The sequence below is a fragment of the Hippopotamus amphibius genome, chromosome 1 (assembly GCF_030028045.1).
Source record: "Hippopotamus amphibius kiboko isolate mHipAmp2 chromosome 1, mHipAmp2.hap2, whole genome shotgun sequence".
Lineage (NCBI taxonomy): Eukaryota > Metazoa > Chordata > Mammalia > Artiodactyla > Hippopotamidae > Hippopotamus > Hippopotamus amphibius.
This window is the reverse complement of record NC_080186.1, coordinates 15,309,460-15,379,573: the sequence shown is the minus strand read 5'-3', so window position 1 is coordinate 15,379,573 and position 70,114 is coordinate 15,309,460. Positions and strand designations below refer to the sequence as shown.

The window sequence follows — 70,114 nt, the reverse complement described above, 5'->3', positions numbered from 1 at the left end:
CATTCCTCTGCTGACGGATACGTAGGTTGCTTCTGTGTCGCGGCTGTTGTAAACAGTGCTGCAACGGGGTAATATTGGGGTGAACGTATCTTTTCAAATTACGGTTTTCTCTGGGTATATGCCTAGGAGTGGGATTGCCGGATCATGTGGTAGTTCTATTTTTAGTTTTGTAAGAAACCTCCATACTGTTCTCCGTACTGGCTGTGCCAACTTACATTCCCACCAGCAGTGTAGGGGGGTTCTCTTTTCTCCACACCCTCTCCAGCATTTATTGTTTGTAGATTTTTTGATGATGGCCATTTGCAGCAACATAAATGGACCTAGTGATGGTCATACTGAGTGAAGTAAGTCAGACACAGAAAGACAAATATCATATGATGTCGCTTCTATGCGGAATCTAAAAAAGGGGGGTACAAATGAACTTATTTACAAGACAGTAGACTCACAGATGTAGAAAACAAACTTACGGGGATAAGCGGAGGGTGGGATAAATTGGGAGATTGGGGTTGACATACATGCACTACCATGTATAAAATAGGTAACCAATAATAACCTGCTGATAGCACAGGGAACTCTACTCAATATTCTCTAATGGCCTATGTGGGAAAAGGATCTAAAAAAAAAAAAAGAGTGGATATATGTATATGTATAACTGATTCACTTTGCTGTACACCTGAAACTCGCACAACATTGTAAATCAACTGTACTCCAATAAAATTAAAAAAAAAGTCTTCGGGCATGTTTGCTGAGCTTGTATGTGACAGTCAAGCCTGGGCGTGGGGTGGGGGGTCTCCTGCTGAGGCTGGGTAAGACAGGCAGTTGTACTCACGAAAGCATATGTCTGCTGTCTCTTTTGACCTTATTCTAGGAAATTCTTTAGGTTTCCTAGTAACTCGTGAAGGTTGCTCTGGTAGGCCAGAGCCACAGAACCCTGACGGGCATTTTTCTAGGCAGTTTCTGACTCCGCTTCAAGCAGACCAGAGCGCAACTTCACTCCCTAAACATCTGTGGTTTCCCAGGGAAGCAACAGTTGTCATTTGCTAAGAGCTTCAGAGGCTCTGCTCTCAGGTACCCCCTCTGGTACAGCTTGGCCCTGAGGCCGTTTCCCTCGCTGACACACTTTGACCTCTGAATTACGTGGACGTGTTGACCAAACCCCAAGACTCTCCCTTTCTCAGGCACTGCTCGGGGCAGCTCTCTGGAAAATGGCCATAGTGACAATTGGACCTTCTGCTGGCCTTTTCATAGAAGAACAAAGAACTAGCATCCACGACTGAGCAACATAAAACTCCACCCATGAAAAACACCTGCTAACAGTTAGTCCTGCAGCCTTCCTTCAAATGATACTTGAGGAAGTTTGCCAATGCAGTTGTCTGGAATCCTGATCTTAGTTAACTTTGCCAGCTGAGTTGTCTTTTAAGTGAATCACAGTAGAATCCTGCTTGGACTCATCTCCCACCAGCTGGACCACACTGGCCTCCTCCAGTACTTTCCATGCAGTAAATGCTCAGATGAAACAGTTTGCTTCCCAGGCCCTCTCTAGGGCCTTGTTACCAAGGGGTAAATGTTAGGGGCGAAGAAATTTGTTGTGTTCCTATAGGGATCTAATGTCTTCTTAAAAGCAGGAACTGAGAAGTGTAACTAATGAGCACACTATAGAAGCCATAGATCACCTCACCAAAGCTCAGAGCAATTGCCTACGTTTGTGCAGAAACGAAAATGCCCAAAGAAAGGCCATCCTAGACATTAATGAAGCACTTAAAAAAAAAAAAAAGGTGTTGGGGACTTCCCTGGTGGTGCAATGGTTAAGAATCCGCCTGCCAATGCAGGGGACACGGGTTTGATCCCTGGTCTGGGAAGATCCCACACGCCGAGGAGCAACTAAGCCCGCAAGCCACAACTTCTGAGCCCGTGTGCTGCAACTACTGAAGCCCATGTGCCTGGAGCCCATGCTCTGCAACAAGAGAAGCCACTACACTGAGAAGCCTGCACACCTCAATGAAGAGTAGCCCCCGCTCACCATATCTAGAGAAAGCCCGTGCACAGCAGTGAAGACCCAACCCAGCAAAGAAAAAAAAAGTATTCAACAGACATTTTGATAGACAAAGAGTGTTTATGAGATGCCTTAAAAAAGAGCCCTGATTTCTGGTAGGATGTGGCGGGGGGTGGGGGGGGGGGGTAGGGTGGTGAGAGAGGTGAGGAGGAAGAGATTTCTGGCATGATGTGCTCTATGTACAAAGAGCTGCTAGTTTGGGATTTCAGGGTTCAGATGATTCCAAATTGTTCCTCCTCTCTCAGCAAAGACCCTTCCGTAACCCTGGCATTTGCTGACTCTACTGGAGCCCACCCCTGGGATTCTCATGAGGTTAACAGAGAGAATCTGCAGAAAGCCTGGCCCCCAGCAAGCATTTAGGGTATTTGTTGCCTGGGTGATTCATGATACCAACATTGGGGGGAAAAGATGTGTCCTTTTTTGTGAACTGGGGAAGGAGAGGCAGGGGTCAGGGAGGGCTGCTACCCATGGCCCATGCAGAGGGTCTCAGCTGCCTCAGGCTTGTGTATCAGGGCCAGTCTGACTGCAGCAACAGTGCTGGAGAAAGCCCAGCCTGCAGGGTGGTGGGCTGGTGGCCAGGGTCTGTCCCACCGCAGCCCAGCCCTCCTCCGAGCACCCTGGCCATCTGGGTTGAGCTCAAACAGCCGTGCCGACCCAGCAGCACAGGTATAAACAGTAAACTCCATGCTGTCCTCTCTAAAGAGCCTTGTCAATTGCCCAGTGGCTTGAAGCAAGCTGTACATACTTTACGTGGCAACAGCCTTAGCGGTGGCCATCCAAACCTGTCTCCCAGCCTCACCCTCCTTTACCCTTCACAGCGACCAAGGGGCCTTTTCAGAACCAACTTCTGATTTGGGTCATGACACACTCCTCTTTGAAAATCTCTGCAGGCTCCCTTTTGCCTAAAGGGTCAAGGGCACAGTCCTTCGCATGGACTTCAGGGTCCTCAACAATCAGCCCACCAGACACTCCTCCAGAAGGACACACCTGGGCACTCTGCACTCACCATTCACAGCAGGCCCTTCCTGGCACCATGCTCATCCCACTGCCTGGAAGGCCTCCCCCCTACCCACTTCTCTGCCTGGCAACCTCCTGCTTCATCATTCAAGACTCAGCTGCAAGGTGACCTGCCCCACCCCCACCCCCCTTTTGTGGCCTCCCCTGACTTTCTTGAGCAGAGGTTCACACACTGCTTGGTGACCAGCAACCTCCTGCCTGGTGAAGGCCAAGATGCTTCCTGTTATTCGAGGGTCAGCCCCTGCCTACCACCCACCTCCCAGCCCCGCCTTCTGCGTGGGGATTGGGTACTGCTGACCAGAGAAGCCTGGCCTTGGGAAATGTCACATGCTCTCTGTTTCAGCTTCCTTAGGAGACTTAGGATACACACTTACCCCAGAGATTGTCCTAGACGTGGAAATTGTATAACTGAAGATTTGAGGATATTAAATACTGTTAAAATGTCTCATCATTTTTGTGATAATAAAATGGAGAAGCACCAGGACCTAGACTTGAAATGTGCTCTGAGCTCTAGCAGAAATGTTCAGCTGCGGGTGGGAGTGGAGGCATTTCAGAGTCACCCACAGGGCTGTCCTTACACAGACTGGATGCTGGGCCCCCTCCTCCCACCCAGAGTGCACCCACCCCTCTGCCCCACTCTGACCCACCCTAGTCACTGAGCATAGTCACGCTTCCTTTCTGAATCTCTGCTGCCTCCTCTATAAGAGGGAGGGGATGATGTCGGCCTCAGAGGAATACCCTGGAAATTAAATGAGAATCTACCCGAGGTTCTCAGTAGACACTAAAACCAAGCTAGATCCTTTCTCCTGTCCCTTCCTCACTTCAGCGAGAAATTTGCCCCGGGTGCCAGAGGCAGCCTCAGAAGGGAGTCCTCAGCTGTGATGGGTGAGGCCAGAGGGTGGGAGGCCTGGGGCAAAACGCAACCCCTTTTCCTCTTCTTTCCACTGTTTAGGGAAAAGCTCTGCCCACAGACACGTCATAGCAAGGGGTTCCGAAGAGGTTCACTCATGCCTGTGACCGCAGACTAGTTGCAGAGGTGGCGCCTTTGCCACACCATCGTTGGTCAGTGCCGGGTGAGTCCACCTACTCGCGTCACTGGGGTGTGGACGGGCCTGGGATCGGCTGAGGTGCTCTTCCAGAAAGCACACCAGGTGGCGCTGCGGAGTAACCAGAGGGCCCGAAGGGAGGGACCTGAGACACGGCACTTGGGAGGGGCAGCAGCAGCCCAGAGGCGGCTATGCTGGGGGGGACCGAGAGCCCTTGGCGACCCCCCAGCCATGGGGCGCAGGCGCCCTGCTCAGGAACACCCCTCCCCAGACTCATCTGCGCACAAGCCAGAGCACCTCCACCCGTGCTCCTTGCAGAGTTTTCGACAAGAGCATTCACCATGTGCCACATTCAGTTCTAGGTGTGTTTTAACCTGTTTTTCTTTCTTTTTTTTTATTGGAATATAATTGCTTTACACTCTTGTACCAGTTTTTGAGGTACACCAAGGTCAATCATCTGTATTCATACACATATCCCCCGTATTCCCTCCCTCCCTCGACTCCCCTCCACCCTGCCCGTCCCAGTCCTCTAAGGCATCATCCATCATCGAGTTGAACTCCCTTTGTTATACAGCAACTTCCCACTGGCTATTTTACAGTGGTAGTATATATATGTCTATGCTACTCTCTCACTTCGTCTCAGCTTCCCCTTCATCCCCCGCCCCCCCAAACCTCGAGTTCTCCAGTCCATTCTCTGCAACTGCATCCTTATTCTTTTGTCACTGAGTTCATCAGTACCATTTTTAGATTCCGTATATATGAGTTAGCATACAATATTTGTCTTTCTCTTTCTGACTTACTTCACTCTGTATGACAGACTCTAGGTCTATCCACCTCATTACATATAGCTCCATCTCATTCATTTTTATAGCTGAATAATATTCCATTGTATATATATGCCACATCTTCTTTATCCATTCATTTGTTGATGGGCATTTAGGTTGCTTCCATGTCCTGGCTGTTGTAAATAGCGCTGCAATAACCCAGAGAAAACCATAATCCCAAAAGAAACATGTACCGTAATGTTTTAACCTGTTTAATTCTCACAACCCTGAGAGCTAAGCACACGAACCACCCTAACGGAAACCCCTGGGCAGAGAGGCGAAATAACTTGCCCCAGGTGACCTGGCTGGTAGGTGGGCAGCCTGGGACTGAGCCCAGGTGGTCCAACCTAAGAGCTGATTTCACCCCGCAGCTTAAATAACTTCCAGGTTATCTCCAGGGGTTCAAGTGTAAATCAGCAGCCCTGGCTTAGAGAAGCTACCACAGGAGGCTGAAGATTCCACTTTCTCTTGGATAATGGACCTTTAGGTTGCCCTCTTCAAGAGGCTCAAACCCTGCTCTTGGGCCATGGGGCTTTCATTCACTTAGTCCATACACGTTTACCAGCCAGCCAGCGGGTGCCAGGGGTACACACAGGCAAGGTCCCAGTCCTCATGGACTTTATATTGGGGTTGGGGTAGCAGCTAACAAGCAAATCCATAAATAAGAAAATTTCAGGTAATGATACAAAAGAAAGTAAAGGCAGGTAGAGATTGAACAGGAGTTGGAGGAGGGGGAGGGGAGAGAGGGGTGAGCAGGTTGGTGCAGCAAGATCATTCTGTACGAAGTCTGAACTGCACGTTTCCTAATTCTGTGCTCTCCTTCAGGCGGAGAAAATGTCATCTGACTTTCACAAAAATCTCTACATACACCCACTCGTACGACCACCCTCTCCTGTCGTAGAGTCAGTCTAAGCACAGGCTGTGCACTAAACAAGGGAAGACTTATTCTCCAAGTGCCAGAGGTTCTGGAGCTCAAGGAGGCTGTCTGCATGCCTTGCTTGCCCACCTGGCCCCAGGTATAAATGATGCAGAAACGCAGGCCCAGTCAGGCTGGGTAGCTGGGTGTGTCGGAGGGCTCTGTGGCAATTGTTGAACTTGAACCTCAATGTTGAGCATTTTCCAGGAAGGAGCCTGTTCATGCTTACAGCTTGGCGGCAGTGCTTGCTTTTAGCCAAGTCTCCAGTTACGAGTAATGAAGACCCAGTCCCTGGCGGGCTGCAGAGTCACAGAACTGAAGGGGTCCTGAGAGATTACCCAACCTTTGTCTTCTGACAGGGAATGTGTAAACCATCCTGGTCCCCAAGCACTATGTCTCTTCTTGGATGTATCTAAGGACAGAGATCACAGAGGGTCCCCAAATGCATTCACCCCATGTCCTCAGGGTTACTGCTCTGCCTCCGGTCATGGTCACGGTGTTTTCATTCTGAAATGTGGTCTCTGAAAGGGACCCGAGCAAGGGCCATTAAAGTATTGGATTACTTATCCGGTGGCTGTCTCCCCTGCAGACTGGGCTTCTGTTCTTGTGAAAAGGGAAGCCTTTAGAGAACAGGAACCTCCCTGTCTTCACGATCCCTCACTGCTAAGAATCTATTATCTTGATTAAGGTAATGAAAGACGTGCTCTGAAATACGTGGATGAGGACCAAAACAGATGGACGGAATTAATCTGTGTTTGCCAGCTCTACCCAGAGCACTGCAAGGACTCTGGAAATCATGCCAAGCTCCTTAGGGGTGGCATCGTGGAGATGTGTCACCATGAACTGGCTGAAGGGCTTGGGTGACCCAGATGACCTAAGTCAGTTCTATGCCTTTGGTGCCGAATATTCGGGCTTTTTTTGTTTTGAAAGGAGAATCTTTTTTTTAATGGTTTATTTATTTATTTAGTTATGGCTACATTGGGTCTTTGCTGCTCTGTGTGGGCTTTCTCTAGTTGTGGTGAGCAGGAGCTACTCTTCATTGCCCGTGCACAGACTTCTCAGTGCGGTGGCTTCTCTTGTTGCAGAGCACGGGCTATAGGTACACAGGCTTCAGTAGTTGCAGAATGTAGCCTCAGTTGTGGTGTACGGGCTTAGTTGCTCCGTGGCATGTGGGATCTTCCCTGACCAGGGATGGAACCTGCGTCCCGTGCATCAGCAGGTGGATTTTTTAACCACTGTGCCACCAGGGAAATCCCTTGAAAGGGGGATCTTTAACAGTTTCATTTGGGGGACGTTGGCACCTACTACGGACAGCCCCATTGCTAGGCACCAGAGGAGTGCAGGATGAATGAGTCATGGGCTGGTGTTGAAGTCACAGCCTTGTCAAAGAGGCCAGCTGTGCACTGGTTCTGGGACACCGCTCCTCCCTTGGCTGGTTCTCTCCTACCCAGCCCTCGGATCCTCCAGAAGCTTCCCCCATCCTCCATCTGTGATTCCATAATATCCTTTAATGTATTCATGAATCCCCAAAACACTTATTGAGCACCTACTGTGTGCCAGGCACTGCTTAGAGGGTTGGCTACTCTGGTGATAATGACAGTTTTCTGTGCACCGATCAGCCACCCTCACTGAATGGGGACGGGGCTTCCTGAGGGCCGTGAGCACATCTTCATTCTTGTGTCCCCAGTCCCCGAGCAAAGTCACTGCTCCATAAACGTCTGTCTGCTCCTAGAGCAAATGAAGAGAGAAATGACAACAATATAAGAGGGGTAGTTTCTCATAGAAAAATGAGCAGTTATCCCTATTTTTACAGGTGTCAGAACATTCTCAATAAACGTTACTTTGTCTGATTCTTCACAACAGGCCCTTGTGAAGTAATCATTTCCACCTGCAGTGGCTGGGTGGGGGCTTGGGAAAGTATGAACCACCCAGCAGAAGGTGGGGTTTTTGATGCCAAAGCCTGTGCTCTTTCTACTCCACGTGGCAGTGTTTTTTCTATGAGAGCTTGGCTGGGGGTGAACATTGAGCTGGGGAAATCCAGGGAAGAGAGAGGTCACTCCTGCAGAGAACTTCAGAGAAGGCGGGGCCTAAGGCTCCTGACAAGCCCAGCGGGGGTGGGTGGGGAGGAAGCCTACGGCCCAGGGCAGGTGCCAAGTCCAGCCACTGGTCTGGCCTGTTGAGAAGGAGCCGAAGAGAATCAAAGACAGTAGGTGTTGGGAGGGACCTTGACATGACCCAGCCCAGCAGGGCTTAGCCTGGGGACCGTTAGCATTCCCTGAGGGCGGTTCTAGAAGGGTGGTTCCCAGGCTCCAACCCCAGAGACTTGAATTCAGACGATCTGGGGCGAATCTTTCTAAATATCTCTAGAGCCTTTGGGATGATGAGGCCCCTTTTAAAGTCCATTCTTCAATGTTTTGCCTATTGGACACAGTCTTGGAGTTCAAAGGCTGTCTGGGAGGCACCCTGGCTAGGCTGCATCAGAGGCTTGCTGGGGGTGGTCTGAATTTTCCCCAGTGCTTGCAGCCTCGCCCTTGTCTGCTAGCTGCACTCCCTGCCCCCCTTTTACACACTGGTCTTCCCACTCCTCTGCCTGAAAATGAAGGGGCAGCTCCGTGGTTGACTGTGAGTGTGTATGTTAACTTGGTCTCTCTTGAGCACCGGGCTCACAGCTGAACTTCCTGAAGGACGGGACTGAGGAATCTAGACTGGTTGGTGCTGGATGCCTTGGCTGACCGGGCCTTGGGGGAATGACTGCAGGAGCATAGCGCAGCCTGAATAGCCAGGACCAAGTCCCAGAGCATTTTCAGTCAGTCCGGGGACTGTCTCCTCGATGCCCCCTTTTCAGTACAGATGGCAGTGGGGGCAAATGCTCTCTGTAGAGTGAACTGATTTCCTGCACTCCAACACTGGCCCTTGCCTCAATCTGCCTCTTGTTCCTCCACCCTCTTTTCAAATCCAAATTAAGAGGTGTTAGAAGACCTAGCCGGGTGGCCCGGGTCCTCAGACTGGTCATTCATGGCTTTAGCCAGGCTCCTGGGCAGTTGAGCATGCAGACCTCCTTCCAAGGCTATTCGTTGTAGATCAACAGGAATATTTGCTGACACTATGGTGCTTAGCTGGTTTCAGACTACTGTCAAATGGGATAAAGGATGAGTATAATACGTACCACATGTGATTTTTTAAAATTTACATGCCAGGACTTCCCTGGTGGTGCAGTGGTTAAGAATCCGCCTGCCAATGCAGGGAACATGGGTTCAAGCCCTGGTCCGGGAAGATCCTACATGCTGCAGAGCAGCTAAGCCCGTGCGCCACAACCACTGAAGCCCACACGCCTCGTGCTTGTGCTCCACAACAAGAGAAGCCACGACTATGAGAAGCCCGAGCACTGCAACAAAGAGTAGCCCCCACTCTCCACAACTACAGAAAGCCCGCGCTCAGCAACGAAGACCTAATGCAGCCAATAAATAAAAACAAATTTTAAAAAGTTTTTAAAAAAAGCAGTAACCTCAAAACCGAAGATACTGCAATGAAACTGTTAGTGTTATATAATCCTTCAAAAAGCAAAGCAGCATCCATAAAGTTTTTTAAAAATATATAATTGGACCTACCTATTTTATCCCTGCAAATCTGTCCAAAAGAAATAATTCAAAAGATGCAAAAAGCTACATAAATGAAGATTTCAGCACTGACTTCTATCGCAAAAACTGGAAATATGTAAATGTTCCCCAAAAGGGAAATAGCTTAATAAATTACAGTACATCAACATGTTGAAATATTACTCAGTCATAATAATTTTGAAGACTATAGAAATTTGGAAAAGGAATATAAAACTGCTGTTTTTGCTAGGATTACAAATGTTAAAAATATGCATGTGTGCCTGCTGGCAAGAACGTAATGTGCAAAATAATGTAATCTTTAAGAATGAGATAATATACACCAAAATATTAACAACGGTTATCTCTGACTGAAAGGATTATGGACGATTTTTCGTTTCCTCTTCAATCTTCTCTGTATTTTTCAAGTTTCCCATTATTAAAAGAAAAACAGCATGTGTTTTGTTTTGGGGGGCAGAGTATAATGGATTCTGGAGAGTAAGCCTCTGCTGCCTGGAAAAGTCATTTATGATGATGATGCATACTGTGGGTTAGCATTTACTTTACTACTTTTTTTTATAATAAAATTAAGTAATACTTCTTTATTAAGTAAATGGATTAGATACCCAGAAGCTGACTGCTTCTCACGACATCTGTGGCTACCTCTCCTGTCTTCACTGCTTACCTGGATTGTAGAAGTAATAGCTTCCACTTGATCTTCCATCTTCCACCTTTGTCTGTTCTCAGCACAGCAGCCAGAGTGCTGATCTGAACATATATGTCAGGGAGACACCTCTGCCGAGCACCCTGCGGTGGCTCCCATTCGACCCAGAGTTACAGCATCTGAAAGGTCCCAAGGGATCTGTCCCTCCACCCCCATCTCTGACAGCTCTACCCCTCCTCCCTGCAGCCACACTGACTGCCCTTCCCTCCAGCAGGCTAGATGCACACCCTCCTTAGGACCAGCAGGCTCCCCACCCCCCAGAACAGCCTCCCCCACCCCGCCCCCCGGCATGGCTGACTCTCATCTTCAAGTTCTCCGCTCAGATGTTGCTTTGCCCATGAGGTCTGCCTTGACCACCCCTGCATGTAAGACCCCATCCTCTATAACACTTCATGCTCTCCAGATCCCCGTCACTCTGCTCTGCTTTCCCATAACCTGTATCCGTTTCTATCATACTATATTATTTATTATGTATATTGTTTCTTTTCTGTCTCCAGGCATTAGAATATAACCTCCATAAGGGCAGGGAATTTGGGCCTGCTCTGTTCACTGATAGACCTAATCCGTGTCTGGCCTATAGGTGCCTATGGATATATTTTGCATTAATTTTTACAGCTAATTTGAATAAGATGAGTTCCTGCTAGGAACTCCGTTAAGAAGGAAAAAAGCGAGCTGAGGCCCAGGCCTGGGTTGGGGAAACTAACAAAGCTCTACAGGGTCTGGACCCAGAGTCTCTGGGACACGGCCCATTTAAGTCCGGTCCGGGTTGACTCCGCAGTATCCCGGGACTGGATGCAGGGTTGGAGTGGAGACAGCAGGGGATTTCCAGGCTGCGCTTCCCCATAGGGAGGATGAGAGTTGCCACCATTCTCCCATGGTCTGTCTGCAGTGGCTGGCCACTCCTGTTAACAGTGGGCTGGGGCTAGAGCAGACCCAGGATGTCTGTCGGTGGTACTCACCAACCAGAGTAGACCCACAAGCCCCACCTCTCTGCTAGAGGGCGGATGTCAGAGAGGTGCAGCTCTCAGCTGGTCCAAGGCCCTACGGCACAGATCTCCTCATGGTAAAGAACAGAAGAACAGGTGGGCGTGGAAATTATGGAACTAGGAGTTTTGTTAATTACACCAATGGAAAGTGATTTTATTTGCCCTCCCAAAAGGAAATGCACCCCCAAATCAGCTGCTGGATTTGGATGAATGGAATGAAGGGAGGCAGGAGAAGGAGGGAGGGAAGAAGAGATATAGATAAACAATGTGTTATTTTATCGGAATAAGGATTTCTTATAAAGTAATCTTGGCTGGTAATCATACTCCTAGAGTTAGACGGTAATTGATTTAACCTGTACATTAAGTGTTAATAGCAAACTTTTTAGTTGCATCTCTTAATTAAAGCAATTAATAGCTTTGAAATTCTCTACACACTTAGTGCAAAAACTTTCATACATTTCTTTCCTATGCACATTGCTTCTGGTCAGGGTTTTTCCCCTACCTACCATGTGCTGGTCTTGTTGCTGGCATGTTTGTTTGTTTTTGCAGAAACAGTCCACATTGGTGATACGGTCAAGCTATGTCCACCTGGGTAAATCCCAACTTGTCAGACTATCTTGCCTTTTCTTTTTTCTTTTTTTCTTTTTCTGGGGGGAGGGGGCATGCCTTGCGGCTTGTGGGATCTTAGTTCCCCGACCAGGGATCAAACCCCGGGCCCTCAGCAGTGAAGGCGCAGAGTCTTAACCACTAGACCACCAGGGAACTCCCTATCTTGCCCTTTCTTTTTCCTTAAGAAAATGGATTGTGTATCCAGAATCTGACCATCTCTCATAACATCTACGGTTACCACCCTGGCACAAGCCACCGCCATCTCTCCTCTGGTTTCTGTCAAAGTCCAGCAGTTGGTCTCCCGTATTCTGACCCCCGACCCCTACAGTCTGCTCTCAACACAGCAGCCAGAGCCCTCCTCTGAGCAGGACCACGGGAAAGAGGCTCGTTTCATCGTACCCACTGGCAGTTGTCACATCAGTTGTTCAACTTCTTGGGATGGGATTTAAGCGCGTCCAAAAATACCTCCGGAGATGCGTGCTTGTGCAGCAGCTGTCCAGGACTGCTGCCGCTTCTTCGGCTGTGTGAAGGCAGAGGCACACCGAGGGACGTCGGCCAGGGTTAGAGCAGCTGCCCTCATCAGGAAAGGAAAATGTCACATCACCAGTGTCGACACAGAATAAAACACCCCATTTTATTTTTATAATGTGAGTGACTGGCTTGTGTGTTGGTGAGTCACCAAAAGTCTGCTTCACTTGGATGCCTAACTCCTCCGCAGTGGCCCCTGACCCTCTCTGCTTCTATGGTGGGGTTTGGTCGGTTCTGGTTTCAGAGCGAAGGTAAGCATGCTCAAAGTTTCACCTTTATTGTGGTGTGTTGCCTCGGTGGACTAAGAAACAGATGCTCCTGCTTAATTCTCAGAATGATTTCCAAACTAATGCTGAAGGGAAGTGATTTAATTTTCTTTGAGATTCTGTTTAAAAGGCATAAAAGTAGATCCGCTGACTATTTAAAAGGCTCATCTAAAATACACCCCAAACCACGGGAAACTGAGCACCCTTTCATCTCAACTTATTATGGAGCCCTTAATTAAAAACTGTGTAAAGAGAAACTTTTTTGCCTTTTGGGGCAGGGTGGCTTTATTTGACACTGGACACCCCTTTCAAATGGTGACAAGAGCGTGAAGGAAAGCAAAGCCTAGCACATGGAATGCCTTACTATTGTCATGCCTGATAGTGAGAGTGGCCTGTCACTAGTCTTAAAAGTTTTTCATTGGAATGGAAGCCTCCAGGCTTGTCTTGTTTTTTTGTTTGTGAAGGATTTTCTAGGGGGAGCTCAGGGGTGACTGCTGGCCCATGGTTCACCTCGCCTCTCTAGCAGGGCTGCCCTGGATTCACAGCCGTGGGCTGGGTCCCCGGGTACTTTCAGGGCAAGGACTGTTGTTGTGTTAGAACCACCTCCATCTGTGGGTGAGAATTTTTTTGGATTCTACTTAATGAGTCACTTCTTTCTCGTGCTGTTCCTGCTGCTGCCAGGATGAGTTTACCTACTGGACTTGATCAAGGGATAGAGTGGAATCACTCGTCATGCAGCTCTGTCCTATGCAAAGTCTACATCCCTAATGAGCAATCTGACTACTGCTGTCACTAGAAGAGGTGGGGAGGAGTCTCCTCTGTGTTTCCACGAGGTGGGGAGAAGATTCGGCAGGGATCCAGCCTGGTCCTCACTCCAGGGCCCTCCCAGATGAAGCTACAGCTGCCGCCTTCAGCTGCTTGGAGCTCACAGTCTAAGATGGTTCCGTGTTGTCTTGCCAACACCCTCTTGCGAGGGTGCCAATGCCCATCAGCAAGAGTGGCACAGGGCAGGCCCTCAAAGACTGTGGGTTAAATGAATGACTCAGGTCTGTGACCGCAAAGTGGGCCAACGTCAGAGCTACCAGGGCCACCAAGAGCTGGGCCCTGGGCTCAGCTTAGCCCATGAGGCCAGGGCACCTGACTGGCAGCACCATCTACAGAGCCAAACACTCTGAAATTCTGACACAGTCTGTTCTTGCCACCCTCAAAAGGAGAGTATGTGGAATGATTTGGGGGAGAAATTCAGAAGTCTTCCCATACAGACAAGCTTAGTGCTCTGATATGAGCTGAAAGCAGGAGCTATGGAAGGGTGGGCATCCGGAGTGCCTGGGGAAGAGGACTGAGATCGAACAGCAGGGCCAAGTGCTTTGCCAAGGAGAAAGCTGAAGACCGGGGTCACGAAGCCCCGTGTCCACTGGTGTAGGTGGCTGAAGTCTTGGGCTGAAAGAAGAAGATGCGCGTCTCCACTGACTCAGTTTCACGCAAATCAGTTTTTATTGTTAGCATTGTCATCTTCTGTTCCCGCAGAAAAAGTTGATTCAAGTGTTTCAAATCTAGCTTTGTTCACATATCCCCAAATATCCTAAAATATTTCTACGCTTTATGCCTTCCTTTTATCCCCCACCACCCCAAAATTCTAAGCTAAATAGCAGCAGCAAACCCTTAAGTGCAGAACATTCTCCTTCAAGCACGCTCCATTTCACTGCAATGTTCTAAAGATTTCCAGCCTGAAGAAACTACCAAGTCCCAGGTGGGTGGGATTTTACTCTTACCACAGGGTAGGGGAGATTTTGTGGGAGGCTCTTCCCCCCCAGCCACCTAAATCAGAGGCAGAGTTCCGTGCTCGAGTCTGGGGTAGGAGGTGAAACCCGTGGACTGTTAAGCACCGGGCTCAAGTCACCAGGCCGTTCTGTGTGGTCAGCAGCTGGGGGATGTGGCCAGTGGTGTGGGCCTGCCCGAGGCACCACCAGCCCCGGCTGACCTTTGCAGTCAGAGGAGCGGCTGACCAAATGGCATTAAGAAATTTTGCCAAACATTCCAAAATAACCTATTCTGGAATGATCTGGGTGGCATGGGATGTAGTTAGGACAGGGCGCGCCTTCTTCAGAGGAACGGATGTCAGTGTTAATCTCCAGGGTCAAGAATGTGTTTGCTGGAGGTAACATTTCCAACCACAGGCCTTATCTATGCACGAGATGCACTTGTTGCTATGCTTCTAGAAGTCCTGCCTTCTCTGTGTACCTAGCAACTGGAGATGCACATCAGTACTTGGGGCTCTGGGAGGACAGGTGTTCCACACTCTGAATGGTGATTTGGCCAGAGAGGGGATCCGGATGAGATGTGGGAGCCTTGCTGAGCTCACAACACAAGGGAACTTTGGCAAATTTCCATGCCACCACTTCAGAGCTGGGAAAACAAGACTCCGGGGTCTGCCACACAGCAGCGGGCATCATGCTGATCGACAAGGTATTTATTTGAGCACACGGTCTCAGCACAGGCACAGCAAAAGGACACCAAACTGAGGCACCCTCTTCCTCCGGGGGATTCTAAATCAGAACACGGGGGCACCCCTGTCATCTCAAGGGAGCCTCTGTGCTTGAAGTAGGGGAGACCCTGAAACTGGGGGATAAAATAATGTGTCCACACCAAGATAAGCCAAGGGGGCCTTTCCCACGAGCTTGCAGTTGTGTGCCATTTAAAGACAAAAGATTCCACCACTGGCAAAAGCAAAGGATGTCAGATGACGCTGGCCTTTCTCAGTTTGGGGAAAATTTTGTGCACAGAGAGTAGCTACCCAAAATTGCAAACCTGGTCAGTCTCCATTAAAAATAAAGTAGCTCCTGGCTAATCCCTGCTTATGGAAGGGATTTACTTTCCAGTTCTTGGACTCTTTCAGAAATACTGATGTATTGGGGGAGTCTGTATTAGCTAAAGACCTATTCTTTCCTCTGAAACCAACTCACACAAACGGTAATCCCTGAGCAACTAGAGTCACCCGAGCCTGGCAAAGGGGCTGCTCCCAAAATAGGGTCAACCGCCTGTTTCTTAAAGACGCCTGCAAGGAATACAAATGCCAGTGCAGTATTTCCTGAAACCTGCTTATTTACCAGACCAGAATCCTCTCAGGGAAGTGTTTAATCCTGCATCAAATACAGAAAGGCAAACCACTGGCTTCAAGAGAGTGCGAGTTCATTGTAAAGGCAAGCAGGTGCTTCAGAAGGGACCCAAGGAGAAAAGAAGAAGGCCTGGTCACAGCTGTTCCAGGAACAGCCTTGGTTACTTGCCAGTTCACTCCAGCGGTGGAGAGAATTTAACTGGAAGAGAATCTTCTTAACACATTTGGCATGTGTGTAGATTTCACTGCTTCAAAGAAGATGCTCTCAGGGTGAGCATCCCAAGAGTCACAGCTGGACCAGGTTCACATGGCACTTGCAACCAAGCTGCCCGGGAGGCTGTGGCGCCCAAGCACGTTCCTTGCTCAGAGACCCAGAACCCCAGCTGGGTGGCTGAGGACTCAGGGCCACCCCTCCCCATCTTCCTGGGAGATGCCCAGCACCGACTTGTTGAGGATTCCACACTCCTGCAGAGACTTGGTGAGGTCAGAGAAACGTCTCCTGGGCACCTCTATCGTTTCAATGCTGCAGTGTCGGTAGGTGGCCTTGTTCTTGTGTTCGGCCACGGCGACAACGGTGTGTAAGTCATCAGTTGGCCGGAAATGGCGGACAAACCTTCGGCCTGACGGTGATCTGACAGCAAGCAGCAGCCTTGGCTCTTGATCTGACGGTTCCTCCAGGTCTCTGGCTGTGTAGGAGCTTTGTTTCTTGGTCCGCACGATGAATTTCCTCTCTGGGGAACAAGGCTGAGCTCGGGAATCTTCTTCACTCATCTTCATGGTGCAGGTCTCCTCTTGGTAAAGAGCCTGGGGGCTGCGCAGTTGCAGGGAGCCGGCTTTTTTAGCAACTGTTTCCAGGGCCCCCTCCTCAAGGGTCTTCCTGTTGATGGAAGGCAGGACTGGGTATTTATTGAGGGAAGAGGACGCCCCTATTGGCACCTGCTGCAGCAGCTCCGGGATCTCATCGGGGGCTCCCTGATTTGGAGATCTGGGTGTGCAGGCTCCCGGTTTCTGGCTGCTGGGCAACTCGCAGGGAATGGCTGGAGTCGGAGAAGATGCTGTGTGGCCGGAGCACCCCTCTGTGCCTGGGGGCTTGCGCAGACATGGCCGGGTACGTCCCTTGGCGGACTTGGGCCTTGTGACGTGCATGGTTAGCGAGTTTGGCTGCCAAATGAAGCTGTCAGCTGCTGTGCTGACAACAGTGCTGCGTTCGGGGGGGGCTATGTTCACAGGCGCTTCTGTGGCCATTGCTCCTCAAGACCCCTAAGGAAGCAGGAGAAAAGAGGAGGCGATGGGTTAAATGTTCTAGGACTCCTGGACCTGAGCCATTCACTCCCCAGGGGCCAGAATAAGGACCAGCCACAATGGCTGGGGTGGGGGTGGGGTTGCAGAGGAGCTTCTCCCGGAATCTCTGGCATCTGGAGAAGGGGTCATTCATTCATTCACTCATTCGTTTGTTCATTCATTCATTCATTCATTCATTCATTTCGGGCATTGGAATATATCAGGGAACCAAAGTCCTTGCAACTTAAATTATTACAGTGAGAAGAGGTTGGTGTTAAGCCCACAAGTAAGTAGATATTTTCAAAGAGTAATACCTGCTATGAGGAAAATAAAGTATTGCACTGGAGAGTGACAAATTATTCTTATGGGGGTGGGGGTGCTTTAAGCTGAGAGACCAGATTGATGAGAAGGAATAAGCCCTGTTACGGTCGAGAGCAGGGCTCAGCTAACTCTTTCTATAAATGGTTTTGGCTTTGGGAGCCACGTGGTCTCTGATCCAACCACTCACCGCTGCCCCTGCAGCACAGGTCAGCCACAGACAATACGTAAGCAGGGACTGCGGCTGTGTTTCGTGTTCTCATGCAACTTTATTTACAAAGACAGGTGAGGGCCTGATTTGGCCCACAGGCCGTGGTTCGCCCACCCCTGCTCTAGGGGGAAAGTGTCCCTGGTGAGGGAAGAGCCAGGAACGAATCCTGAGGCAGGAATCTGCTGGCTCCCAGGGCAAGGAGCTCTCCCCTACACCATCCCGTAGACCTGCAGGCCCAGAAAGCAGTGTTACCCATAGCTGCCTTTGCTCAAAGGAGAGAAAGTAACCCTGTTCAGTTACCCAGCAGGGAAACCAAGCTCAGCCTCACTCAAGAGCTGAGAGCTAGAGCTTCCTGCCACAGACAGCAGGGGGCTCCGACCCGGTGTTCACTGGGAAGGGCCCTCCTCTGCATCCCCATTTTCCCTTTCTTCCTCCATCCTTTCCTTCCTCTTTTCCCATCCACCCATAGCTTGCCCTTACTTTATTTTCCTTTATACCGGCTTTTCATTCAGCCTTGCTGGGTGGCTCTGGGCAAGTCACCTCATGCAATATCCCCCTTTTACTGTGTCACCAGGCTGGGGGGGAGGAGCAGGAGACCCCACTGCTGGTTCACCCACTGGCTGGAACGCACAGGTGGGCACTCAGCTTCTAGACCGGGGTCGGCAATCCCTTTCCGAAAACGGCCAGAGTAAATATTTTCGGCTTCGTGGGCCACAGTCTGTCACAACCACTCATCTCTGCCCTTGTGGTGTGAAAGCCGCCACAGACAGTGTGTAAATGAACGGGTGTGGCTTTGTTCCAAGAAAATTGCCTTTATGGACGCTGGCATTTGAATTTCATATCATTTTCATGTGGCACAAAATCATCTTCTTTTTGTTTTTCTCAACCATTAAAAGTGTAAGAGCCACTGTTAGCTCATGAGCTGCACAAAGATGGTCATGTGGTCTGGCCCGTGGATCATGGTTTACCAAACCCCGTCCTAGGCCAACTCCAAAGGGGCCTCTGGGCACACGCTAATTCCACAGATGTGGGCCGGAAAGGCAGAGCAAATGTCCCAAGGCCACCAAGCCAGCTAGCGGCAGAACCTGAAAGAGAACCCAGGTCCATGACACTTTGTCCTGTTCTCGAGGACCAGATTTGGCCTCTCCCCAGCTCTGATCACATTCCGTCTCCTCGTTAGCTGTTGACATTTCTTCTTCCCAACAACTCTGTTGACACTCGGAGGGCCCCCGTGTTTGTCTCTCCCACACCCTGTATTCGGGGTGCTCACAAGTGCTCGCAAAGCCACACAGAAGCCACGTTCTGCAGCTCGGTGGGAGGCGTGTTTCTCTGTGCAGGCCTAGCACTGCTGAGTCAGGCCCCCTCCCCTTTCCTCGCCATCTCAGCAGCCCCTTCACTAACACGGTTGCATCACCTTTTCTTTCTTCCCAGGCCCTGGTTACGTCCTCCCCAGGACACTGCAACATCTAGGGCTCCCTGCCTCCCTCTGAGCCCTGGCCACCACTGTCGCTGCAGCTTTCTCCACCTGCAGCCTGACCAGCCCTCTCCCAGCCCTCGAGAGACCTTCTGGGAGCTTCCCAGAGCCTTGTGGTCCCCAAGAAGCTGCATGTTCGGGAGCAAAGGGCACAAGACCCAGTGTCATAAGACCTGGGTTCTGCTTCAGGCCCTGCCAAGAGTCAGCTGGGTGACCATGGGACAATCATTCTATCTTTCTGGTACATCGCTTTCCTCATCTATAGAATTAGCTACGTGACCTTGAAAACATTATTTAACTACCTCTAAACATCAGTCTCTTTCTCTGCAACATGAGGACAGTAATATGAAACATGGTAGGTAAGGCTGTAAAAACCAGGCTTGGCGCACAGTAAAGCCTTAATGAAGTGGTAACGTTTCTCTGCTTTTGGTTTTCTGTTTGTTTAGTGCTTTCGATTATTTTAGGTCCAAAAGTCTTATCTGTTGCTTCAGAGCTTTTCCCCAGGGTGTCTGTAGTGGGTCTACTGCCAGTCACCTCTAACCAGCTGGGTGACTCAGGGGACCTGTGCCTGCCCCACCCACTTCACAGAAATGTCAGAAGGTTGACACCAATGAGCTAGTGCCTATGAAACTGCCTCCAGAAATGCATTCTAATAGGTCCCTTCTAATCCCACACTTTTATTTATTTATATATTTATGCATGTATGTATCGCCCACGCCACACGGCCTGTGGGATCCTAGTTCCCCAACCAGGGATGGAACCTGGGCCCTCGGCAGTGACAGCGCAGAGTCCTAACCACTGGGAGTTCCCCCTAATCCCACACTTGAATCATATACTTACTTCCCATTCACTTACTCCAAGCTATCTTCATCAGACGATGCTGAGTGCTGCAATTCAAGCCCCTTAGCTCTTCACCCTAATCATCCCACTCTGTGTGTATTACCATCATTGCCTAATTTTAGGGCGTATCCCATTCCTCTCCACTAAAACCACAACCAAACAAAACACAGTAATCCTATGTACTCCTGAAGTCCTACTCAGTTCAGAGCCTGCTCTGCCTTTCTTAACTGCAAGGCCTGTGTCTGCTCCATTCTGCTCACGGAACCTGCCTTTCCACGCTCCCATTTCCCGTTTCCAGTCTTTCACACTCAGTCTGGCTGCTGGGAGTTCGGGAGCCTTCTCCTTGGCATCAAAAAAGCCTGCCCAGCTCCTTGTTAATTTAATCTATTTTCTGATCAACTGTGAAGAATGTGGGGGGTTTCCCCCCTTTAATTTTAAAGTCTTTCCCTTGTAATTAAGCAGCTCTGTACTTTAACTCGGGGTCGCATGGGGAGGTCATCACTGTCCAACTGTTCTGCCAAAGAGAAGCTCAACTGGTAAACCGACTCCCCCTCTCTGCCCACCCTCCCCCCTTGAGGAAGGGCTATTAATTTGCCACAGCTTCTACAAAATTATCATAGACTTGGCTTCTAACTCCCACACACGCCTCAGGAAGGTTTAACTGTCAGTAAGTTTGGTAACTTAGAAACCTCTTCCTTAACAACTTTGATGAGGAGAGTCATGTGTTCTCACAGGCTCTCTGCTGGATTATTTTTAACAGTAAAACTTCAGTGTGTGCATGCACTTTCTATACCTTTTGGTGCTATATAATTATCCATGTTCAGGGGGTGTCATATTCAAGACACCCTGGTCATAAGATAACATGCCTGCGAGCTATCTCAGAGAAAAACCTCAATTATGACTAATTCCTATGAGCCCACTCATGGTTATTTAGAGACTAACACCTCCTTCAGGTAAAACCGTTCCATCGAACCTGCTTTCATAACCCGCTGCCTCCTCTCCAGCACAGGGACCATCTGTTACATGCAGGGAGCATCCACTCTCCCCAGCTTCTCCCACATGGAGAGGGGAGGTGGGGGAAACAGGTGTTTTGGGGACCTGGGCCAACGGTGCCTTTATATTCACACCTTGGGTCTCAAACTCTGCCTGCCCGGCTCAGCCCAGGGAGGCTTCTGCCACATCCACCATCAACCCTGCCCAGCTCAGCTCACCACCTCAAGGCCTGGCAGACTCTCAACCACAAAGTGATTTGACAAGATCTAGGCGTAGGCTTCCCTCAAGCTGCCAGTTGAATAGGCAAGTGGCCTGTTTACTTAAACATAATAGCTGCACCCCAGAGGCCTGCTAGGAGTCAGGAAACAAACATTGATAACTGTTCCCAAGGAACTGCCAAAAGGGCAGGTGCCCATTCCTTAAGATTAATTGCCAAATCAACTGGAAGGAAGGAAAACTGGATAGGAGAAGCTAACGCCATCTTCCTGCTTTCCAAAGGCTCCCACCTCCCTCCACGGGGTGAGACCACCCTATTTCACTCACAACCCAAAGTCAAGCCTACAATAAATGCAATAAAATATAACCGCCCACATACCATCTGTTGGTATGCACCAAGGATGCATACATTTGAATTGGTCTTTTAAAAATGTTAATCAGTTAATACTATCCCCTGCCAACCCCCACCCCTCCTTGTGAGGCTTTCAGGATGAAAAATCTCAGAAGAACCAACAGGAGATGGTAGTTGGCCTGAGAATGAGAAAACTTTGGTACCATTCCCAGTTCTACCCAGGACTAATAATTAGAATACAATGTCCTATGCAGAGTGCCACGTTTAAAAGGGGGAGTGGAAAAATTGCCACAAGCCACCAAGTGATCAAAGGTTTGGAAAAGGAATTGGGGATGATTCCAACAGCAGTGCGGAGCTGGGACTGGGGGTAGGTGGAGTATTCAATTATTTTCCAGTACTGGCGGGTCTAGAAGAAGCAAGATTAGGCAGCAGGAGCGAGGTGGGAGGAGGGGCAAGAAAGAGCCTCTAGAAAGTGAGCGTTGACTTGGGTGAAAGAGCACGGGTCTGGGGGAGGCTCAGATCTGGTTCCCGTCTCTCTGCGTGACAGGACGTCCCCTTGTCCCTCTGGGTCTGTGTCCGGTCTGTACTGCCCCGCCAGGAGGGCATGGCCCAGCGGTTTCCTAGGTCCCTCGGCTTCCGCAGAGCCCGGGAGCTGTCCCATTCCGGCAAAGGTGAGCTCTGGCCGGCCTGGCTTTGCTCCTGGGGAGGAGCCACTTCCCTCCTGGCCCCTGGCCTGTCTCCCGGGATTCGCCCCTAGGGCCGAGCCTGGGGAGGCCCGCCCGGGCGACGTGCCCCGGGGAGCTCGGGTCTGGCCTCTCTCGGCCCCTCCCAGGCCCCCGGGAGGACGAGGACAGACCCGCGGGCCGGCCGCCGGCCACGCTCACCTCGCCGCTCCGCTCCATCCGCCGCAGTCGCCGGGCTCCGTCCCGCGGGTAAACAGCCCGGGTCTCCCGGGCAACCGCGCGGGTGGGCGGCCACGTGCTTCCGGTCTGAGCGGAACCGGCCCGGGCGGGGCTGGGCGTGGGGGCTGAGACCCTGGGAGGCGACAGGGTCTGGACCCCGGACTGGCCTCGCCTTCCTGCCTCCTCTCTTCCTCACCTCTCCTATCTCGCTGTTCATCTCCTGGGGGAGAGGGCGTCCAGCGGGAGGAGAGCCCTGGCCTGGGGGCTGGAGGTGGCAGGCCCTCCTGCCTTGAACACGTTTTGTGACCTTGGATCAGGCCCTGACCCTCTCAGTGTCCTGGTTTTCAGTCGAAGCTGCTGGACTGATTCTTGCGAACCCTAGAATCTGAGCAGCTGCTTTTAGGGCATCTGTTTGAGTCCGGGACCACTTATCTGCCTTACCTCAGTGCCACCCTTTCAACATCCGTTCCTTGACCTCATTTCCCCATCAGCCTCCCGCTCCTGGGCCACATCCGAAACCCTGTTGTGACTACATCTGCACCTGCTTTGACCCTCCTGACCACGACCTCCTCTGCTTCCTGGCAACTCCAGCCACTTCTACCACGCTTGTCTTTCAACATCTTCCAGATGCCTGTCCATTGCCCTTTCTGCTTTCTCCATATCAACCTGCTTCTTTCCTACCCCGTGCGTCCAAGCTCCATTACCTCAGCTTTTCCCTTGCAAGAATCCGTGCCCGTGTCCTCCTGTCTTTCCATCACTGCCACCTGATGAAACCCTAACCAGTCCACCTTCACCAAGGTCCTGAGGCAATCTTGACCAGCCACAGGCATTGATGTCATGGGAACACGTGATCTTCAACCTCGGTTGGACCCTCAACCCTAGACAGAAATCCTTCCACTTTCCCCAGCCCAATTTTTAAAAAAAATTTTTTAGGACCTAGCCCCAGCCCAATTTTGACTCCTTTCTCCTCAGTGGCTATTTCAAACCTTGTCCTCTCTCCTGAAATCTCTCACCTCTCCCCGTTCCTCCTCCTGCTCAGAAGATATCCTTACTTCTGTCTTCAGAGAGAAAATAGAAGCCATCATATGGAAACGTTTTCAGCTTTCTGCCCTCAGACCTATACAAGCTTGCCTACTTTTGTCTCCTTGCTTTCCTTCCTCCCTCTGGTTCCTATGGGAGGGGACCCATGCTCTGATTCTGTCCGAGACTGATTGCTGCTCCAGGGCTGCCCTGAAGTCTGTCCCCTGCCACGGGGTCACACCTGTACCCGCCCTTATCATACTCCAGGCCTTTGCTCCTGCTGTCCCCTTGCCTACAAGATTCTTCTCCGCACTCCCCAACCCTTCATCCCCTTCCTTTGCCTAATGCCCACTTACCCTTCAGATCGCAACTTAATAGATGAAGGTTTTCTTCCAAGATGGAATTAAGATAGCTTCAGAAGGAGTCCTAACTGGACACTTGTCTGCCGGGCCCCGTTCTAGACTCTAGGAATTTGCAGAGGAATAACTATTGACTATATTATTAGAAGATAATGTTAGGAGACATTCAAGAGCCATATCATCAAAGGAAAGAATTCAGATTCACTACCTAGCCTGATGGCAAAACATTTGCTCCCTTGTTTATCCTGGACAGACAAGACACAGGACTGTAATAGAGCATAGCTCCGACTGTCCTGCAAGATGTTCACAGTTGGCTGAGAAGACAAGTTGCACAGCCATAAGGTGTTACAAATCAGATTCTTTTCAGTACAGTTTGAGCCAAGGGTGGAAGAGCAGCACAGGCTGGACGTGATTATTTGCCAAGTGATTGGCACGGACAGGAAGTTCTCTGGGGGCCTGGGCAAGAGGGGATGGTTTCAGCACTGGTGTTCCTGCCTGTCTCAGAAAAGAAGCACCTGATCTGTGGGAGCTGCTGGCAAGGGCCTGGGCTGGGCAGGCCTCCTGCTAGGGTCACCCCCTCACCCACTCTGCACATCTAGGGAGGCATCTAAGGACCCAAGAGGGTGCAGGAGGTGAAGGTTTTCAGAGCTGATGGTTTTGCAGCTCTGTGCTGGCGGCTTATTTCTTGTAAATGATTCTGTCAGAAATATCTAAGCAAGGCTCTTCAGCCCTTCAACGCCCACCCAAAAAAGATTAAAGTGGATTCTTCATCAGCTATTTTAATATCACCTAAGAATTATGCAATCTTTTGGAAAATCAAATTGGCTTCTCACCCCGTTTGTGTGTGTGAGTGTGTTTCTGTGTGTGGATGTGTCTCTGTGTGGGTACACAGAGAAACAGCGCTTGTGCCTAGGGTCCGCTTCATCTTCAGCAGTGTGTGGCTTTTGCTCCCAGGGGCCGTGGAATGCACAGCCCTAGGGGGAGGCTGGAGGGAAGGGAAGGAAAGGAAGCTGGCCAGCCAGTTGCTGTGCCTGCCTGCTCTTTGAAGAGAGGGCTGACTCTGCTGCCTTTGCCTCGCCTCCTTTTTTGAAGAGGATGTCTATAAAGGATGAACCCTATAATGCCAGGTTCCGGCACACATACAAAGTGGCTTCTCGGTAAACGTGGCCAAAGGCCCCTGCCCTGCCAGTTTAAATGTGCATTCACTTCCTTTCCAGCCAGGGGTCTCTCTGCTCCCCAGCTGTCTTCCTGGGCCCCAGGCAGCTTGCTCCCCAAATGGGCCCTCAGCTTTTTCATCTCCAGGGTCTTTGCACATGCCTGCCCGACTCTGCTCCCTTCCTCGAAGTTAACCCAAACTTACGGATCGTTCAAGGCCCATCTTAAAAGTCACCATTTTCTTGAAGGCCTTTCCTGACCATCCCCCCGTGCACCCCCCACACCCTGACACCCCTCCTGTGCTTTTTTCTGATCCTTGTTGTCCAGTGGAACATGCCCAAGATGACACCATGGCCGCCCACTAGGTCAACTCCTCTCATCTTCATGACTCTCCTCCCTGCCAGTGTAGTTGTAGAAAATAATTGAACCTTAGGGCTCCCAAGTGAGTGATCAGCAGAGAGGTCTGAGAACCCCAGTCCAGCTGATTCCAAAGCCCACCCTGTACCCCAGAACCCCGTGTCCCACCCCGGCATTCCCACCTGGCACTTTCCCTGTACCTGCCCAGGGCTGGTCATGGGGTTGCAGGCATGTCCTCTGGAGTCAAGGCTTGAGTTTGAATCCCAGCTCCACCACTTGCTAGCTGGAGACCTTGGGTAACTGCTTTAACTTCTCTGGACCTCAGTTTTCACATCTGTAGAATAGGATTGTTGTGAGGGTGAAATGAGATAACACGTGTAACTGTCTTAGCACAGTGCCTGGCATGTGGTAAGTGCTTGGTGAGGGTTAAGTTCACTATCCCGTTGTTCTCATCTCACACTGCACATCTCCTTCAGTAGGTTATGAGCTCCTTGTGGTCAGGAACCTGCCTGTGTTTGAGTCGCCTGCTTTGCCCACACCATGCTTGCTTTGTGGTAGGTGCTTAGCAAATGAGAATTAAATTAATGATGATGGTGATGCTGATTGCATTTTCTGTAAGAGACCTTGCAAGTTGCCAGTTGATATCCACCCAAGGGTATGTGGCATGAAGTCTAAATGACCTCTCCTGGGGCCAGGCTGAAGGCAGGAGGTTCAGTTTCTTAGCAGCTTTTCCCCAAAGAGCAATTGGCCTTTTTTTTTCTTTAACTAGCGACTTGTAGATTTTGGAGTCTGTACCGTGACCTGCTCTGTCTGTTCTCAATCCCATTAGATGTGTCGATTGAGATCATGGATAACCTTCAAGCAGAAGGTGAACTGGGTGGATCTTCTGGTAAAGAGGCCAAGAGGCTGCCACAGTTAGTCATGCCTCCCGATGAATCAGCTCCCTGAGGGCACTGCAAGAGAGAAGTTTCTAGAAAATGAAGTTTGCCCCTTGAAGTACAGCAGTTGTTTTTTTTAAAAAATATTATTTCTGCCATATTATTGGAAAATGTCCAAAAACGTATTGCCTACTCTTCCTAGTGTTCTTCAGCAAAACACATCAGGCATGGTAACTCACCTTGGTTACTGTTGACCAAGTGCTTTCGCCATCGGGAGCTTGTTGAATCTTGCTGCAATCTGTGGGGGGCCAGGATTACCTTCTCCACCTCACAGATGCAGACACCAGGGCTCAGGGAACTTCAGTGACTCTGCCAGGAAGCGGTCGTCTCTGCACAGTGCAACCTCTTCTCGCAGCCTGGAAGGCAGTTACTATGCTCCAGGGGCAATACGGTTGACGTGGCTAGAGCCATCTGCCCTGCACTTGTGGCCCCAGGTTCATGGGCTTGGTCAGTTACCCTTTTAATCATTCCTGTCTCTCTCTCTTGCCTTCCTGCTAAGAGCAGCCACTCTTTTTCTCATTTCTGTTCAACATCTGGGCTTGAGAAAAAGAGGCTGATACTCTTGCTAGAATTTTGTCTGAAAAAGGAGCATTGTGCCATGTGCTTGGATGCCCAGGGTCATCTCCGGTTTTGTTTTCTCAGCTGTGTTTTGGATAGTTGCAGGGCTTGGCTCAGTGACCCACAGGTGAGCAAGAGAACTGCTCAGGGGTTCGGGGTGCTGCCTTTGGAGTCAGACACACCTGGGCTAAGCCCTGGCCCTGTCAATTTGCAGGCCAACGTACCTACCCTCTGCCAGTCTCTATCCTCTCATCCGTGAATTGGGCTTGATCATCTGTGCCTCTTTGGGAGGAATGAAAAAGGATTTGAGGAGGTAATCCACGTACCAGGCTTAGCCCCATCCTGCTCCTCAGTGGGTTGTAGTTTTGTTCTTATTTCTGTGACTTGAAGCACACTAGGCCTCGGATCTTTCATTCATTCATTATTCCTCAAATGTTTATTACTGCCCTTCTCTCTATGTGTAGTTTCCTTTATCTGCAAAACGAAGATAATAACAGTACTGTATCTAGCTGAGGACTAGATAGGAGGACTTAACGAGTAAACATATGTGAAGTGCTCAGAGCTGTGCCAGGTGTAAAATAAATGTGATACATACGTTACCCATCATCATCATTAGTACCGGTTTGTGCCAGGCACTGGGCTAGTTAGACTCTAGGTGAACAAAATAGAATTACCTTTGACTTGTGGATCTCACAGGCTCTTTCCTCCTTATTTTCTCCATGGGGAGAAAAGCCAGCCAGTGTTTCATCACTGCCCACGTAAGATGAATTGATGGGTTGAGAGAGTCACTCTTAGGGACCTGCCAACTTGCTGCCTGCTGCCCTAGAGGCTAGCGTAGGAGTCACGCATCCCTCCTTCCCTCCATCTCCCTCTTCATCAAGTCTCCGGGCCTCTGGCCCTGTGCTCTTGGCTTCGGTTCAGCACAATTCAAAGCACCTGTAAACGATTAGTCAGAGGGAGAGAAGCGTGTCCATCTTGCCTAAGTCATAGCTGTCGAGGTCAGTGTCTGTGAAAAGCCTCCGTAACCTTCAAAATGCCTCACAGACAAGAGGTCTACCTAGGGAGCCCAGCAAGGTGGATTTGGAGTTAGGCAGCAGGGGTCAGCCCTGGCCCCGCCACTTGGTAGCTGTGGGGCTCTGTGTCAGGTCACTTCTCCTCTCTGAGTTGATTTCTCAACTGTCAGATGCAGAGTGAAAGGTCCTGCCCGGTAAGGTTGTAGTGAGGAGTAAATAGGAGCAGAATACACGTTTAAGGTCATTCTAGTTCCTCTCAAATGCCTCCATCCTTTTGGAGGTGAGTCCCCTGCTCCTTTCTCTGAGTTCAAAGGCATTTATTTACACAACAACGAGAGCAACGCTCATCAGTCTACACAGACTTAGACTGGCCTCCCCAGACGCAGACCCTGAGGTGGAGAAGTACATTTCCAGGAGGCTTCCTGGAGAGACGCCTGTGCGGAAGTGAATAAGGCGAAGTCGGGGAGCAGGAGAAGCTGACATGTGGAGGCAGTTACCGAGGCCACAGCTGGTCCCCCAGGGAGCTCAGGGCCTGGGATGGCCTTTCAGAGCTGTCCTGAAGGAGGCAAGGGGGCAGCCCTTTATTTTTTTTTAATTTTCTTTTATTAAAGTATAGTCCACATACAATATCATGTTGATTTCGGGAGTACACCGTGCTGACTGATGCAATACATTCTGACATGATCACCACGATACGTGTATTAACCATCTGTCACCACACAAAATTATTACACTGTTATTAACTATAGCCCTCATGCTGTATATTACATCCCTGTGACATTTTATAACTGGAAATTTGTATCCCTTAATGCCCTTCACCTCTTTCATCCAACCCTGTACCTCCTTCCCCTCTGGCAACCACCTGTTTGTTCTCTGTATCTATGACTCTGTTTCTGTTTTGTTTTGTTTGTTCATTTGTTTTTTAGATACCACATATAAGTGAAATCATATGGTACTCGTCTCTCTCTGTATGACTTATTTCACTTGGCATAATACTCTCTAGCCCCATCCGTGTTGTTGCAAATGGCAAAAATTTTATTTTTTTATGGCTGAGTAATATTTCATTTTATATAGATATAGATATAGATATCGATACTTAGGTTGGTTTCAAATCTTGACTATTGTAAATAATGCTGCAGTGAACATAGGGGTCATACGTCTTTTTGGATTAGTGTTTTTGTTTTCTTTGGGTAACTACCCAGAAATGGACTAGTTGGATCGTGTGCTAGTTCTATTTTTAATTTTTTGAGGAACCTCCATACTGTTTTCAACAATGGCTGCACCAATTTACATTCCCACCAACAGTGCAAGAGAGTTCCCTTTTCTCAACATCTGGGGGGTCGGGGTTTGGCCCTTTAAATCATCACCCCAACCAAAGTCTACTCCTACCCCCATCACTGGGCAGGGTCACAGGCTTTGATCAGACAGGCCCCTGCAGCAGAGGCAATGCCCAGTGAGTGAGTGGGAGTGTCAGGAACAGCTGATATCCCATCCCTAAAGAGGGGACATGCCAGAGACTGGGCCAAGCATTCAGGAAACAATGGAGAACCAAATAGAATTTCTGCCCCCATGGGCCTTTCCATCTATGTGTGGTCTATATTTACCTATTTGGTCTCTGGCCAGCATAGAGGCCCTCCTTGGGCCACAGTCTTGTCTGATTAGAAGAACGCATAGTTGGTGCTTAATAAGAGTCTGCACCATCTCATTACTGGTAGTGCACCCAGGTCCGTTTCTTTGTCTCTCCAAAACGTCACCACCCGCTCTTTTGAAAGATATGCATCCCTTCATCATGGGCTAAACCATCACACAGTTATTTTTTCACACTCAAAAGAGACAAAGGAAGCCAGCCTGTAAGATGGAACCTAATTTAAAAGCATCCCATGCAGCATCTGAAACGAAGGCTGGCTGGGACCAGGCCTGGTCAGGGCCCAGCCTCGCAGCATCCACCAGGATCTTGCCAATGAGGGCAAAAATAGCAAACTCTCCCAGGATGCTTCAGTAGGATGCTCGTTTTGAAATTTTCCTGGGAAGCTTTGCCACAGGCTGCAAATCTAGCTGACGCTCTACATTCGCCAAATCCTCTAGGTTCCGCTGGGCTATTGTTCATACTCCAAGTCCTGACTTATCAGATTTAGCCTGATTTATGATGGGGTGCGTAAAAACCACTTGTATTTAAAGAGAGCTGTTGACTGACTGATGGGGGCTCCATGTGAGGTCATGGGACCCTGAGCCCACGTTCTCCTCTGTCGTCCTGTGGGAAGTGTGCGTATGTGGCTACCATTACCATTGCTAATAATATTGGGTTAGCCAAAAAGTTCGTTTCGGTTTTTCCATAACATGTTATAAGAAGAAGAAGGGTGTGGTTGCCTGGTACAGCATTTTATACTGCCAAGCAGTTTTACTTGCATTGTTTAAGTTGGTGCCCACAAGTCTGTGCAGTTGGGGGCTGTGTGAGCACGAGGAAGTTGTCCAAACTCTCTGGGCCTCAGTTTCTCCATCTCTAAACTCATAATAGAGCCTCTCAAATTATTGTGAGGATTAAATAATGTAACACCCATGAAGACCTTAAAGAAAATAGCACCTGTCCTTTACTAATTTCTTTCTTTCCTTTTTTTTTCTTTACAAAGAATTTATTTATTAGAAATAAAAATAAATTATGATGCACTGATCTGCTAAGTGTTTTTTCTTTTTTTTAACTGAAGTATAATTGATTTACAATGTTGTGTTAGTTTCAGGTGCACAGCAAAGTGATTTAGTTATACATATACGTATATCTATTCTTTTTCAGATTCTCTTCCCCTATAGGTTATTACAGAGTATTGAGCAGAGTTCCCTGTGCTATACAGTAGGTCCTTGTTGTTTATCTATTTTACATAGAGTAGTGTGTATCTGTTAATCCAAAACTCCTAATTTATCCCTCCCTCCCCCACCTTCCCCTTTGGTAACCATAAGTTTGTTTTCTACACCTGTGAGTCTATTTCTGTTTTGTAAATAATTCATTTGTATCATTTTTTTTTTAGATTCCAACTGATTTCTTAATAAATGTTTGAAATTGCTGATAGGGAACTTTAGTCTCACTCTTTAGAAGAGGAAACAGATTCAGAGGGGCTAAGTTTATGAGTAAGATACTGGGGCAGCAAGGGAGGAAAACCTGGGGGGACTACCAGGCAAATGGGGCCAGACTTTCCCACGTGGGATTTCCATCACGAATCATATAGCATTTGCCTGTCAACTAGGCAACAGAGGAAATACTGACTTAAGGGAAAAAAAAAAAAAGATGAAGCCATAGTGTTGCCAGAGGGGGGATAAAAGCCTTGCACTTTTCACATACAGATGGCCAACAAACATATGAAAAGATGCTCAACATCACTAATCATCAGAGAAATGCAAGTCAAAGCCACCATGAAGTATCACCTCACACCGATCAGAATGGCCATCATCACAAAATCTGGAAACAACCAATGTTGGAGAGGGTGTGGAGAAAAGGGAACTCTCCTGCACTGTTGGTGGGAATGTAAGTTGGTACAGCCACTATGGAAAACAATTTGGAGGTTCCTTAAAAAACTACAAATAGAACTACCATATGATCCAGTAATCCCACTCCTGGGCATATACCCAAAGAAAACCATAATCCCAAAAGAAACATGTACCATCATGTTTATTGCAGCACTATTTACAATAGCCAGGACATGGAAGCAACCTAAATGCCCATCAACAAATGAATGGATAAAGAAGATGTGGCATATATACACAATGGAATATTACTCAGCTATAAAAAGGGATGAGATGGAGCTATATGTCATGAGGAGGATAGAACTACAGTCTGTCATACAGAGTGAAGTAAGTCAGAAAGAGAAAGACAAATATTGTATGCTAACTCACATATACGGAATCTAAAAATGGTACTGATGAACTCAGTGACAAGAACAAGGACGCAGATACAGAGAATGGACTGGAGAACTCGAGGTTTGGGAGGGGGCGGGGGGTGAAGGGGAAGCTGAGACGAAGCGAGAGAGTAGCACAGACATATATGTAGTACCAACTGTAAAATAGTCAGTGGGAAGTTGTTGTATAACAAAGGGAGTCCAACTCGAGGATGGAAGATGCCTTAGAGGACTGGGGCGGGGAGGGTGGGGGGGACTCGAGGCGGGGGGAGTCAAGGAAGGGAGGGAATACGGGGATATGTGTATAAAAACAGATGATTGAACTTGGTGTACCCCCAAAATAAAAAAAACAAACAGATGATTGAACTTGGTGTACCCCCCAAAAAATAATAAAAAAAATAAAATAAAATAAAACAATGCAAAAAAAAAAAAACAAACCTTGCACTTTTCAAACAATTGAACCCTTATCTTTATATTTAGTTCTAAATACTGGAGGTGATATCATATTCCGAGATAATTAGGTCTGAAGAAGGTCTCTTTGCTCTGAGCCCTCCACTGAGAGCTTTTGAAGGCCTGCACGGTGGTGGGGGTTTCACATCCACGTGGCCTCCCTCATTTTGGTTATTTTCTTCCCAAATAGGAGTTCAGCTGGCAGAGCCCTCGAAACCAGAGGAAGGTGTGATCGTGGTGCCTCGGACCCCCTGGGCTCCTCTGGAATGAAGGTCTTCGGGGTTCTTGTGGTCTTTGCCTCCTGCTGTAAGTAGGAACAGCTGGGGGAGTTCCAAGGCGCTGTCCTGTCTGGGTGTCTCTGTCCTGGGGGGCCCGTCCTCAGGTGGCATCAGGTGAGGGGAAATCAAGGGTCACTCAAAGGGGAATCAGGAGTGGAACGGGGCCCCACCAAAGTCCTCCTGCTTCTGCTTCTCCTGCAAAATGGGTTGATCGCTGTGAGATGTGCTGGGATCTCACAGAACATCTAGAAAATCAAAGGTTGCTAACCATTTTGCTGAGAAAGAGGGCATCTGACTATTGTTTTACCACACACACACCATTCAGGAGTCTTTTTTTTTGCATTTGGACACTAGTTGCCTTTATTTAAGTCACGTGGATTCCAGAACAAAAAGGCAGACATGTATCTAGCTAATTTAGGAATGATTAATTCTCATCAGAAAGCCATTCTTAGGGTGACCTATGGGATAATTGGTAATTAAAGTATAAGTCATTGCTACCAGGAGATCAGGTTACATACCTCTGCACAGTGAAAGAGAACTTACTAGGAAACCGTGCTGGGTATGTTGGAAAACTCTTTGACTCTGGTTTGATTAGATGAGTAGATTTGCTCAAATCCATTTTTCTATCTGTTTCAGCTGTGAAGCAATCACTTTGGGGTTCCTAAGTCAAAATGTCAAAAATGGGGTTCCGTTTTCCCTTAGTCAGTGGTGGAATTTACAGTTTTCAAGATCATGATGTGAGAAGCAGGGGACCCATGTGCAGGAAGGGCCACTGCTGCAGCCCCCACCGTGTACCCCCAGAGCAGCATCTGAGCAGGGTCCTGCCCTCTCTCCAGGGGCTGTTCCGGCAGCAGAGAGCACGCTCAGGCTTCAGCCCCCCCTGCGGTGCTTTGTGACAACAAAGCATCCAAAATCACAGTATGAGATGGGAAAATGTCCCCAAACCGCCTGTCTTTGGTTTTCTTCTTCAGTTTCATGTTTTTATTTTTATTGTAAAATTAATATCCACTTGTAATTAAAAAATAAAATACATAGAGTAACAAGAGTATAGAATATAAAGTAACAGATAAAGCCCCTTTTCATCCTTCACTCAGATCCTTTTCCTACACTCAGATGTAACCACCCTTCAGAGTTTGATATACATCCTTCTAGGCCTTTACATACATACATTTCAAACATTTCAATAGAAAAGTAATACATGCTTGTTGTAAAAAATATATATCAGCATAAAAGTATTTAAGATAAATGTTGCCTGTTTTATTCTCCACCTACTTGCTCAGTCCCATTGCCTAGTGATACAGCTATTAAAAGTAGTATGTTTTCAAGACATCATTTAGTTATTATCTCCCTGTCAGTGGGCATGTGGGTAGGCTCCAATTTTTTGATATCATAAATAATGCTGCAGCAAACATCCCTGTGTTTATATATATATATGTTTTTTTCTTCTTTTCCCCCTCACTTTCCTAAGTGTTTTGTAGAAGTAAAAATTGCTAGGTCCATGTGTATTTACCATTAAATAAAATGGATTGACGACAACCTTTTCTGCCTCTTAAGTATTTTATTTCTTTCATGAGGTTGTAAATGCCCAGTGGTATTTGTGGGGACTGGCGTTTCTGGCTTTGAACCTTTCTTGTTTAATGTTTAACATCAGATCTGAGGGTATTTCTGCCCAGGATGGTGGTCTTTTACTTTGGGGAGAAGACTGTAGTTGGTAGTATTGTCCTGAATGTCATGGAAATGGTTCTCATCCTGGGCTAGCAAGAAACTAGCTGTGTGCTGCCGTAGACCTGACCGGACCCTATCTTGTCCCCATTAAAGGGGCTGATGCCCAGGCACCGTGTTTAGGGGTCTCCCGATATCCAAATGCTAAGCGCTCTGGCTAGGGGACATGAAAGGAGCATTTTTCTCATCACATCTTCTCTTCTTCCTTATTTTCTCCTCAGCAGTGATGGCCCCCACCCACTGCAGCTTCTGGCAGTTTCAAAGGATGGTCAAACACATCACAGGGCAGAGCGCCTTCTTCTCGTATTACGGATACGGCTGCTACTGCGGGCTTGGGGGCAAAGGGACCCCCGTGGATGACACTGACAGGTGAGTGCAGAGGCTCTGAGGCCTCCTGTCTTTTGATTTGCATTGAAAACCTGGCTTGAATAGAGAGAGGGTGTTAGGACTCAGGCATTGCAAGGAACCAAAACCAATTCCATGGTGAGCCTGAGGGTAAGAAGAAAGCTGAATGGGAGTGGGAGGGAGGTCTTGAGGAACTCAAGGCCAGGGCTGGCTGCCTGCAGCTCATGCAGCTGTACAGGGCCCGCACGAGGTTCACTGCTCTGCTGTCACCATCTGGAAGTGCTTGACGATGTTTGAATAAGAGGCCCCTCGTTTTCATGTTGCACCAGGCTTTGCAGATTACGTGGCCGGCGCTGCCCAGAGCTCTAGAATGTTCAGCTCTCAGTCCTCATGGCAAATGAGGTCTTCTCTCAGGCCTCCAGGTTTTAGTATTACAGGTGCAGCAAGACTGGCCCGCTGTCTCCCAGTCCTAATTCCATTTTCCAGGAGAGAGAATCCAAGTGGCCCAGTTTGCAAAAGTTGTCCATCTGGGTGAGGGCACATGGCACAGACCTAGCTGCCAGGCCTACTTCTAAGGATGGGGGTAGAGGAGCGTGAGTTCCCAGGAAAGGTGAAGGTTGGTGTAACCTGGGGCGGAGACAGGGAGGTGGGAAGCAGGATGGTTTGTGTGTCTGTTTATTTGAAGAAATAAGAAGCAAAATGTTTCTGGTCAGTTTCACCATAGCGTGGATAAATATGTCCCCATAGCAGGGCCTGAATGTCACCCCTGGAGCTTGATTCCTCTGGGTTGGGCTCAAGAGACCACGGAATGTTCCAGCTGGAAGGACCCCAGGGCCCTGAAGGGGGGCTGACACTGATGAAATGCTCGTAACAGGATGAGCCTTGGGATTGGTGGTTTGCGTGCAGGGCCTGGTTTAATGCGCCCAGAGCATGGCTGAGGATGTGCTACCATTCCCATTCTAAAGGCAGTGGGTCTGAGGACCCACTAAACAAAGCGGCAGAGCCCGAAGACACGCGCCCTTGAGTGGCAGGGTCAGGACTGAACCAGAATTTGCCTGTTTCAAAGTCCGGGCTGCTTGATGCTCTGCGCCTCTGCTTCCAAGTCCTGTGGCTGGTGCTCATTTCAACACTGTCAGCCAAAGATGACAAATGGCAAAGAGCCCACGTGTGGCTGGGGACGATGAGTGAGGAAGACGGAGCGTCCAGCCCAGGGCATCGACCAGAAGCTGTTCCTTTTCATGTCTTAGAATCTGGCCCCAGATCTCTGCATTCCTGCCACTGAGACATTGTTGAGGAGGTGGGCTGAGGCCATCTCCCAGCTGTTTTCTGTCCTCCAGTGCTTTCTGCTTCCCCCGACCCGGAGCATCAGGAGGGCAAAAACTGAAGGATTATGTCTGCTCAGAGCCTCTCCCAGGGCTGGGCACATGGTCGGTGCTCAGTCAAAAGTCGTTAAAGGAAGGTCACCGGGACCTAGATTTGAGTCCCAACTCTATCATCCTCCAGCCGTGGGATTTTGGGAAATTCACCTCTGAATCTTGTTTCTTCTGCTATAAAATGGGGACAAGGATTGCACAAGCTAGGGCTACGTGAGGCGCTCAGGAGTCAGCAGCAGGTAGAGAAGGGCTCTTTTTATGATTTTTAGTATCATTGGGAATTTACCACCCTGCCTGCCTGTGCCTTCTCACCCAGGGAGGAGGCGGGTGAGTCCTTTCCAGCCAGCCCCCCCAGGGCCACCCTCAGGAAAGCCCTCATCTCCCTGTGTCTGGCCCCCAGGTGCTGCCTGGCCCACGACTGCTGCTACGGGAAGCTGAAGCAGCTCAGCTGCCGGCCCGTGTTGAACGGCTACCAGTTCCACGTGGTCAACGGGACCGTGCTCTGTGAGTAGCCGTCTCTGTAGGGAATGTCTTTGAACCAGGGCCATCCTTTAAGGTCAGCCTCGTAGACCCGGAGAACTTAGGGGAAATGAGATTTTATTCCAAGTGCTTTGGGATGGAGAGCGGCGATTCCAAGAAACAGAGCTTCCCGGGAGCCCTGGCCTTGGTCCCTCCCTGCTTCCTGTTTGCAGTTGTGCCCCCAGCTCCCTCCGAGGCGCAGGGGGCAGAGCACAGCGCCCGCCCGCCTGGGGTCTCGCGTGTGCTCAATAAATAGTTGTTGACTCAAGATTACATTGAATTCTGCAGCTTCGCCTGGCAGCTGTGGCTGTTGAGAACCTCCCTCCCGATGTCTGTCATGGTTAAGAAAGCGGCTCGGCTGTCTTTCCGGTGAACAAATATTTGTGAAGGGTGATTGCGTGCCAGGCTCTGGGATGGGTACCGTGGGGGACACCAAAGTCAACAGGAGGGGGACGGGGAAGGGAACCACGTATCGTGGAGGCCATTCAAGGAAGAGGGCAAAGGCCAGGGCGGGCGAGTACTGAGTGTCCAGCTCGTGGGGAGGGGCCTCCGATCTCCCAGAGCATGGTCTGGGGCTGCTGGGGGCGGGTGTGCAGGGCAAGTCGGATCTAAATAACAAACGCATTTCCAGGTGCTGAGCCACAGCCTTGTGAAAGCCATTCATCTCAGCGGGGCCGGTGGTCTGAGTGCCCCTTCGAATGTGTGACTCGCCTTCTGCTTGGCCTTGTGGAGTTTCGTGAACCACTGTCCTCCCTTTGTGTATTGATTCAGAGCTGTGAGTGTGTCTTGGAGGTCGCCTGTCTCCTCCCGAGGCCAGGGGACCACTTCCCTTCCACTGGTCTCTCAGCACCCCCACCCAGGGCTCAGGCTCAGGACAGGCTGAGAGTTAGGTCAGCGTAGTCTCCCTGGTCCCAGCGGTGGGAGCTGAAATGTGGCTCAGACCCCTGCAGATGGGAGGCCAGCTTCAGCGGAGTCTGCTTCTCGGCCCCCCTGAGCACACTGCCGATGGGAAGGGAACCCCCTTTTTCTCATGTGAGCTCAAGGAGACGTCCTGTGTTGGAGCTCTCTGGCCATGACCATCCTCAGGCCTAAAGCAAGGTGTCTCCTCTGTGGGGTCCCCAAGGCCACATCCAGGACATAGGTAGGGATCAGGGTCTAGTGGAGGGGTAAGGGAGGGGGGACTGGAGGGGGTTGTTCCCTTCGGCACATGATGCCCTCCGGAGGCCAGGGACCGAGTTTCCGACCACCTCCTCCTGCCCCTGTTGGCCCCACGTGGTGGAGGCAGGGGGCAAGCCTGGCTGTTTGTTGGTGGGGGAGGGGCACACAGAAAAGGTACCCCCAACTCTTCTCAGCCCAGCTCATGGTCTCCTTTTCATGTGGTTTCTTCTCACCTCTTTTTGTCTCGATCTTAACACCTGTCATGTTGTGTTACCTTAGAATGGTTGAAAACGGCATCACTTTGAGAGAAAACATGCTCTAAGAGCTCTTTCCTCTGTTCCCCTGTAAAGCACAGGGACCAAGGAAGGAGGGAATCGGTGCTCTGAGGAGGGAAGTGGAATTGCTGTAAGTGCAAAGGACCTTCCCACACTGTGGTCCCAGGCCCAGACCAAGCCTCCACCTGCTGCTCCTGTGGGTGGGCCGCACTCAATGGGGGCGGTGGGGCGGCTGGGGGGAGTTTGCGGGGGGTGGTCAGGGCTCTCTACACCTGGAGCAGTTTCTTTATCAACCCTCTTCACCCTTCCACGTGGGGATCAGAGCCGCAGCCCAGGACCCCAGGAGGTGGAGGAGGTGACCTGGGGCAGAGGCTGGAGCCCCAGGAGATGGCACAAGAAGTGTCTTCTGCTTGATGCATCATGCAGGGTGGCGGTGGGAGGTGCAGGCAGGGGCTGGGAGCTGGACTGGCAAGTACATGGCCTCGGCCGTGCTTTCTGCAGACGCCGGCCCCTGCCAAGCAGCCGTGGCCAGTTGCTCCTGAAGCTTGACCAGGGCTCCTGGAGTCCAGCATCTTGCTTAGGGAGTTAGCACGGAGGGATGCTTCCCCATCCTCACCAGGACATCAGCATCCCCCTCCTCAGCTGACCCAGCCAGTGAGTACCAGGCTGAGCCCCCTGTTGTCCCCACCTCCACCTCACCAAGTCCCTATTTCCAGGAACAGGGCTGGGAGCTGGGTGATCTGGCCTCTATTCCTGGGTCTGCTGCTGGTATGTGCTGAGACCCCAAGTGAGCCCCATACACATCCATTCTCTTGCCCGGTATTAACTGAGCACGCACTGTGTGCCCATCCAGCGTCAGTGCTATGCCAGGGCCCGGGGTGCAGAACAAGGCACCCTAGGCCCTGCTATCTTGGCCTTCTCCAGAGCTGAAAATGCCCTTGGAGACCATCCGCACCAACCCCTCATTGTAGTGATGGGGAGAGACTGAGTTCCAGAGATGGGGAAGGGTTTGATCCAAGTTAACAGGCAAGATGAAAGCTCAGGTGTCTTGAGACTTTCCAGGGCTCTGGAACACACTGCTGGCTTGAGTTTTCTGGGCCTCAGTTTCTTCACCCGTAAAATAGGTGCATTAACAGCAGCTGCAGTTCATGAGCATCTGACAGTTGCTTTACACTCAGCACCTTGAATCCATGAGAAATCTTTGAGGTGGTCGTTATTCTCCCCATTATGGAGGAGGACCCTGAGGCTCAGAGAGGTTAAGTGAGATGGCCAAGGCCACACAGCCAGGGAAAGAAGAGTTGGGATTTAGATCCAGGTCATCTGACCCCACCTGGTGCTCCTGCCTCCCACCACCCTCCCCAGTGGCGTGGGGCTGCCGGGAGGGCGATGGGGCTGCCCTTGACTGGAGGGCTCACACAAATGCAAGTCTTACTATCTTCAGCCTGCTAGTCAGAATGTTTAGCCCAGCCCAGGGGGCAAAGTAAAGCAGAAGGAGCTTGCCCCTCTGTGATGCCCCAGACCTTTCTGTTGGGGCATTAGCTCTGTGTACATCAGCTCTGTGTGCTCTGCTAAGAGACCCAGAGTCAGCAGGTAATTTGGAGTCGGGCAGAGCTGGCCCTGAATCCCAGCTTCACCTTTCCTAGCTGGATAATCACACAACAACCTGGGCCTTAGTCTCCTCATCTGTGAAATGGAGAGAAAAATCAGCACTTCATAAGGTCGCTAAACGATTGACGAAAGTAACCCAGCTCAGAGCAGGTGCTTAGTTAATGCCCTTCCTTTTAGAAGATGAGATTTCTTTCTTTCAATCTCAGTTTCCTTTCCCCCTTTACTTTGTGGAAAAGCACTGGGATTTTCTTTATTACTGTTGAGAGATTTCTTGGAAGCATCTCCTCTGCGTTTGACTCCCCTTGAGCTAATGTCATTAACCCCTTATAGGATAGAAGCTCTCCCCCCATGCCCGGTTATACTGCAGTTCAAAGAGCTGCCTTGCAAGAGTTAACCACCTCCCCAGCCTCTGAGTTCTGAAATCCGGCACCCAAGCCTGGTCCCAAGTTGCCTAGCAACCAGTGGCTGCTCTCGATGCAATTGGTGTGAGCAGGGAAGGGAAAGGAGAAAAACAACTTGGTCTGTCCGTGTCTCTAAATGTCACTGGGAGATCAGTGCAGAGAAAGGCCTGGAACCCAAGCCCTGGGGCCAATATGCCGAGTGGTGAAGGCAGCCCTCGGGCAACCGAGGAGGTCATTAGCCCTCTGTTGAGTCGGCTTGCATAAGTACTTGACATTAGCTAAGGATTTTAAGATCTGCCAGTGGTGACACCCCCTCCACCCACACATGCATGCATCTGTAGTGCAGGGAGGAGCCCGGCCGTGGGCAGCAGAGCCCAGGTTCCAGCCAAAGGTGCCACTATCACCTCCATCTCTGAGCCTGTGATTTCTCCCTCTGCCAACAGGGAGGATGAAGCAGGTAACCACTGGAATTTGTAGTTTGCAAAGATCTTTCTTCGTTCTCCTGAGTTTACGCCTCCGCTTGCTGACACATCACCCTTTTCCTCTCCCAGCATCTGTCTCAACCTGACATCATCTCATTTTCTTGTTAACTTATTTGTTTATTTATGCATTGATTCTCCCCTCAACTGGAATATCAGTTCCAGGAGAGCAGGGAGCCCTTGTTGGGGCAGCACTCATTCTCATAAAGCCACAGAGGATGCCCAGAGCTACATAGTGTGGGGTCTGCTAGCTCAGACCTGTATCCCCGCACTTCCTAGCCAAGGGCCAGGCACATGTTAGGAACTTGATGCCTGTTTGATGAGTGAATGAATGAAAAAAAAAACTCATGAAATAGTCAGTGCAAGCACCTGTACCCTCATTTGAAAGCTGAGGAAGGAGGCTTGGAGAGAAACAATTTGCCTGAGATGCTAGAACGTGCAGGAGGCAGATCTGGACAGAGAACCTGACTCCCTGTTTCTTGAGACGGGGCTCTGTTCACTGTCCCACATAAGTCCAGCCAGTAAGGCAGTAGCAAATAGGTGTGGAGCATTCACAGCGTGTTTGGGGCTGAAGATCTGCAACAAAAAGACAAACTCCCTACCCGGAAGGAGCTTGTGTGCAGGGAAAGAGACAGCCCATGAAATATTCAAAAGAAAGGTACACTTAGGCAGTGACAAGTGCTATGAAGCATCTAAAATAAGGCCACATGCTCAAGGGTGAGGATTGCAGTGGGGAGAAGCATGGCTGCTTTATGTGGCCGAGGAAGGCCTCTCTAAGGAGGTGGCATTTACCTAGTGTGGTCAGTGGCGGGGGGGGAGGGTGTTGGGTGTCCCACCAGGAATGAGTCTGGAGGGGCCTGGCCATGGGGTGAGGGGCTCACTTTCTCTTTCTGTTGCCAGGGGAAGCAGTTAAAGCAGGAAGCGGTCTGCCCAGGTTTGCTTTAGAAAGATCACTCTGGCCCCTGTACGGAGAAGTTGGGGAGCAAGGGAAGAAAGAGGGGGAGGCATTAGTGGACTGTTTTAGCAACAGTGGAGAGCAGTGACCATCATGTGGATCGGGAGCTGGGGAGAAGTATCAGATGCTGGGTGTGTTTGGAGGTACGTTGATAGGACCTGCTGCTGGATTAGATGTGGGGGCTGAAGGCCAGGGAGCCTGACTCTGCTGTTGCTGGTCAGAGAAGCCATGGATAATGGTGCCTCTACAAACTTGTGCAGATGGGGGAGAGCAGACTCTACACACACAGCAAGAGCCTGGCCTGAGCCGTGTTGGGTTTGAGATGCAGATGTGACACCCAAGAGGGAGTCACGTGAACACAAGCTTATTGGCGTCTAGAGCTCAAAGGAGATGTCTGGGCTGTGATGAGAACCGGAGAGTCAGCTGTGCTCAGCTGGTATTTAGAGCCCTGAGCTTAAAAACAAAGAGAGCCCAAGGAGATGGTTTAAAGACCAGGTCAGAGGCCGGGCACAGATAGGTAGCAGCCTGGCAGGAAATCTGGGTTAGCCCAGGCAGGAACGTAGATGTCTTTATTTTGTCTCATTGGTGGAGTTATATTTCATGGAATGAGAAAGCATATCCTGAAGCTGTCAGTTCTATTCTTCATGCCTCAGTTTCTCCATCAGCAAATTGGAGGATTCAGGACCTGGGTTTAGGCTTGTTTTTCAAAGATGACTTCCAAACATGGCATTTCTTGGCCCAGGGCTGCCTTTTCTTCCAGCCCATGACAGACCTCATCCTCCCACAGCTGCAGGATGTCCACAGTGATAGACCACTGCTCCAGGTCAGTCCCGAAGGCCTGGAGACTGGACAAGTCATTAGATGTAGAACTGAACGTCGGAAGAGAATTCTACTCCACACTTTGGAAAAGACCAGAAGACAAAGCAAGAAAGGGGGGTGGTGAGAAAGGAAGAAGGAGGTTTGGTGAATTGAGATGGAAGAAAAGAGAGATAGAAAAGAAGAGGTACAGGAGACAAAGAGAAGGATGAGAAAAAGGGAAAGATGAGAAAGACTAGGATGAGAAAGATGAAAGGGTGAGAAAAACGCCTCACTTCCGGTTTCCAGAGCAGCAGCGCCCACGCAGTGACAGCACAGCGCGAGGGGCCAGGCCCTGTGGGAGGAAAGCCAAGTTGGTTGGGGGTGGATCCCTGGGCCCAAGCAGCCCTCAGCCCCACCAAGAGCAGCAGCCACAGGGCCCGGTGAGCCCCTGCAGACTGTGGCGGCTGCCCAGGGAGGGAAGTGGGGGGCGTGCTGGGCACAGCAGAGGTGAGAGCCCTGGACACGGATGGGACGGGGGCTCTCGGGGAGTCCCTGGGGGAGCTGGGGCCATTGTCACAGATGCAGAAGGGAGAGCAGGAGGGCAAAGGTGTGTGGCACCGGGGCAGTGGGAGTGGCCCATTTCCTGAGGGTGAGTGGAGAGGTACAGCTGAGGCGTAGGGTGGCTGTCAACACGTCTTGAGAAACCCAGGCTCCAGCGAGATGTGGGCGGACGGCTTCCTGCAGGAGCCGTGGACTTCAGAGAAGGAGAAAGGCAAACAAACAGACTATAGCCAGCACCAGCCCAGCTTCAAAAGGCCCTTCTTTTTCCAACATGTAAAGCTAAGGGTGCACCATCATCATAATAACAAGCGTTTATAAAGGCCTCTCTGTGTGCCGGGGCACATCCCCACCACTCCGTCTATAACAACAAAAGAATCCTCACAACCATCCTATGAAGTAGACACCATTATTTATTTATTTACTTTAATATTATTTATTTATTTACTTATTTATTTGGTTGTGCCTAGTCTTACTTGCAGCAGGCAGTCTCCTTAGCTGTGGCTCATGGGCTTCTTAGTTGTGGCATGTGAACTCTTAGTTGCGGCATGCATGTGGGATCTAGTCCCCTGACCAGAGATCGAACCCAGGCCCCTTGCATTGGGAGGGTGGTGTTTTAACCTCTGTGCCACCAGGGAAGCCTCCATCATTTTTTGTTTAGCTCTTTATTGGAATATAATTGCTTTACACTCTTGTACCAGCTTTTGAGGTACACCAAAGTGAATCAGCTGTATTTATACATATATCCCCATATCCCCTCCCTCCCACGACTCCCTCTTGCTCTCCCTGTCCTGGCCCTCTAAGGCATCACCCATCGTCAAGTTGACCTCCCTTTGTTATACAGCAACTTCCCACTAGCTATCTATTTTACAGTTGGTAGTGTATATATGTCTATGCTACTCTCTCACTTTGTCCCAGCTTCCCCTTCACCCTTCCCCCCAACCCCGTGTCCTCAAGTCCATTCTCTGCATCTGCATCTTTATTCTTGCCCTGTCACTGGGTTCATCAGTACCATTGTTTTAGATTCCGTATATATGAGTTAGCATACGGTATTTGTTTTTCTCTTTCTGGCTTACTTCACTCTGTATGACAGACTCTAGGTCTACCCACCTCATTACATATAGCTCCATTTCATTCCTTTTTATGGCTGAGTAATATTCCATTGTATATATGTGCCACATCTTTATCCATTCATCTGTTGATGGGCATTTAGGTTGCTTCCATGTCCTGGCTATTGTAAATAGTGCTGCAATGAACATTATGGTACATGTTTCTTTTTGGATTATGGTTTTCTCTGGGTATATGCCCAGGAGTGGGATTACTGGGTCATATGGTAGTTCCATTTTTAGTTTTGACACTATTGTTTCTATCACCATTTTCTAAATGATACTGAAGCTAACTTGCTCAGGCCCAACACATCAGGGAGTCCTGCCAGCTCACTTCCTTACCCCTAACCCTCAAAAGAGAGTGGAACTGGGGTGGAGTTGTCTAGAAGGAGGTTACCTTAGACATCCCCTACACACACACACACACACACACACACACACACACACAGGGCACTGTATCTCTGACTACCAAGAAAAAAATCCCCATCTAGTGGTCATTTGGCCACAGTGCAGACACTCAATCCTAAAGGCCCATTAAGGTTTCGTTCATTTATTTAACAGCTGTTTGTTGAGCACTTACTATGTGCCAGCATTTGTGCTGCATGCTGGGGATGGGACAAGGCAGAAAAAGCTTCAGTCTCACAGAGCTTATACTTTGTTGGTGAGAGACGGATGCAAACAAGTAAACAAATAAGAGAAGTAAGAGATGTGAAAAGTACAATGTATCAAACAAATGGGGATGTGAGGAGAGAAGCTTTAGTGGAGTGGTCAGGGAGAACCTCTCTGAAGAGAGAGAATCTGACCAAGACCCAAAGGTGGGATGGATCCAGCCACTTAAAGATCCTGCAGAGAAGTGTTTCAGACAAAGAGAATAGCAAGTGCTGAGCCCCTGGGACAAGACAGAACAAAACACATGACATAAAGAGGCCAGTGTTCCTGGACCAGAGTGAAGGTGACAGTGGAGGACTATGAGGATGGAGAGGTTGGCAGGGACCCCATCACAGCAAGCCTGCTGTGGAGTCCATGGCAAGGATTTGGGATGTCTTTGCCCAAAGAGTAGGAAACCACAGCAGGGCTTTCAGCAAGAGAGTGAACTTAATTCAAATTACATTTAAAGACGGTCCCTGTTTATTTCCTTCCATTAGGGTGGAGGAGCTAGAGCTGACAGGGATTGGGGTTGTGGCCAAGAAGATGGAGAGAAGAAGGCAGAGTGTGAAATATTTTAAACATAGAGACATCAATGGAACTTTGGGTCGATGGGATGTGAAAGTGGAAGGGGGGCAAGGATCCAGATTAGCTCCTAGTCTTCTGGCTCAAGGGGGAGGCGATGCCATTTCCTAAGCCGAGAGTGTGGGTGAAGGAACAGCTCAGTGGGTAGGGAGAGGAGGCACTTACATCAAGTGCTTCCTTTGGGCATCTTGCATTGGAGATGCCTGTGACATCCAGATAAGATGCCAGGTAAGCTGTTGGAAATAGGACCTGAGTCCTGAGAAAATGAGTTTCACGTCCTTGGCTTGGGTGCTGCCTGGGGGGCACTAATTCAGGGCCCCTGCATGCAGCCCACACCTCCACACCTGCCTCTTCTCTTGTTTCCTTCCAGGCTTCTCCTCGGGGTGTGTCCAGGTATGGTGGAGGAAGGGCTTGGGGACGGAGGAAAAGGACTCCCCGTTCCTTTCCTTCCAAATTTCAACCCTTGACCCCTAGCAGCAAGCTCCCAGTTTTCCCCAACTTTAGAACCAAACCCTGGGGGTGGCTGGGAGCCCCCGTGACCCTCTGACTCCCTGCAGGTGAATGCGCCCTTGGTCTCGGTGTCGGCTGCCTCTGTGGGCTGAGGGCCTGTGAGTGTGACATGCAGTCTGCCTCCTGCTTCAGAGAGAACCTGCCCACCTATGAGAAAAACTTCAAGCAGTTCTTCTCCAGCCAGCCCCGATGTGGCAGGCGCAAACTCCAGTGCTAGCGAGGCTGCAGGTCCTTGGTCGGTCTGGCCTGGGGTACTCCTTTGTCACTCAGCATCAGAGAGCTGGAGATCAACAGTGGGAGGGACAGGATCCTCGCCTCCTCTGGAGGGAGACGGACCATAAGTATGCACATAAAGAAACAATACAATCCAATCGCAGTAAGCACTAGGAGGCAATAAAACAAGGTGACAGGGTAGAGAGAGATGTCCCCTACCCCCACCCCAGGAAGTTTCCAAAAGGGGGAAGGCCCCAGGACCTGCCTTAAACTCTCCCTCCATCCCCATCTCAAAATCAGGGTGCAGGGCGGACTTGGGAACCAGACCCACAACCCAGAGGCAGCCGAGCCAAGCAGGGATCCTGGAAACGAGGGCTTGGCCGCACACCAAGGACCCGAGAGGCACACTTGGATGCTGTTTCTCCTTTGCTGGAGTTCTGCCTTCTGAAAACTCTGCGGTAGGAAAAAATTGTTGCCATTTTCACCTCCCAGGAGACAGAGCATGAGCGCCCACGTCAGCGCCCACGGCTGCCACCTGGATGTCATGCCAGAAAGATGTCAAAGAAGTGGAGAAAGGGAGCAGGGAGTCAGAGGCATCCAAGATTCCCATCCACATCTAGAAGCCCCGATTTTAAGGCATAAATTCTAATAAATATTAAAGTGACCCAATCTGGGTGGACTCTGATCGTTCTGATGCCCAGTTTGTAGGGTAGATTGCAAAAACGACCACAACTGTTCTTACCTCTCTGTATCCTCACCTCTCATGATGCAGTGCTCAGCTTTTCCCATCAAGAGGCAGAACCTGTTTTCCCCACCCCAGAATCTGAACTCTGAACTGTGATTTACTGTGGTCCATAGAACGTGGCGGAAGCGATGGCCCAGCAGTTCCCCAGCGAGGCTACACATCCCCCGCTCTCTCAGGACACTGCCACTAGCATGAGAAAAAGCCCGGGCCAGTCTGCAGGAGGACAGAGCCACCTAGATCAGGCTCATCAGGCCAGCTGTCTGGCTGAGACCTCAGACCCATGAGGGCAGTCAGCAGGGATCAGCAAAGCCAGCTCACGGCTGACCGCAGACACCAGAGAACCTCGCTGAGACCAAACAACCGCCCAGCTAAACCGCCACCTTGCAGAAGTTCGGGCTAAATAAAGGCCCTGTTTTATGTCATTGAGTTTTGGTGTGGTTTGTCACGCGGTGTAACTCAGTGATGTAGTTGGTCTTCATTCCCCGAGGCTCCAGGGTTCTCAGCACTGGAGACCACAGGGACAGCATGCACGTGCCCCTGCGCCTTACCTGACAGGCTTGGGTGGAGAAAGGCCATCTTCATGCAATAATGGAGAACACGCAGAGGCTGTAATCACTCAGTCATCCAACAGACGTTTATTGAGGCTCTGCTAGGCGGCAGGCGCAGAGCTGGGCAGTAAGGGATGCAGAGATTTAAACACAGTAAACGAAATCAGGTCTAAATATCCTGGGGAGAACGTTGAGAGCCAGGGCAGATTTTAGAAGTTCAAGTTCAGACACTTACAATCTGGATTGAGTGACGCTGTCATGGGTGTGAGGACAGAAAGGGAAGCCAGAGGTGGGTGGTCGGCAGGGGGTCTGGGAACCAGGGCTCCAGGGCTCTGTCTGGCTCAGCTGGCAGGTCACATGGGAAACTGGTCTGTTCTTCCCACCTGCCCACCTGCTGTAGTAATTGCTACTGCAGAAGGAAGCGTGGGGTTGGTGGGCATCAGGGAAGGTTGTAAAAGGCTGTGAGGGGAGTGACCACAGAAAGGCAGGCATGGAACCAGGGTGTCTGGCCCCAAGCCAGGCACCTCCCCTCCTTGGGGACTCTGGACCACAACAGGGATTAGCTCAGGACTGGCCAGCTGACACAGTGGAGGAAGGGGGGCCAGGGCTGGGTTCAGCATGTGGGCAAGGATTTCAGTGTGAGATCCAGGCCATCATCCACTGCCTGGGCCTCCAACTCTAATCTGTAAAATGGGCCTGTGGTGGTATCAAACCGCTCATGTCGATGCCCTGATTCTGGGAGGACAGGACAGTGGTGGGACTGTGCAGGGATGTCGGTGGCTTTCCCTGGGAAAGCCCGCTCTCCTGGAAAGGCGATCCTTCAGCGCCTCAACAAATCCACATCGAGGGCCTGCTCCAAGCCAGGCCCTGCGCTAAGGCAGAGAAATAAAGGTGCATCCGACTCCAAGCTGCTCTCATACCAGGCACAACACAGGTCAGCGGGTGATTGCAGAGCAGGCTGGGAGATGCTGGATTTGGGGTCAGCGCGGGGGGCAATGACCACCATGGGGGGCGGGGGGTCAGGCAAGGCCTCCCAGAGGAATGCTGGGGGTCTGAGAGCTGAAAGACGAGGAGGAGTTGGGATAGTCAAGTGGGGAAGAGGGATGGAGGGTAATTCAACAAACCTGCTGGAAAGCGCCGCTGTCACCAGGCTCTCCCCAAATCAGCCGAAGGGCCGTCCTCCGTGTGTGCCTCTCCCCCAAGCCAGAAAAAGGCATGTCAAATTCTTTTTCTCATATCCCACATCTAAGGTGTTGGTTGGAAACTTCAAAATACATTTAGATTCTATATTTAAAAAATACTTCAGTAAAATGTATACATTTAAAAAAAGAGAGAGGGGAAAGATTTAGAACAAACCAGGCCAGCTTCAAGGCTACCATCCTGGTCTGAGCCACCATCACCTCGTTCCTGGGCTAATGCTTGCCCTCACCATTCTCTCCGCCTCCACGCTGGCCTCTGCAGTCTCTCATCCACCAGCAGCTGGTCAGCAAGGTGTCTGGTGTCTGGTCGTGTCGCTCCTCTGCTCATACCCTCCCCACTTCCCTCTGAGTAAGAGCCAATGTTCTTCCAAAGCCCTGAAGCCCCCATGGTCCTCTGCCCGCAGCCTCACCTCCTATGCTCTCCCCCTCACTCCCTCCACCTCAGCCAAAGGCCTCCACGCTGCTCTGTTCCTTGAACACACCAGGCACCCTCCCTCCCGAGCACCCTGTCACAGGACGGTTCCCTCTGCCTGGAAGGGGCGTCCCATGTGCCTCACTCCCGACCTCCTTCAAGTCTTTGCTGGAAGCTCAGCTTCCTAATAAAGCTTATATGACCACCCCCTTTGATACTGCCCCCCCTCCCTCCCCTGGCCTTTCCCATCCCCTTCATCTTGTTCTGTTTCCCGATGCGCTATACACTACGGATACCCGCTGTTCATTGTCTGCACCCCCACCTTCCCCAACACTGGAAGATGAGCTCCTAAGGACAAGGATCTGTGCCTTTTTAAAAATATATATATATTTATGTATTTATGTAGTTGGTTGTGCTGGGTCTTAGTTGCCGCAGGCAGTCTCCTTCGTTGCGGCAGGCATGTGGGATCTAGTTCCCTGACAAGGGGTGGAACCTCGGCCCCCTGCATTGGGAGAACAGAGTCTTAACCACTGGACCACCAGGGAAGTCCCTGTGCCTTTTTTAAGTCGCTGCTGATGTATATGTTGAACGACATAAGATCAATGTAAAGAGATTGCATAAGCTCAGAGTGGGGAGCCCAGAATGTGGGGGTAGATTATACAGCGAGCAAAAGAGGTGAGGGAGGCAGGGCCAGATCAAGGAGAGCCTGTGGCCTCTGTGAGAAGTCTGGGCTTGATCTTGGGAGCAGTGGGGGTCCCAGTGCTCTGAGCCACTTTCCACCTGGGAGAACTTGGACAGCCCAGTGTCCTCAGGAGCAAAACCGACAGCCAGATGGACGGCTGGGACCAGGGCGTTTGATGACTAACGTGGGGAGGGCTGTGGCGATCGTGGGGACACAGTGGTGTGCATTCCCTTCTCACTCAGCACTGTTGTAGGCGCGAGCGCCCCACCTCAAAAGTGGACAGACATCGAGTGTAGATGCATTTTTACAACAGCTCTGCCTGCAGCTTTTCCTCAGCTGCATTTCTTGTCGTCTGGGTGAAGCTACCAGTCACGGAGGTGGAGTGGTGGCACGCCCTCCACCAAGGGTGGGCTTTGGGCTCAGTGCCCCACGGGGAGCGGCTGTCACTGCTTTGGGGCGACTGTGTGTATGGCAGGCAGAGTCACTGTCCCCCATCTCCACTTCCAGGGTGTCTGCGAAGCTGTGAAAGGCGCGGGGATGAACAGATGTGGGGAGTGTGGCATAAGGCAGCGGCGTGGGCATGGCTGCGGGCCTGGCGCGGGGCAGCCGGCCAGGGTCTGGCACGGAGTGAGGTGACTGGGTTTCTGAGCCAGCGAGTCCAGGGGCTTGTCCAGGGCTCCTGGGATGGGCCAGGCATTACTGGGCTCATCGGGAAGCAGAATCACGTCCAGTGGGAGAACAGAGAGCTGGGGGAGGGGGTGCGGCCCAGGCCCCGGGACCCTGAGCGGGGGAGAATGGGAATCCAGGTGTGGCCCCCAACCTTTGGTTGCTGGAACGAGCAGCCTTCAGATGCTGGGACTCACCTTGCCCAGGCAGGAGGCTCCCTTTGTGCACAGTGTACCCAACCATCCTCAGGCAGATGCTGATCAACCCCCAATTGACTGAGGCTCAAGGCCACACCGATAACATGTGGCAGAGCAGGGACCTGAGACCAGGCTGACTCTCCTCGCCCTAAGGTTCCCCTCCACAGGCTTATCCTGGAAGGAATCCAGTACTGGAGAGACTTGGGGGAGGGGTAATCGAGGAGGCTGCTCCAGAGGGTTAAATAGTTGCCCTGGAGGGATGCCTAGGTCCAGGTTCTGGCCAAGCCACTAAATGGTTGTGTGGTTTCATTCATTCATTCACCCAGTGACATATCCAGTGTTCCGAGATGGGGCTGGGCACTGGGGATTCGGTGGAAATGGGAGGGCACCAAAAACTCACAGCTGAGCTGAAGACAGACAGGTAAACAGGTGATAACAGGACAATGAGGAGCGGGGTGATCTGGATGCAGGCACACCTGAGGGGCACCCCATCCAGACCTGCTGGTCAGCAGAGGCTTCCAGACCTGAAGGTTGGGTGGGAGTCAGCCAAGCAAGGCAGAGAGGAGGGAGAGGGCGCCAGGCAGAGGGAATGGCCTGAGTAAAGGTGGGGAGGGAGGTGAGGGAGAGGCAGCTAGAGCTGAGTGTGAAGCAGGGGTGGAGCTGAAGAGGGATGGAAGGAGGCGAGCTAGCAGGCTGGAGAGAAGGAAGCGGGAGTGAGGACCACCTCACACAAGCCCCCTCCTCTTTCTGGGCCCCAGGTTTCTATTCGTGTACACCTGACCCCTCCTGAAGCTCTTTTTCACCCGTCGTCTTCTTGATCATCAGTGGGGTCTCAGGACTTATTCAGCCCCTTTTCACAGGTGAGAACAGAGGGTCTGAGCGGGCAGGTGGGGCTGGAATAGGAACCCATGCCTTCCGATTCTAAATTTCTTGTGTCCCATCCGCTTTCTCACAATGAGGGTGTTGACGGGATGCTCTCTGAGGCTAAGGCTCTGGGGTCAGGGTTCAAACCCTGCTTCTGCTGCATGACCTTGAGTAATTTACTTGGCTTCCCTGGGCCTCAGTTTCCTCTTTTTACAAACCACACTATGAATAGCCCCCACCTCATAGGGTTGCTAGGAGGGTTAAATGAGATGGCCCACACAGCGCTCTGAGCCCTGTGCTTGGCATGCAGTAAGTGCTTAGTAAATCTTGCTCTACTCACTGGGCCCTGACATCCTGAGATCCCAGACCGCCAGCCCAGGAGGCAGGGTGCTCGGCGGGGTTGCAAGGCCACGTGCCAGGACTTCGTTCCGTGAACCCCTGCCTCCCGATGCCCAGCTATACTTGTTGTAACAGCTGGTGGCATCAGCTGCTTGTCAGAAGCCACAGCTGGGGGAGCTGACAACAGCGTTCTTGCGCCAGCCTCTGAGGAGGACAGGGCTGCCCCCCTGCATTCATCGTTGGTCCCGAGCATGAAGACAGTGGCTCCCAGGCCCAGCTGAGACCAGGGCTGGGCAGGTGCCAGGTGCCTGGCTGTGCAGTCAGGACACTAAGTTGCCCCCTTCTCTTCTCCTTCTGCCTCTCTCCTCCCCCCTCCCCCTGCCCCGCCAACACCTACGTGCACAGAGACGGATTTTCTAGCTAAATCACAGCTCTGCTCTGCCAGGTTTCCATTGGGGGAGAATTTCACAGGCCAGACACTCCCATTAGCATCTCCCTTCCTTCCACCTGCTGCCCTCTGCCGATCTGGCCCTGAGGACCTTTGGCCCAGCACAAAGCCGAGGGCCCCAGTCTCCAGCACTGAGTTTCCAGTCTCTGCACGAGGCCGTGTGCTGAGGGCATTCTCCTCCGTGGCCTCACGTAGTCCTCAGACCCCACAATGTGCTCTTCATTATTGCCCACATTTTACTGAAGGGGGAGATGCAGACCGGGAGGGATGAGGCAACTAACCCAAGGCCAAGTGCCCTGTGAGCGGCAGAGCCAGGGTTGCATCCGGTCTACTCCTTATGAGAGGCAGTGTTGATGGCAGTGATAAAGTAGAGGTGACAATGATGGTTTCCTAGTGCTCTCCTGGGCATTGCCAGCCTGGGGCAGGGTCTCTCACTGGGTTCAGACACAGAGGGGCAGGAGGTATGGAGCAAAGCATTGGTGGTGACCATGACCACTAGGTGTCGCCCAAGTTCTGGAAAAGAGCAGCCACTCCCCGGAGGGGTCTGAAGAATGGGGGTGAGGGGCAGTGATTCTCTGAGAATGGAAAACTGACCTAGGTCTGCGCAGAGATGGTGCTGCAGAAAATCAGAACTGGACAGAAGTCCAACTGGTAAAAGTAGATTTTATTAACTATTGCGATGGGGGGAAAGAACGGGGCTTAACTCTTATTAGAACAAAGAAAAGTGGGGATTTCTAATTAAGGAGCAGGGTGGGGGGTCAGTGGCTGGAAAATTGCTAAGAGAGTAGGAGATTCTTGCTAAACGGACCGAACAGGATTCTTGCATAAGGCAGGTCGTGGTGATGAGATTACACCTGCGGACTAGTTGGGGGCGGGGTGAGGAATTTGATCAGATATTGAGGAAGCGTGGGGATTCTCACTAAACTGATATGGCAGGATTCTTGCTAAACACAAGAAGGATGGAAAGATGAACACAGGAGCTCACAGGTTGAGGCCGAGTTGAGAAAATGTCTCAGAGGAGCCTAAAGTTTGGTCAAGGAGAGAGTCTTGGCCCGTCCCTCCTCTTGTTCAGGGACAGAGGAGACCTTCTTTCTTCTGAACAATATGAATGAGTTCATTTCTCGATTAGTCATTTTTTGTTCATTAGTGGCACCATCTGTCGAGACTTGGTAGTAAAGGGTATTTTCTGGATCGTTTGAACCATCAAGCACTTAAATGAGGGGGATTTCTATTAAAAAAAAAGAGAGAGAGAAAGAAAGAAAAACAGAGATTATTGATTGGAGCCACAAAACCCAGTTTCTGAGTCCGGAAGGCAGCCAGTTGAGATTTCTAGATGCCGACCTCGAAGCATCTGTAGATGGTGAAGTGAGGAGAGCAGCGGCAAGCCATCAGTCCTCCTGGCTTGCAGTTTGCATCATCTTTGGTGATGGCACGGACCTCGGTGTCACGGTCACGTTTGTTTCCCGGAGAAGAGCATGGACGCATCCAGCTTCAGCTCACAGGGATTCTGTAGAAAGTTCCAACAAGGATCTGGGCAATTGGGTTTTAGTTCTCAGTGACTCCAAGTCAAGAGGATGGGAGAAACGTTGGAAACATTCATTTGAAACATTGTAGCCAGATTTCGGAGAAAGCTTAAAGAATTAACAAAATGTGCAGGATGGAAGTATCCGTTCTAGTTTACAGGCAGATAACAAAGCAGAAAGGAGTCTAACCAAGAGGGAAGAAATAGCTCAAAGACAATGAACAGGGCTCTGCTGTAATAACCCCCGAGGCTGTACTAGTTTCCCACTGAAAGTGAGAGGTGTCGAATTTTTAAAAATACACATCGTGAGAGTTGTGAGTTAAGTTTTATTGGGGGCAAAATGAGGACTATAGCAACTGGAATAGCACTGAGGAGCTGCTCCTAAAAGGTATGGAGGGAGGGAGGGAGAGGTCAGAATATATGTGATTTTGGTGAAGGGGGTACAGGCAGTTGACCACACATTTTGACAAAAGGTTACCGTTAGTCAAGAAGGTTGCTGCTAGTTACAAGGAGCAGATTGCTCTGTTAATAATTGTAGTGCTTTTCTAGATACAAGAAGATGCAAGAAATTGGGCTCATAAAATCTTCTCCGGAAAATATCTAAGTATCTGAAGACCAGTTCTGCCGGTTTTTCCCAGAGCACAGAGGGCCTCATTCCTGATCTCCACCCTGAACTCCTTCCAGGGTGTGTTGAAGGTCAGCAGCTGCAGTGGCTGGTGACTTCATTCTTACAGAAACACATGGAAAGTGACAATTTTTAGTTGGCAGAGATCCCAGGGTCCAATGATGAATCTGATTTTGTCTGAGTCACAACTCTTAGAAAACCAGAACTGGACATTAGTTGAAGTGGCCAAAACAGATTTTATTCAAGAACTATTGCAATAGGGGCCAGTATAGAATTGGGCTCAATTCCAAATACAATCTCATAGCCTCGCTTTTCTTAAGTGGGGATTTATGGCAGGGGTTGGGGGTGAGGAGGTATGGAAAATTGCTAAGAGGGTAGAAAATTCTTGCTAAACTGACCTAACAGGATTCTTGCAGAAAGCAGGTGGGGGTGATCACGTATCCCACCCTCCCATCCCTGCACCAGGGGGATGATGGAGGTTGAGGAATTTGATCAGATATTGAAGATGGGTGGGGATTCTCACTAAACCCACATGACAGGATTCTTGCTAAACCAGTCAAAAGAAACCCAAATGTTGAGACCTAGCTAAGAAAAAATCTCAGAGGAGCCTGACTAAATTTTGGTCGAGGAAAGAGTCTTTGCTGGTGGCAGCCCCCAGACCAGTGGAAAGCAAGTCCATCCCCCTCCTCGAGCCTTAGCATAAAAGACCTCACTAACTTGAGGAAAGACCACCCAGACTGTAGAAGCAAAGAGCCCTTCCTCAAAAATTGTGACCCACTCCCCCTCACCACCTCCAGAGGCATCAAATATACCATCCCAGCTCCACCCTCTCCCTGTGGGGGCCACTTCCGGATCTGACTCCACCCTTCGTGCTCCCCTGACACCACCTGGCACCATAGGTCAAGGGTATAGGTCCACGTGTCTGCCTCCCCCTCCCAGGTTGTGGGCTTCCTGGGGGCAGAGGCTGTGTCTGATTAGTGGTGTCTACCCTGAAGCCCAGCCTTATGCCTGGTCCATAGGAGGCCATCGGGATATATCTGTTGAATGAGTGAAACAGTGGATGATCACGTCCAGGGGTTTTCAAAATTTCAGCTGAAGAGTCTCTTTTCTTCTTACAGTAGCTCATGTGAAGGATCAATACATAACACAGGAAAAGCAGGGCTGCTCATGGAAGAACAAGTTGGGAGGCTCAGATCCCCATCTGCTCAGCCTCCCCTTCCCCAGAGATGACCCCTAGATGTCCCAGGAAAACCCACAGCTTTGGGGGGCATCTGAAACACCTGCTCTGGTCTCTCCACACTTGGGGGAACGGATGCCCATCACAGGCAAGCGGCCAAGGCCAGGACCCAGGACCTGGCACTCTGCTGGACTCTCAGTTACTTGTCCCACTGGCCCCAGCAGCCTGAGTCATCATTAAGAAGATGCAAAGAGATGACATTAAAAGTCAGATGCTGAGCTTCCTCCACAAGAGGGAAAACAGCAGTATCAAGCAGTATCAGCAGTATTTCGTCTTGTGAAACTGAAAACCACAGCCACAGAAAGATAGAGAAAATGAAAAAGCAGAGGACTTTGTACCAGATGAAGGGACAGGATAAAAACCCAGAAAAACAACTAAATGAAGAGGAGATAGGCACCCTTACAGAAAAAGAATTCAGAATAATGATGGTGACGATGATCCAGGACTTTGAAAAAAGACTGGATGCAAAGATCGAAAAGTTTACCAAAGACCTAGAAGAATTAAAGAACAAACAAACAGAGATATGCAACACAATAACTGAAATGAAAAATACACTAGAAGGAACCAACAGCAGATTAACTGAGGCAGAAGGGCAAATAAGTGAGCTGGAAGACAGAATGGTGAAAATCACTGATGTGGAAAAGAATAAGGAAAAAAGAATGAAAAGAACTGAAGACAGCCTAAGAGACCTCTGGGATAATGTTAAACACACCACCATTTGCATTATAGGGGTCCCAGAAGGAGGAGAGAGAGAGAAAGGACCCGAGAAAATACTGGAAGAGATTATAGTTGAAAACTTCCCTAACATGGGAAAGGAAATAGCTACCCGAGTCCAGGAAGCACAGAGAATCCCAGGCAGGATAAACCCAAGGAGAAACACACCAAGACATATAGTAGTCAAACTGACAAAAATTAAAGACAGAGAAAAGTTATTAAAAGCAACAAGGGAAAAACGACAAATAACATACAAGGGAACTCCCATAAGGTTAACAGCTGATTTCTCAGCAGAAGCCCTGCAAGCCAGAAGGGAGTGGCAAGATATATTTAAAGTGATGAAAGGGGAGGACCTACAACCAAGAATACTCTACCCAGCAAGGATTTCATTCAGATTCGATGGAGAAATCAAAAGCTTTACAGACAAGCAACAGCTAAGAGAATTCAGCTCCACCAAACCAGCCTTACGGCAAATGCTAAAGAAACTTCTCTAAGTGGGAAACATAAAAGAAGAAAAGGACCTACAGAAACAAAAACAAAACAATTAAGGAAATGGTAATAGGAACATACATATTGATAATGACCTCGAATGTAAATAGACTAAATGCACCAACCAAAAGACACAGACTGGCTGAATGGATACAAAAACAAGACCCATATATATGCTGTCTACAAGAGACCCACTTCAGACGTAGGGACACACACAGACTGAAAGTGAGGGGATGGAAAAAGATATTCCATGCAAATGGAAATCAAAAGAAAGCTGGAGTAGCAATACTCATATCAGATAAAAGAGACTTTAAAATAAAAAATGTTACAAGAGGCAAGAAAGGACATTACATAAAGATCAAGGGATCCATCCAAGAAGAGGAGATAACAATTATAAATATATATGCACCCAATATAGGAGCACCTCAATACATAAGGCAAATGCTAACAACTATGAAAGAGGAAATGCAAGGCAGAAATAGAGACACAGATGTAGAGAACAAACACATGGACACCAAGTGGGGAAAGCGGGGAGGGTTGGGGGGGATGAATTGGGAGATTGGGATACCAAATTGTACACTCTAAATATATGCTGTTTATTGTCTGTTACCTGTATCTCAATAAAAGTTCTTAAAAAGAAAAAAGTCAGACGCTGAGGATTTAGATCCCAGCCCCATCACAAACGACCTGTGTGACTTTGGGCAAGTTACTTTCCCTCTCTGGGCCTCAGTTGTTCAACAGAAGAGGATGGGGTGGAGGAACAGCATTGTGGAGATGGACGCCTGGCAAGCACTCAGCCCAGTAGCTGTTATCATTGTCCCACCGCTGGACCACAGCCCTGCTTTCCACCCCTCCCAGCATTCACATCTCTGCTAGACCAGGGCCACTTCATGCAGGCCGGGAGCAGGAAGGGGACAGGCCATGCCAACTGCTTAGTGTCAAGGAACCCACTTTCCCTAGAGCTGGAGACGCAGGAGGGAGTCACTGCACTTCCCCCCAACACCTGGCGAGTGGGTGCAGTGCCAAGGAGGACCCAGCAGTGGGGAGTTGACATAGGAGGCCTTTATTAGTTTGAGGAGGGTGTGCCACGTCCTGTGGACAGTCTCTGGGGGTTGCAGCATCTGGGGGAGTCTGGAGTGAGTGGGGAGAGGCAGGACCCCTTAGCAACAGAATCCCATCCCAACACACAGACCTTTAGGAGGGGAGGGGGTGTGCAGGTGTGGAGGGGCACAGCCAGAAACCTGAGCTCCCACGGGCAAGGGGCCCAGGCCTCTGTGGTCCCCACATCTGGGGGACTCCACATCCTGGCTCCATCCCTGCTTGGGTGGGGTTTCAGCTCAGATGATGGGGTCAGCCCAGGATGGTGAGGAGAAGGTAGGCTCCTGAGAGGATCTCGGTGACTAGGCAGGTTGGTTCAGGGCACACAGGGGACCACAGCCATCACACCATGACCAGCAGGACAGCAGGAGGTGGACCTCCTTCCACACACAGTGACAGCTGACCCAGGACCCAAGGCAGGTGTTCTAGAAGCTGCAGCTTGGCAGGGCTCCATCCAGTCCTGCCATCTTTTTCATAGATGTTCTCTCCACCCCCACGTCCTCACCTGCCTCTGCTCTTCTTGGCTGTCCCTTCCCCCCGACAGTGGTCCTTAGGGGCCCCAGGGAGGGCAAAATTCCTGGTAGATGTTCTCAGCATCTGGGGAGGGTCACAGCGCTGCATCAGTGGGCCCTCGGGGTTGACACGGACAAAGGCAGAAGACGGGGTGAGCAGGGCACGCTGGCTTCTTGGAGGCCGCTGACCCTGAGGTCAAGAGGTGAGTGGAGGAAGCACGGGGAAGGCGCACCTTGGGAAACATCAATGCTGAGGCAGAGTCAGGAAAATGGGCCGCTGAGGCCTGATCTTCCTCCTCCTCTGCCCGCAATCCCACAGGCCCCAAAGTGAACCTGGGCCCAAGGGGACCCCCGCACCCCCAAGGCTCCTCTGCCCCCTTTCTCCTGCCAAGACCACTCTGGTCTGGATGTCTGGTCCTCACCTAGTCTCACCTCTCTCCCACTTTCTCCCCTCCCTTCCCTCTTCACATCCTGCTCCTTCCCTACTGCCTTCTGGAATCTTCCCCACAGCCCCTGCTTGGACCTGGTCCCTCCTGCCTTTGTCTCTCCATTACTGAGGCGGGTCCCAGCCCTCCGCCTCCTTCCCATCAAGAGGGTGTCTGTCGCCAGGCTGCAGCCTTGCCTCTGCGTGCCCAGGGAGAGAGGGTTCCGGCCCTTCCACCCCCTGGCCTGGCTGTTACACAAGGAGAAGTGCAGGGGGAAGGCCTGGAGGCCTGGGCCTTGCCCCTTCCTGTGTCTTTCTGGGACCCAGGGAGCCTGGGGTCGGGGTGCCCCTCAGAGCAGCTCTGTGGCCAGGGTGTGGCTCTGACATGAGTGGGTCGGCGGGGGAGGAAGGAGGACCTGAACGGGGGGGACACAATTGTGTGTTGCCCCCATCTTGGTCCCTGTGGACCTAGGGGGCTACCTGTGGGTTCTGTCAGTGCCCAGGAGCCTGCTCTGAGGCTCTTTGGGTAACTGAGGCCAGACTTCAGGGCTGGGACGTAAGCCCTGTGGCCATCCTGTGGTGTCTGGGCCGGGACACATGCACCACCTTGACGAAGGCCGAGATGGGGCCACCTGCTCTTTAATGGGGCTCTGGAGGGCTGCAAGGTCCCCGAAGCAGGAATCACCCTGAGTCATCACATGGGAGTAGCCAAGGGGCCCCCAGAACCAGGCCATGTGACCAGTACCCTGTCTGCCTGGGAACCTGGTCCTAGGACACACCAGGCTCTGGGCCCATGTTGGCTGCCCCAGGTCTGGGTCTCGAAGACCCTGGGACCCAGCCTTGAGGGCCTGACTGAGGAGGTCAAGCTGGGGCCAGTGAGAGGCCCCCCTCAGAGGCCCCCGTTCTCTCACAGGCCTTGCCTTTCACACTCAGGAGAGACCCCAACAGGGCACGTGCCCCCTGCCATGTCCAAGATAAAGCCACACCCAGGACTGGGCTGGAGGAGTCGGGTGGCCATGGCCAGGGCCTGGGCCTTTCTGAGTCCTCTGGGGCCGGTCTCGCTGGAGGGCTCCAGGGAGGAGGCATCAGGCAGCCCCCAGGGCTCCCGATCTTCCCCCATCTCCACCTGCTCCATCCGTCTGGTCCCCAGAGCCGGAACCTCCACCCCTCTTCTCTGTCAGCACCCCAGGGGCGCTAGGGAGGCAGGGGGTGTGGCTCGTAGATGCTGCAGCTGGGCACGGGGCCCTGGCAGTAGATGTTGGGGTAGTTTCGATGCTCCTCCCTGTACGTCTGGTTCTGGAAGCACAGGACCAAGTTCTTGTCGCACTCGCACGTCTGCTTGTTACACTCCATCTGGTTGAGCTCGCCTGTGGGGAGTGGAGCGCACAGACTCTGAGGTCACAGTGGACCTCGGAAGGTGGTTCTGGGCTGGCAGCACCAGCACGACCGGCGGGTCCACCCCAGGCCTGCAGGCTCTGGATCTCGGGGCTGGGGCCCAGCCTCAGCATTCACAGCCCTCCGGGTGCCCCCGGTGCATGGTAGACAGAGAACCACCGAAGCCCAACAGGACAATGTCAAGATGGGGAAACTGAGGCCCAGGAAAGGGTACCATTTGCCTGTCACCCAATAAAGCCAAGGCAGAGCAGGGACGGACATTCAGGTGTCAGGAACCACCTCCCCCTGCCCCCAGACCAGTTAACTTTCTACCATGGCAGGCCTCCTCTCTCAAGCACAGAATCACAGCACACCCACCCTGGAGGGAGTTTGTGGTAAGGATGGAGTGACAAAAACGCTTGTAAAGAGCTTAGCTCAATGCCTCCCATGGAGCAAATGCTATTGGTATTATGGGCCTTCAGAAACCATCTACCCCACCGTTCTCAGCCTTAGGTGCGCGTTAGAATCAGCTAGAGGGCTTGTTAAAACTAAGGCTGTCTGATCCCACTCCTAGAGCTTCAGATTCAGTAGGTCTGGGTGGGGCCTGATAATTGCCTTTCTAACAAGAGCCGTTCATGCTGCAGTTTCAGGGAACACCTTTCGAGAACCACTCACTAGCCCAATGGTTTGCAAACTTTGCAAACTTGCCATCAGCAGAATACTTTCTCTGGTGTGAAACTCCTTGCCAAAGACTAATACATCAAATAGCTGAAAGAGGGAACTTCCCTGCTGGTCCAGTGGTTAAGACTCTGCGCTCCCAACACAGGGGCCCAGGTTCCATCGCTGGTAGGGGAACGAATCCCAAATACAGCAACTAAGCCTTCTCACCACAACTACCGAGTCTGTGTGCTGCAACTAGAGGAGCCTGCACACCACAATGAAGACCCAGTGCGATCAAAAAAAAAAAAAATTAAAAAAAAAAACCCCAAAACAAAAAAAAAACAGCTGAAGAGAAGCCACTTGAGCTACAAAATACATTAAAGAGCTAGCTGGACCACCCATCCAGGGGTAACCGCCCCCTCCCCCAATCACCTTTCACAGCAGTTGACCTGAGGGCCCCAAAAATCCCCAGGACCCAGCGTGAAAACCACTGCTTGGGTGAGTCCACTGTCTTAGGGGTGGAGGGGCGAGATCCCTCTCCTTGAACTGCTTAATGAACTCCCCTCTCAAGCTGGTCCCTCTGCGGCACATCTGCACAGCAGAGTATGGGGACCACCCAGCCCTGGGCTGCCAAAGGTCTCTGGATGTGCCCACTTCCCCACCAGACTCTCTCCCAGAGAACAGAGTCTTGAGTTTCTTTGCAAAGCTGGCATCACTTGTGAGCTCTTGGTGAGGGACGGCACACAGCATGGTTAAGATAAGGAGACAAAGGGAGCCCAGGGCTGCCCACGGGACTGGGACAGGGGGCACCTGCTGCCCCAGGGAGAGGCATGAAGGGGGGCAGGGTAGGGACACCTGGGCTGTCAGCTTGGATGCTGCACCCCTCAGGTGTGGAATGACCACGGAGAGTTCATGGTAAAGGAGGGAACCCACCAGGACTGGCTCCAACACCTTGAATCCCTAGAAACACTGGGTGTCCTAGCATGGGGCTGCCTCACCTGCTGGGGTCCCAATGACAGAGTTAGAAGAGAATGGGTCTGCTTGCCCCTCAATGTACCCACGGGGAGACTGAGGCCAGGTGGGGAAGGACCCTGCCCAGAGTCATACAGCAAGGAGATGCCGGGAGAACCTGGGTTCCAACCCAGGTCCCCGGATTCCCAGGCCAGCCTGACACAAAGTTTCAGGATCACTTGAGGATCTGGTTAGAAACAGAGAGTCCTGGACCCCACCCAGACCCGACCCACTCAATTAGAATCACTCCTTAAGCTCTCCAAAGCTTAAGAATCTCGGGGACTAGAGAACCAAGGGGCTGATTCAGGCTTGGGGGCCCAGAGCACACTGGGGAGATGTAACAGAGCCACCACCAGGGGTATTAGTTTTAGCAAACAAACAAGCAAACAAAAATCAAGGTGTCTGGTTACATCTGAATTTCAGGCAAGAAATGTTTTAGTATAAGTATATCCCAAATATTGCATGCGATATACTTATGCTAATTCTTCATTTAATACTAATACTAATTAATTTTATGCTAATATTTAGTTTTCAGTATAAGTATGTCCCACGCAATATTTAGGATATACTTGTATGAAAACATTTTTCATTGTTTATGTGGGCATCCTGTATGCCATCTGGCAACCCTGCCCACGGCCCTAGCACAGGCTGTGGGGTGGGATCTGGCAGTCCATGCTTTCTTAGGGGGAGGTGGCGATGGCAGGAGAGGCACTCACTGCAGACAATGTTAGTATTGTTCTCGATGGTGTAGTTGTAGTGGTCCACATAGGTGTGGCAGCCCAGGTCAAAGAGCTTCTGGTAGCAGCAGTCGTGGGCATGGCAGCACCTGCGGGCGGGAAGAGGAGAGCAGGCAGGCATGGCCAGGCTTGGCCCCTCTCCCGCCGGCAGTGCCCCCTATCATGATCATCTGTTCCCGTCCATCACGAGTCAGACCTTCAGACTGAGGCTCAGAGAGGTCAGTTACTTGCCTGAAGTCACACAGCCAGGTGGAGCCAGGCCAGTGCCCCGGGATCTTGTCCATGATTCCCTCTCTTTGTCCTCTGCCCAGAGCCCCAGCTTTCCCCTCTGGAGCCTTGGCTAAGGCTGTGGGAGGGGTCGGGGTGGGAGGGAGGGGCCTGAGTGAAGTCCATGTAGGAGGAGACCGGCTAGATGCAGGGGCTGTACCTGGCTGTGCGTGATGACCAGGGAGGGACAAAGGTCTGGAGGGTTAAGTGGGGGGTGGGGGGGTGGGGACAAATGTGATGTAGCGGTGCCATCCCCCCTGGTAGAGGGCAGGCAATCAGTCAACATGCATTTATGGGGCCCCCAGTGCTACCAGACTTGGTGCTGGCTGCCTTGGGGGTAGACAGGAGCAGAGGATAAGTCCCCACTTCTGGAAACTCCCAATCTGATGGAAGAAGCACAGGCCTGTCCTCCAGAGCCTTCAGTTTCAAGGGGCAGGGTCACAGCCGTTGCCTTTGTCGGGAACAAAGCTGTGTGAATGTTGCTATCGTGTATTTTGGGGGACAGGTCAAAGTTTCCTTCCAGTGAAAACAGAAGTTCAAATGTCTCCAAGCCCAAGACCTTGGAAATGGACAATGGAAAGTGTCCAGGATGGTTGAGGAGGACATGGGCCAAAGGTCAGGCTTCTGGCCACTGACTCACCGAACAAGCCTCCTCCTTGGGGAAAGGGCCCTCCCCCACCTCTCAGAGATGGAGACCGTCTGACCTTCCCTGTCCCCGCCCGGTTCCAGCAGCCCAGACTCTCCGAGACCTACCAGTCCACCTCATCCATGGGCAGGCCGCGCCCCCCCAGCCCGCAGTAGCAGCCGTAGCCCACGAAGGACAGGATGGCGTTCCTCCCTGTGATGGCCTCCACCATGGACTTGAGGTTGAGCACGCTGCTGTGGGCTGCGGGCAGGACTGCGAGAAGACCGAGGGGGGGCTGTGAGCTCCTGTCTGACTGGCTGTCCTCCCTACATCCCAGGGCTGGGGAAAGGGGGAGGGAGAGAGGGAGCGGAAGAGGGAGGGCAGAGCAGGAGGACGGAGCAACCCGCAGAGCCCCCGGCATGCTGTGTTACACACATTCTTACTCTGAGCACCCCTTCACACATAACTCATCAAGTGCTCACTGCCACCCTACGGCCCCCATTTTACAGATGAGGAGACCGAGGCCCAGAGCATTTAGTAACTTGCCCAAGACAACATTGTCGAAAAGCAGTGGAGGCAGAATTTGGAGCCGGGCAGTGAGAGGCCAGTGCCTGATACACCCTAAGGGGCTTTGCAAACACCACATGCCTGGCTCCTCTGCTCCCAGTGGGGACTCAGCATCCCCACCGTAGCCCTGGGGCCTGTGCATCTCAGGATTAATCCAGAGACAATTGGATGCTCTGGACATTCAATGGACACACACACACACACATATATTTCTTCCCCTTTGTCCTTGTCTCACAGGTAGTGCAACAACACTTCCTATCCCAGCAAAATCACAAAATCAGCTTCCTGGCATCCTTCAGGCCGCTCACTCCAGAAACGAGGTATTCTCCTCTCCCCTGCTTCCCTGACTCCCGGGCTCCCGGATGTGCTGGCTCACTGCTGAGTCCACATCGAGCCTGGTGTTTGGGTCCTTACCTGGGTGAGACCATCCCCCACACAGGCAGGAGGGCTGCTCTCACCCCATTTTCTGGATGAGTAAACTGAGGCTCAGAAAGGTGACGGTTTGCCCAGGTCATGCAGCCTGGAAGTGGCAGAGCCGAGACCGGAACCCAGGTTTGTGTGCCCCAGAGCTGGGATGCCTCCTCCACCCAGGCTCCTCCGTCTGTGCCCAGGGCTAGGTGCCCAGTTCAGCTCCCTGCCCCCTGCTCTCTCCATGTTCCCCACCCTGTTCCATGGCCTGAAAGAGGAAATGTACTGGGAGAGGGAGTAGGCCAAGAATTTCAGAAACAGAGGTTGGATGGAAATCCAAAGGCCAAAATTACTTGTTTCTGGAGACAGGGTTGTCCAACATCTCTGGTGATGACAGGGGACTCACCACCTCCACATGCCTCAGTGGGGAGAGCACAGACTTTGGAGTCAGACAGAGGCAGGCCCAGAACTAAAGTTCCCTGGGGCTCTGTTTTCCCATCTGTAAAATGGGAATAACAATCCCAACTTCCAGAGATCGGGCAGGCCAGTGCCCAGCTCGGGGCCTGGCACACACCAGACCTTCGTTTCCCCCGCGGTGCCCCCTCTCAGGGCTTGTTGGGACCCTGGGCCAGGCCCGCCCTCCCCGTCAGAGAGCTGGTTTTAGGAATCCTACTCCACCTGAGTCTTCCTGTCTATTGGTTCTGGGCTTTTCATCAGTACAGAGAATAAGTAGCAAATGAGAGAGGGAACAAAGAAGGAGTGGGGGGAATCACAGACGATTTTTAAGAGGGTGGTTTAGGGTCTGCAAACAGCTAGGTTGTGTCTGGGGCAGAGAGAGAGGGGCCCTTGCGTGCTGTCTCTGATTTGGCTGTGTGGAAGACCGGGGTGGGGGAGGGGGGAGTGCGTCAAGAGGAGTGCCCAGGAATGTGAGCTCCCCCCGCCACCTTTCTGCTCTGTAGGGTTCTTGTTGCTGGATTCAAATGTGTGCTAAGCAGCCCCGGGGCTCAGACAGACCCGGATGTGCAAACAGGTTTCTCCATCAGTGTTGTGGGGCCAGAGGCAGGTTGCGTAAACTCTTTGACTTCCAAGTCTGAGAGCAGCCAAGCAAGTCCCCTGCAGGACACCGGACACTGCATGCTGTGAGATCCTGGCCTCCTCACCCCCCCCACCCCACCCCCACATCCTGTAGGTGTTACCCCTGGTGAGGGGCCCCCAACCATCAGCTCCCACATAAAACTCACCCATCCGCACACAGGAGGGACACACACTCACACTCTTACACACACAGAGACGTAAATGCACACTCACCCACCGCACACCCTCCTCCACATGCCACACAACTCTACACATACTCACATGCAGACACAAGCCCACACATACTTCCTATGCTCACACACACCTCTCACACAGACGCACACTCTCATCCTTGCCAACGGCACACGTGCGTACACACACTCACCCACAAATACCTCCCACTCACACAGTCTCGCAAACAGACCCACACTCACCTCCCACGCCCATACGTGCGCGCACACACACACATACACACACTCCCACCCTCACACACACACAGCACCCAGAGTGGCCACGTCCACACTCCACTCCGAGCTGAAGAAACAGAACCTGCGTTCACTCAGGCTGCAGCCTCGTTCCCAGCCCCTGTGCGTGCTGAACTCAAGGGCTTATTTTCAAAATAACAGGTCACTTTGGCTGAATTTAACCAACTGTTTCTCACGTCTGGCCACATGCAACCTTATTTTGTTTCTGATATTTTCTTCCTTTGTCTCAAACCTAGTTGGGCTCAGGGGATACTGGACAGGTGTAGAGAAAGTCAGTGGGACATTCAGCTCGTCTTCCGCCTACACAGGGCACCTGCCACCAGGAGGCCTGTCTGTGTGTCAGGAGCCTTGGCTGTCCGGGGGGTGGGGCCCGCAGAAAGAAGAAGGAAGAAGGCCCTCAGACCTGCTGCATCTCTTCCGGTACGTCTCACACCCAGACACCGCTACACACATGTCGTGTACAGATGCGTGCAGCCTACATTGATATACACGCTCTAGAGACCCACACTCCGCTGTGAACACACACTTACACATCATGCTGTGTGTGACACACATAGACATCACCATGTGCTCAGACACACCCCCACACACATAGATACCTGCAGATATATGCATGCATGCGCTGCATGTACACATACACAAACACGTTTTCCTATGTACACAAGCACCCCGGTGTCCCGGGGCGCCCCGACGCCCAGCCACCACCACCACTTTATGACGCTTGCTCAGATGCGGGCCCTGCACCCTTGAGGCTCATAAATAGAAAATGCCGACTGCCCCAGGCTGGGGTGGGGGCAGGGAGAAGGAGGAGTTTCCCAGCACCCTCACTCACCGCTGCTGGCCAGGATGGTGATGGTGATGAACGTCTTCATCCCCAGGTGAGATCTGAGAAAGGAAGAAACCCTGGTCCTGAGTCCGTCCCTTCCCCCTGCGTGCAGTTCCCAGCCTGCAGCTCCCTCCTGGGCCTCGTTACAGGCGCGATCAATGCCGTCCCTTGATGCCCTGGTTCCTGCTGCCCTTGCCCTGTGATTAGCTCCTCCAGGAAGATCTGAGCACCTCCTGCCTTCCTGCACCTTCTGGAGGAACAGCTCCCAGGATGACAGAGCTCGGAGGCACCAGGAGCCTCTTCCCTCCCACCCTGAGCAGGAATTAGCTTCCAAGACAGCCAGCGGATGGGAAATTCCTAAGAGGAACTTCCCTGTCTAGTTGGACCCTGTCACAGATCGGAACCAAACCCCTTCCATATGCACACCAGGGAGTCATATGACCCAGCCTGCTGGCTGGCTGGCTCTTACGCCCAGAGCCAAGAGACCTAGGTCCCTGAGTTCTAGCTGCAGCCCTACTTCCAAAAGGCTGTGTGACCACCAACAGATCCCTTAGTCTCCCTGGGCCTCAAGTGCCTACAAGGATTGGCTAGGTGATCCCAAAGGCCCCAGGAGTGCTAAAAATGCAATGACATATCTCAGCCATCATCACAGACTCAGAGCTCTCCTTTCTGAAGAAATGGATTCTAGGAGCCAGTTCCCCACCCTCATCCTGCTCCTCTCCATGCAGGGCCCCATCCCAGGGAAGCAGGCACGTACCTGGAAGTTCTCGAAGGAGAAGAGGCCCTGAGGCTCGGACCCCTCCACCCTGAGGGGTGTCTCACCAGCCCCTTCTTCCTGAACCCTTTGGGGTTGGCCTGCGGCCCATCTGCCATGTTCTGTGTCCTGGGGGGCCAGAGACACAGGGCTCGCAAGGTCCGCGATCCGCCCCAAAACTCCGGGGAGCGGGCCCCAGCTTCTTACGGCCGCCGCACTAGCAGAGCAGCGCCGGGGCAGTGCCCCTGGGCAAGAGGCAGGTGACACTTGGCCTAGAAAAAGGAGACTCCACCTCCACCCTCCCGCCCCCGCCCTGCCCACAGCGGCCTGGTTAGTCCCACCCCAGGGTGCTTGGGCCTGCAGGGGGTGGGGGTTGACGCACCTGCTGAGGACGTGGCCTCTCCCCAGGCATCTGAAAGGAAATTAACCCAAAGTTCTCCCTCTTCCCATCTGGAAGGGATGTTAAAGAAAAAAATTATTCGATGACACTTGTTAAAGCACAGCGGGGCAGACTGCTTATTCAAGGGGGGCAATTGGATATGTGTAGGGACCCTTATGTTGGAGTCTTGCAATGGGGCAGAGGGATTGGGTTCAACTCCAAATAGAACCAAAAAAAAAAGTGGGAATTTGTAGCCAAGGTGCAGGGTGGGGGGTCAGCGGATGGGAAATTCCCAAGAGGAAACATTAGAGGTGGGGGGGGAGTCTGGCTAAACTCACCTAAAAGGATTCTTGCCTGAAGGTGGGAAGGATGATGGGACCTCACCTGGGGATGGAGGGGGTGAGAAACCCCACCAGATGTTGAGGATGAGGAATTCTGGCTGAACCGACTTAGCAAAAGTTTTGCTAAAATTGGACAATGCCAAGATGAACAAGTAAGCCCAGAAGCTGAGGCCTCGGAGGAGAAAAAGAGTTCAAGGAGCCCGAGCAGGGTTGGGTCAAGGAGAGGCTCTGTCCAGGAGGCCATCTGTAGATATGCACACATGTGTAAGGCATCCCTTCACATCTGGAAGGGCGTTAGTCCAGAATCTGCAGAGACCTCTCTACCCACATCTGCAAGCTTCTAGTGCCTACCTCTGGCTGAGACTGGAGGGGCCCAGGCACACACATCTCGCAGGAAGCCCCCAACTCACATCTGGAAGGGCACGCTTGGGGATCTGCCCCCGCCACAAACACAACTGTCACGTGACTGGGGACCTTTTCCATGGGGGCCAGCCTAGGCATCCTACGGGGCTGGGCAGCGTCGCTCACGTCCACCACTAGACCCAGTCGTAGCCCCTCCCCATGCTCCTCCCTGCTCCTCCTCCCTCCCCATCCCCTGCTGACGCGTGACAACCAAAAATGTCTCCAGACATCACCAAATGTGCCCTGGGGGGCCCAGTCACCTCTGGTTGAGACCCTGGTGGCCTGGGAGTCGGTGCCATTTGCCTCTTGTTGGGGGTGGCATGTGGGGGGGGGGGGGAAGATGGGGCTGGGGAGGAACAGAGGAGGCTGGAGCCCTGGGAGCCCCCGGCAGTGTGGACTGTTGCCCAGGTAGGGGCTCCAGTCCCAGCACCCTGACTTCTTGACTCTGAGATCCTGATAGGATAGCTCCCTTCCCTGGCCTCCGGGCCTCAGCTGTAGGTTGGGTATAACAGGGCATCACCGAGTAAGGATTCTGCTCACAGATAATAACAGATCACAGGTGTTGTGTGCTGTGGGGCATGCGGCACGTGCTCCGATAAAGACCTGTTTGTTACCAAGCAGAGGCCTGTTCTCCCGCCTGGAGGTGAACTGAGATGGTGGGAGGGAGGAAAGGGAGAGGACAAGAAGAGTGTAACCAGAAATGAGAACTCCAAGTCGTCTCCACACCTGCACATTGGCCCTTCCCTCCCAATGTGAGCAAGTCGTTACCCAATTTCCTGACAAGGAACAGAAGAGACTCCCCCAGGGCTTCCCTTCCTAACCCCAGCTTTTTCAGCTTGCCCTTCTGGCTCTACCAAACCAACTGGCTGGCCAATCCCACACGTCATTTCCCCCTACTCCCAGCCCCAACCCTTCCCTTGTCCAATTTCCTCTCTGTGGGTCCAGGCCCTTCTCTTTCCCAGGAAGTTATCCTAGAAAAGCCCCACTGCATCCAATCACACATCCCCACGTGGAAGGTGTTGACCAGCACTTGCTTATAGAGTCTTTTGCAGGCACTTGTATGTGTTCTGGTCTGTGGATCTCGACACTGCACTCAGACCAGGGATCCTGGAGGACGGGGGATCATCATTTCCTCCAAAAAAGCCAGGGCTTCCCTCTGGGACAGGGGCTGTGCCTGCCCCATCAGATTGGGACCTCCCTGAAAATGGAGCGTGGTGATGGGATGGTAAGGCTGGTCCCTGCCTTCACTTGCCTGCACAGAGCTTGGCTTCAGTTCTCGTTTTGATTTTTGCAGATGCTTCTTAACGATATCACTCACTCCAAAGGGGGAAGAACCAAGAAATAAGGCCCAGTCCAGTCCACATCCTGACGATATAGCCACCAACATGGAAGTAACCCAGGAGCCACTTAGATCTATGCCAAGGAGGCCATGGCTGGGGCAGGGGGTGGTTCTCTGAGAGCCTCTGCCTAGTCCAGGGTCATTTTTTCCATCAGACACTCCCACTGGCTGTGCTGGTTTGGGCTGGTCCCTTGAGTGGAGGATGGACGCTTCCTCCCCACTTCCTCCCCCTAATCGCAGAGTGCTCAATACCAAAAGTCAATAATAAACTGGTTGACCCAGTAATTCCACTTCTGGGACTGTAAACCAAGACACAAACCTGGGTAGTCCTCAGAGGCAGATGAAAAAGGATCCTGACTGGCAATGCTCCCCACAAATCAGAAGCACCTTAAATTAGGGAATTAGTTAAGCAAATTATTAACCATCCATCCATAATTATGTTTTCAAAGATTTGACGACACAAAACCCCTGGATATTAAAGGTAACAGCAATTTTGTCAAAATAAAAGGAGGGCGGGGTGAGGAGTTGGTGGGCACATGTATAAAAATAATCTGGAAGGATATACAGCAAAACATTAGCAATGGTTATTTTTAGACAGTAGAATAACTGGTGGTTTTA

At 51.3% G+C, this 70,114-nt stretch overlaps 3 protein-coding genes across 3 annotated transcripts; 1 reads left to right on the top strand and 2 right to left on the bottom strand.

Moving 5' to 3' along the window:
• Positions 1-15,736: 15,736 nt before the first annotated feature.
• On the bottom strand, positions 15,737-16,926 carry UBXN10 (UBX domain protein 10). Its single transcript, XM_057711060.1, has one exon. The coding sequence runs from the start codon at positions 16,920-16,922 to the stop codon at positions 16,077-16,079; it is 846 nt and encodes a 281-aa protein (XP_057567043.1). The 5' UTR covers positions 16,923-16,926; the 3' UTR covers positions 15,737-16,076.
• Positions 16,927-34,224: 17,298 nt separating this feature from the next.
• Positions 34,225-45,530, top strand: PLA2G2C (phospholipase A2 group IIC). Its single transcript, XM_057733764.1, has 3 exons — positions 34,225-34,367; positions 36,117-36,220; positions 45,361-45,530. Exons 1-3 carry the CDS (start codon positions 34,225-34,227, stop codon positions 45,528-45,530), a joined length of 417 nt encoding a protein of 138 aa, XP_057589747.1.
• A 13,911-nt stretch (positions 45,531-59,441) lies between these two features.
• PLA2G2F (phospholipase A2 group IIF) lies at positions 59,442-67,154 on the bottom strand. The gene is made up of 5 exons (XM_057715230.1): positions 67,039-67,154; positions 66,288-66,340; positions 63,050-63,194; positions 62,009-62,118; positions 59,442-59,614 (listed from the first exon to the last, which is right to left on the bottom strand). Exons 1-5 carry the CDS (start codon positions 67,152-67,154, stop codon positions 59,442-59,444), a joined length of 597 nt encoding a protein of 198 aa, XP_057571213.1.
• Between the last annotated feature and the right edge of the window lie 2,960 nt (positions 67,155-70,114).

Excerpts from the sequence above, each read along its gene's own strand:
- PLA2G2F (XM_057715230.1), bottom strand. The coding sequence starts at position 67,154 with ATGGCAGATGGGCCGCAGGCCAACCCCAAAGGGTTCAGGAAGAAGGGG. Across the intron at positions 66,341-67,038 it reads TCTCCTTCGAGAACTTCCAG|ATCTCACCTGGGGATGAAGA; the intron begins GTACGTGCCTGC and ends TTCCTTTCTCAG. Across the intron at positions 59,615-62,008 it reads CAATACTAACATTGTCTGCA|GCGAGCTCAACCAGATGGAG; the intron begins GTGAGTGCCTCT and ends CACTCCCCACAG.
- UBXN10 (XM_057711060.1), bottom strand. The coding sequence starts at position 16,922 with ATGGCCACAGAAGCGCCTGTGAACATAGCCCCCCCCGAACGCAGCACT.
- PLA2G2C (XM_057733764.1), top strand. The coding sequence starts at position 34,225 with ATGGCCCCCACCCACTGCAGCTTCTGGCAGTTTCAAAGGATGGTCAAA. Across the intron at positions 34,368-36,116 it reads CCCGTGGATGACACTGACAG|GTGCTGCCTGGCCCACGACT; the intron begins GTGAGTGCAGAG and ends TCTGGCCCCCAG. Across the intron at positions 36,221-45,360 it reads GGTCAACGGGACCGTGCTCT|GTGAATGCGCCCTTGGTCTC; the intron begins GTGAGTAGCCGT and ends GACTCCCTGCAG.